Below are 71,481 nucleotides of genomic sequence, written 5' to 3'. Positions count from 1 at the left end.
AAACTCCCAAACTTGGGTGGATATTTCAGTACCACAGTGCCAGAGAAAAATATGGAGAAAAGTAGTATAAGAAGCTCATCTCTACAATAAATAAATAAAAACTGCAATGATTAGGTCCCCCTAAAAGTAGCTTCTTCAACGATGTTTGTTTACCACCTGTATGTGTTCGATGACATTTTAAACTTCTACAGCACAGAAAGCATCCCCCTAGTTTTCTCCAAGCTTTTCTCTTAATTCCAGTCCCACTCTTCTGTAGGACTGCTGCTGTCCTGTCCATTTCTCCCCTTTCAAAATCTTTTAAAATAAGTTTTCTTGTCTCTGATCCATTTGTCAATGTCAAATATACACTGCCTATTTAGTTAAAGAAAAGTGTGTATTTCATATGTTATAAAAGAACAGCCTTCTTTATTTGGTTTCTTGGAAATCAATAATCTCTTAAACACTTGCCAAGACCCCTTGGGGAAGGGAGAGATGTAAACAATAACTACCAAACTTCAACATGACAATATCGGTTAAAATCTGCAGGATGATCATTTGAATGCGGGGAGGTAGTAGGGAACGACTTCGGACTCCCGCGATTACACAGGAAGGGAGCCGAGGTGCCTGATGGCTGTCTCCATCCTCTGCAACTTACCCAAGGAGCCAGATGCTTTGAAAAGTCGGGAGTTAATTCTAAATTTCCTTACATGACACCTTAGTAGCCAGACTGGTCTTCAAATAATTTAGCTGGGCAATGGCTGGATAACCACGGGGAGGTTGCAAAAGACAGTTACCCCCAGTAAAAGAAATACCATGATTCAGTCTTTCCTGACATTATTAAAGGGTCTGATAACACTTCTTTATTTTGTCTCATGCTGTTTTAAAAAAACCCAAAAAACAAAAAACAAAAAACACCTACTCCTCTGGCGAATGAAACTTCCAGGGAATTTGAAAATAAATCGTCAGTTTAATTTCTGCCTTTTAAAGTTAGTATGTATGCGAGGAAATAGAGCATGAAAACAACTGAGTTACACATTAGCTATCTAGCATTTTCACATTAGAAGGAAGAATACACCTCGTTTCCAACTTAGCCAACTTTTAAAAACTATATGTGTTCCCGGAAAATAAAACCTGATTGGATTAAATTTCCAGGAGATTTTCAATTAAGCTCTCGAGAAGATAACAAGTATATGAAATCTCTGGAGTAAACAGTTGGGAGGGATTTATAAGCATTTGAGGATCTGGTGATCCATTGGAAGCACAACTCACTCAAATTTGAATTTTCATGATCAACTTTCAACCCTGAGAAACAAGAGCCATTTGCTTAACTTAATCTGAAACATATGTTTGCAGCAGTAGCAGGTTTTTGGTGTGTGGCTGGGGCTGATCAAGTTGTAAATTTTCCGCTTTAGGTTTTCAGCGCCAGCTAGTTTCAGCCTAACACCTAGAGAGAGACTTTGCGGGGTTCTTCACCAAAGCAGCCAAGGTTTGATAAAAGGTTTCCAAACCACACAGCTCTGAGTGTTATTGATTTTCCCAAAGGTGGAACATTTCCATACAAGTTAGTTCTCTAAATCCTAACAGCAAGTAAGAAGTTAAACTCTCTTTTGTTAAAGTGTTTGCAAGATGTCTATATAGAGGATTGGGGGTTTTCTTTTTTTTTTTTCTTTTTCTTTCCTTTTTTTTTTCTTCCATTTGCCTTCCTCACCTGCATCCTTGTCTTTAAAGGACACACACTAGTGTGAGAGCGGTGCGTGCTGTGAAAGTGACATCTTCATTCGACAAAACAATATGCAATTCTTTGTGGCTCATCTTAATTTTTTCCCATCAGAAACTTAGAACTATTGATTTTTCTGTCTCTTTGTGCTTCAACACAAAGGAGTTTTGAAAAGTGTTTTGAATATCTGAGAAGATTCACTAGTGTTTGAAATAAATACACATTAGAATCCATAAATCACCCTTCCTGTGAAACAAGCTTTGGGTAGGCTTTTATTACCAATATTAAAACACATCTTCTGTGGGTATAAATTTTGGTATTTGGGTTTTAAACAAATTCTGATACTTTAAAAATCAATTAATGGTATACCACAAAGGATAAATAAAAGTAATAAGTTCCCTAAGATCAGCTTAATTCATCTTGCAATGGCAATGGGGGTAGTAATGGTAAAGTGGGAGGTGGACTTCAGTGGTCAACCTCAAGGATTGTAAATATCCATCCAGACCTGCTGATTTATCTTCTTCCTGAAAACCTCAGTCAGATTACTGAAGGAAAAGTTACTCAAGTGCTTTCTGAAATGCATCACAAAGAGTAATTGAGCCATAAATATGCCCTAAATTCAGGTGCAGAGTTTCACTGAATTTTATTATTACACAGATTAAGATGGGTAACTCCCACCTGAACACTACTTTAATCAAAAAGTGAACAAGGGTGTCAAAACAAGGGCAATAATAACATTGCTGGCACTGTGCTAATCAAATACCCACAACTAGTTGAGAACAACGGTGCTAAGAAGCCGCTTTAATTCTGAAATGGAATGTCCTGAGACACCGAGCGCCATCTAGCAAGCAAAGTTAGAATCAAAGAGCGCCTGAGTCAAGCACAGAGCACAGAGACCAGGGAATTGGGAGGCAAAGAGGGATTTGGAGATGTACTTGCTGCGACTTAACCATGGGCCCAGTTTCACCTGAGCCCAGCTCTACCTGCTGTCTTCGACTCTTCGCCCCACCAGCCAGTTCAAACAAACTAACTACTGAGGTGAGACAGACCCTTTCTGCCTCAAGCTAAGGCTAAAGGACAGCTCCTCACAGGGTTGCTTTTTGTCTTTAATTAGAACAAGCGGCCTTTCCGTTCCCACTCTCCCCGCCCCAAAACCAGCCCAGTGTCTAACTAATTCTGCACCTTCCTATCCAGATGGGGACAAAGAGCAGTGCCCGAAGGGCTCACCTTGGGCTGACACGATTCCCAGGGCTTCAGCGCAGAGGAAAGCACATCGCTGGGAAAACCTAGCAGGATTTGAGAAGTCATTCTGAGTTTACAAGGCTTGCCCAGACGTCTCCTGACAGGCAATCCAAGCTATCTCTGAGTGGCATAAGACACAGATTTACTTCACATGCCACGGATGGACGTGGGAGCTGAATGCTGCCTTATAAATAGTATAACTTCAGTCTTCTCCAGGCAACCGGGTCTTTGATAGTTCCTTTGGCTGAAGAAAAGTCAAAGGTAGCTAGGATGCTGCCCAACATGCCTGTTAGTTTGTAGCTTGAGGGGAAAGACAGCACTTTTTCCATTTCTTAAGGGTTAAATGATGTTACCTAATTATATAAAAATTCTGTGAAACTGGGCTAACAAGATGAATCTTCTGAGATTGTGATATGAAGAAAGTAAAGAATAAGGAAGAATCTACTGGGTTCTTTATAGCAAGAACCCCATATTTTTCTTTTAAGTCAGTCGATCTGAATTCAAAAGATCAAGAGGGCTCATCTCAGTAATACTTCTGCTTTCTAAAGTACTTCTGTTGAGCCTTTCCTGAATTTTACTCGAAGATTGGGAGTGGAGGGACAGAAATCCAATGTACATATATGCTAGCCTTAAACTCTCCTAATTTCCTGCTATTGATGATTGCCTTTGTAATAACTCATTGATTCACACTGTTCTTAGAATATAGAGCAGGAGCTTAGGTTTCCTATTGTTCTGGCCCCTGCCCCAAGCCCACACATACAATTTTTCCCAGTGAAGTGTTTTCTAAAAAACAACCACCACCACCAACATCCAGCCACACAAGAAAGAAAGATAGATAGAAAGAAATCTTAGAAAATGGCTATCACCATATTCCAGTTGAGTTTTAAATGCTAGTCCACTCCCAAGTTTACTTCTCAATTAAAACAGGCATAATAGATATGAAATAACACATCTCTTTATTTTTCTACTATGCTATTTACTGTGCAAAACAGCCATATTGAGAATAAAGGAACCATTTGATAAGAATATGTTCAATGTGCTCATCAAAATATCTCCACAGGTATTTACAGAGGAAAAAAAAATCAGACGAAAATCATAACCCCTCCTCCAACAAACCTAAGCCAATAAAGAAAGGATCTGAGAGCTTAATCCACAATTTCCAAAACATCTAAAACATTTCCAAGAAAACTTCGATGCCTCCTGATGCCTGAAAACATATGTAAGGATCTCAGGATGGCAAGAGGATACAATTCACACTGCCTCTTCTTCCTCTATGAAGTTCAGAGAAGTTCCCAGGCCAGTCTTGCCTCAGCTCACAATAAAAATTTAACTTTTTTTTTTTTTTTTTAGTGTCTTGTTAAATAGCACATTTCTCCCATCAAGGTCTTCTTAAACACTGAACCTTCTCCTAGACAGGGTACCCAGCTGTTTAATTTAACATTGATTTATTGCTTTTAAAAGTAAATTTACACACATGCCAGCAGCGCTCCGTTTTGTTTCCCCAGACTCTGAGATTTATTTTCTACTTAGCGCTTGTCTGACAAAACAATGTCCTTTAACTTTATTACACATCGATGAGGAAATCTGTCTTATTTTTGCTTGGATTTATTGCTGTGTTGCTTGTGGGGACTTTTGTGATCCAGAAAGGCTGAGGTCCAAAAATAAATAGAAAATTAAACAGAGCTGATCACAAAATAATAGTCAAAACCTAGAATATGGCCCAGCATCTACCAACCTGCTGGGGGTTGCCGGGACCAGGGGGAAGAAGCTCCCTTAGTGAGTACGGTTACTCAGGAAGAAAACAAATTACTTAAATGGGCAGGTAGTGTTTGAAAGTTGAAGTAGCCAAATCTGAGTTCTGTAAAATCTCCAAGTTCTTGGTTCAAATGTATTTGGAATTATAGGGCCGGGAGGTGCCTCTGCATGACTTCCCACCCATGGCCGCCTTACCTCCGTGAAGAACTCCCAATTACCACAAGTTCGTGATGACTGAGCCCAAGGGAATTAAGATGGACTTTGAAGCAGCTTTTACGGTACACTTCATCTACATTTGGGTTTTCTTTAGTTCTCATTAAAAGGGCCACTTTCTTCTTTTCATTGATATACTGTCTTTGTGTCCTTCATTTCACACTCTTTTAAAAAGTTCTCTCATCAGATCAAGTGCAAAAAGGAGGGATGACATAATAACCATCATAAGCATGATAACAACAACAAACAACTGGTACTGTGGGTTTAAAGCTTTTTAAAAAGAAAGTTTTCTCCTCTCTGAGGCATGGCCCTTCAACAATTAAAAAAAAAAAAAAGCTAGGGTTGAGAATGGACATAATAAAAGTGTTTCTAAGATTCAATTATAAATACAGGCAGGCTTCAAAAATCCGTGTGTGTGAGAGATGAGCTGTCCTCTCCCAACCTGATTTTTCACAGAGGCATCTAATAATCACCTTCGAGGTGTTCAAACAAGGACACTATCCCTTTTCTAGTGAGAAGTAAGGATGTGACAGGTTTTGTTACTGGGGCGAGGGAGAACTTTGCAAAGTATTGCCTTTCTTTCCCTCACAAATACACCATCTTTGACTGAAGACCTCTGCCTGAGAGTGTGACTCCTCTGCTGTCTCAGCCAGTCTGGTCAGTGAGTCCACAAAAACATGTTAAAATGTTTCAGCAATTTTTCCCAACCCCAAAAGATGTTTAAAAGTTAACAGAACATTCTTTCTCCTGAAACGCATCAGGACCCGTTTGCACACTCACTTCCTACCTAAAAAGAGAAAGAAAGAAAAGGAAAAGGAAGGAAAAGAGGGGAAAAAAAGAAAGATCTCCGCGTTAAAAAGGGGAGGAGTGGGAGTAACTGCGAAACCTTGAAAATTCTCCTATTCATATTAGGGTTTTTTTTTTTTTTTTTCCCCTCTCCCTTTCCTTGTTTGCCCTTTGAAAAGGAGTCCTGTCACTCAGAAAGGAGCTGTTTCTTCAACCTCCTCCCCATCCACCCACCAGCCGGCCCCCCTCAGCCTCACAGCCTGGCCGCGGCCCACCCCGCGGCCCTCCCCGCACACACAGTTCCTTCCAAGTGCTTTTCAAGTAAGAGCTGGAGATGAGAGGTGCGGCTTCTCCAACGCAGAGCCAGACAAGTACTTCTCTTCCCGGCAGAGCGCGGCCCGGGCGCAGCCAGCCCGAGGCGGCCGCTGCTTTTTATGTCAAGAAGCCACCAGGCACCCCGGGCTGGCCGCCCCTCCCCGCGGCGGGCCCGCAACGCGGCGCTCGAGCCGTCACGTGCCCGCGCCCCGCGCCCCACGGAGCCCTTTGTTAGCCCCGCGGTCCCACGCGCGGCCGCAGCGGCTTCAGGGTGCCGCCGCGCGGAGGCTCCGAGCTGACCGCGGGGCCGGCCCGGCTTTGCCTCGGCTCGCCCGGACAGCCCCGAAACACCTTGGGCGGACGCCCCGAGCGCTTGGCCCATTGAGATTCCCAGCGCTTTGGGGGAAACGGATCCGGGCCACCCCCTATGTTTCAAACCAAAGGCACAAAGGGGGGCGAGAGGCCCAAGGAGGGCGCGCCTCCGCACAGGGGAGTAACCACTGGGCTGACTTCCCTCCTCCTTTCCATTACGCCTCACCAGTTTCTCGTCTTTTTTTCCTCTTATCCTCTGCCACGCTCAGAGGCTCGGTGGGTGGGAGTGTGTGTGTGTGTGTGTGTGTGTGTGTGTAAATGTGTGTGTGCGTGTGTGCAGTTAGGTGGAAATTTCATAAGAATATGTTCTACACTTATAAACTTGACAGAATGGGGGAGTATACTCTCCAGTAAATGCACTGGTGGGAGAGTTTAAGCGACTTATTTGGGAGGAAATAGGGGGTCAGATTTGGTCTAAGTGGAACATCTGCAAAACATTCAAGCAGCTTATTCAACAAAGAATCTAGCCATTTATTGTAGAAATAATAAAAAGCCACTAATGATTATGGTTCCCACCCCTTCCCCCAAAAGGCCAAATCCTAATGAAATAATTCAAAGGTAGGCCTCATTTCCTAATAGTGGAATTAAACAACAACAAAAAAGAGCCCAACTAAACTTTCCAGCTCTGCTTTCTTAAGGGCCTGGGAACCTTGCTGAGAAATTAGGTAAATAAAAGGCGGGCTGGAATTTCTGTTGAGCTCAGGCTGCAGTGCCCCGACTTGCACATAGTTGTGCTTTGATACACAATTAAATTACAGTAAATTCCTCCTTAAATAATAAAATTTGGAAGACTCTTCAGGATTCGAAGATGTCTGGGGTTAAGTAGCTTTTAAACCGTCAGTTTTCAAATGGTTTGTGCAATGAATAGCTACCTTTAAATCCTAAAACCATTATAAATATGCTATACATCTGGGTGCCAGTTTATCTCTCCATATTTCTTTTTAAAATGAGGGAAGCATTCATAAAAAGCTACTTGGCACACTTTATTTTAGGAAAGCAGATGTTAATTTTTTCACGTATCATTTTATGACCAAGTACATGTGTAACGTTGGAAAGCATCCAGAACGCCTCTATTATTTGCTAAATGGCTGTTAGTTGAGGCATATTATTCTCAGCCTAACCATGGTACAGGTTATATCAATAAAGTAAACATCTGTGATTTTTTTTTTTTTTAAACCAGGGGAAGGGGGTATAAAGAGTTACTATAAACGAGGGGGGAAAAAGAGTTTGGGCAGGAAGAGCACACTTGCGTTGAAGCAAATAGGATATTTATATTGTTCGGTGCAAAAACAAAGTCCCTCAGTCGGGCACTCGGGGATATTTACATGGCGGGAGATAAAGTTGAAAGCCTTTCTTGGCGTGCCAAATGGGATTCTCCCTGTGGCCTTCTGCGTCGCAAGATAACAGGTACTGAGCGCTCCTGGCGGCGTCGGGCCTTTGCCCGCCGCACTCCCCTCCCCCGCAAGCCAGCCCCAGGCCCAGCCCGGGTTGAGCCAGGCGCTCAGGCTCTAGGAATTCCCAGGCACGGCGGAAAATTCAGCGGGGTTCCCAGCCTAGAAATATGTTCGGGAAGCGTCCTCATTTGCCCTGCGTCGCTCGAGGACGCCGGCGCCCAGGATGAGCCAGTGGCGTGATAATTAATGGAATACAATATTTATGGTCCGATGTATTGACTCTGAGGCAAGCGCGCCGTGTAGACAGTCCGTGGGGGTCTGACAAACAGGAGGTGAGTGAACAAACGTAATGACCAGAGTATTTATGTCTATCCGGTTTACTCACTTAAACCTGAGGTATGGAACATCATGATAAATATTAATATCCACCTAGACAGCTCCACCGTCCTCCTAAGCTCTCCCTTCCTGAATCCTGCCCTTTACAAAAAGGCCAGAGAAGAGGTTTTTAACATAAAATGCTGCAAATATGAAAAATAGGTCACCAATAAAATTGGTCTCAGCATGGAGCGTAATTGCAACAAAGTGCCACCGAGTAAAATCGAGGAGTGAGCTGGCTGGGGCGGCACAGTCGCGAACCATCTGGTGTGTATTAAAAGTGGTGCTGTAAATATTGCTGAGAGCTAATGCATTATCAGCTTCTATAAGTGCACAGGGCCTGCAAGCTTTCCATATGTTAGAATATGTAGATCTGTAGATCGGGTGAGCGTACAGAAAGGTGTCCTATCAATTATAGGCTTCTAAAGCATGGTTTTGCCCCCTCTTTGTGGGATTTTGGTCCAAAAGTGTAGAATATTCATTCTCAATTTCTCCTTCCCCCCCCCTCCCTTTCCCTCTTCTCTCAGCTCGCTCTTTCTCTTTTTCTCCAGCTCTTTCTCCCAGCTCCCTCCTTCCATCCCCTCCTCCTCCTCCCTCCCTTCTCTCCAAGGGGATAGGACAGGCTTTGCTGACGTCACTTCACATCAGTAAAAGAGAGTAACTGTTTCAGAGAGAGGGAGGAAAAAAATTCATCTGTTTTTCATCAATGCTAAAGTTTTGCCTTTTTAATAGAAATGAGCTGCCCAGCCTGAGTACTCCTTCTGTTTTGAAGCTTTTGGGGTGGGAGGGGGGTGGTCAAAGAGATTGGGAGGTGCTCTTCATCCTGTGAGCTGAAATATCCTATAAGTGGCTCTAATGCCAGAATCAGTTCAAATAGATGAAACTAATTAAAATTAGATGTAAAGATGATGTCTTCAAGAAGCTGCACATCCACACCTACTAGGCACCTTTTGCCAAGGAGGGTGGAGGGCCTCTGGTTCCAAGGCACTTCTGCTCTGAGTCCTGGAACTTCTTCCCTACTCTCCCGTTCCTCTCTTCATAATTCCACCCCCCACATACCGAAACCGCCACACGCAGCACAGCTAATAATTTTCCTGCTGTCACATTACTTTTCTAGGGAAATCAGAGTCCTCCTTTTTCTGACGATACCCCACATTTAAGAGTTTACTCTAATTACCCCCTCCTCTCCTCTGAGGTCCCTCCTCCCATGTCCCTCAGCTCCAGGTCTGTACGCAAATCCAGCACTCGGAAAGTGTTTCACATTGTCCCACAGAGATCATTTTCTGTCTCCCCAAACTGCCCTCACCTCTTTCATTCTCCCTGTTCCGTGTCATCCTCCCCTTCCCCTTCTTTCCTGCCCACCTCGCCCTCTGGTGCACACATAGGACAGACCGCCAGCACTTCCAGTGTGGATAAACCTGCTGCGAGTGACAACCCAAGTTCAATCAGCAAATAAATAAAACTCTTACTTTTTTTTTTTGGCTGCCGGCTGCATTCCCCCTCTGGCCGTTGCCTCCTTTAATTATAGGAGTTATATTTCTTCCCTGGGAGACATTCGAGGGGATTTTTAGTTGGAAACTCGTTTCTGCTGAGTTATTTTGGAGCCAGGACCAGTGAGTGAGTGGCCCGTACCCACAGGCTTTGAGTGAAGTGCAGATTGAGACATATCGAGTTCCCTCTAAAAGGATCATTTCATGTGGGAGGTTGGACACAAAGTTTGCACTCGTGACTGGCATTCCAGTGAGAGACATGCATATTTTAAAACAACAAAGCAAGCAAGAAAGAAGGCTTGGGGGGGGACTTGGAAAGAAGTTACTAAGTGACAAACATCTGTCAACATGGGATAATTTGTACACTCCGATGTAAAACTATCTGCCTCATTTGATGGAGTCCAAGGCGCAGGATCTAGGAGAGCAGTAGATAAGTATTTATCCCTATGAGAGGTACTTAACTAAGACACTTTTCCCAAAATAGGTGTAAGGTGATTAAAACTGTACGAATGAGTATAATCTTAAAATGTTTCTTAGAATAGCGGAGGCCTCTAAAATTGCTCATTTCTGACAGTTCACGCAAAATTAGACCCCATTTCATTTTGAAAGATATACTTTACTTCAACAGCGGACTGATGAAGTAATAAACAGAACACTTATTATAGAAAATCAAATGAATTTTGTCATAACAAAAACAAAACCAAGCAGAAAAAAGAAGAGAAACAAAAATCTCAAACCACCCCTGGTTGCTATGTTCTAGAAATCTTTAAAAGTACCAGCTTTACATGTGTATGTGAGCCAAACACATAAACATCCACCTCTCTGCATGTCAACAAGGAGAAATGGCAAAATATTTTCAGAGAATTTTCTCTCATTTAAGCTTGGAGTTTCAACAAACATACTACACTTTAAGAGAAGAAAGCAAAAAAAAAAAAAACAAAACCAAAAAACCAAAAAAACTTCCTTCTTTAGGAGGGAAGTTTTAAAAAGCAGAGTGAAAGATCAGGCAAGATCCTGAAACGTCTCTTTATACCCTGAATCTCCATCAACCACATGGAAGTTCAGGCTCCAGCTTCCACCGAGAAATCTTTTTCTCCTCCAGATCTGAAGACAAAAGGAGAGGAGGCCTGGTGGTGAGCGGGATATCTCTGTTAGTTGTCAGCGCAGGTCCATGGGTTAGGAATGCTAATGAGCCTCTTGGCCAGCTGAAGACTTGGTTCTCTCTCGCACACCCTGACGCTCACACACACTCGGGCTCCTGCGTGCCGACTGACAAGCACACAGACAGAGCCTCGTGCTCAATCCTGTCTCTCTCCTTTTTCCTCTGAGCCCAGAGATCGATCGCTGACCCCACTGTTGGGCCAACGCTTTATTTATCTGGCTGCGCAATGATATTATCAGCCTTAAACGTTATATACAGCAAATGTCCTCCTAAATCAACACAATAGGATAGCTTGCAGAGCCCAGCCTGGTCTGTCTTAAAGAAATCCCTGGCTATCTCTCTTCTCATTCTCCCTCTCCCCTTCCTCACAGACACCCCTTCTCCCTTCCACCTCCACGACTACTGATTTTTATACAATGGACTTGGGGATTTGATCCCTCGCTTTCAGCTTGGTTGGAGGAGGCCTTAGCAGACTAGGAGATGGATAGACACCATTATCCACCCATCACTGTGATCTCCATCAGGGGTTCCCTTGTCAGCCGGATCCAACTGCCTAGACCCACTCTATTCACATGACCCGGATTTCTCAAAATTGGGGTAGAAGAGAAGGCGAGGGGTGGAGAATCGAGTGTGCAACCTTGCACCGTGTTAATTGTTTTCTTTCCTCTCAATTACATTCATAAACCTATTTTCTGCATTGCATGTTATTTCTTTGTGCTTCAAAATTGAAACCACGTGCAGCCTTCTTCCCTCCGCACACACAATAAATGCGCTGCCCCCTCCCCCAACCCATCACACAACTATTTACATCTTGGTTACTCACTCCGCGCTCCGGCCCAGCCTGGGAGAAGAAATTGGCCCCATGGGATTAGGTGAGGCTTTGTAAAAGCATCTCTCAAATCCGTATCTCGGGCCCCCATCTGGGAGAGAGGCTCCTGGACTCCCCTCCCGGGCCTCCTCCCACCCCTTCCTCGCACAGGTGGTTGCGGCTTACTCTGGGAGAGCTAGCAGGAAGACATCCAGAGAGACAGGCAGCTTCGCAGTGTCCCGCCAGGCCCACCCGCTGAGCACCCCTCGCCCTGGCCCTTTCCGCCCGCCAGCGGGGGGTCAGCGGTGGCCGCCAGCGCGCTTCTGCTCCCCCTGGTCCGTGCGCCCCGCTCACCGCAGAACCCCCCGCAGGGACCGGCTGCTCCCTGGGGAGCATTCTAGACCCAGGTCCTCCCAGGCAAAGAAGTCCCACCAAAAATAAATAAATAAACCCCAAAGGGGGGAAGGGGGAGCTGGAAAATGGATTCGCTGACAAGGAGAGATAATAAATGAGAGGCGCTTTCAGATAGATATCTCAGACGTGAAATTGCGCCCAGCTGGTTGTGTAAGCAAACAAATAGTTTCATGTTAGGAACTCTCAACTTGTGGCCTGATGAATAGAACACGACAGAGGTAAATGGGTCTTTAACTCATTTAGGAATACAACTCTTTGGCTTTCCAAGTAAAAGGCCCGGTGACGCCGCGGATCCCGAGCAGGCCCTCTAACAAGAGTTTTATTAGTTTTCACTTGTGTCTCCCTGCCTACCCTCCCCACTCTCCTTCATGGTTTTCCATTTGAAGAGACATTCAGGTGATTTGTTCTGGAGAATCCAGCAGTTTATGGGAGGTGATTCCCACACTACAGGAGATATAAGGTCTGCCTATAAGCTGGGGAGGAGGATTTTTTAAAAATAAACTTTTTGCACTCTCTAAGCAGGGGAGCTCAGGTGGGCTTGGATGGAAGGAGGCTCCGTATTCCTAGTGTCCCTGACCTCCAGGCTGGGCGATGGGGCCTCCGGAAGCTCACCCAGGCCCTTGGCTGCTGCCGGACAGACCTCGAGCCTGAACCAGCGTCAGGGGCAGAGTCCCGGAAGCCCAAGGCTATTCCGGGGGCCAGGAGGCACGCCCATCCCCAGCCCCCCCGGGCTTCCCTCAGGCCTGGTCGCAGTTTGGGGTGTGCGTGTGGGGGCAGAGGCCACATTTTAACTCCCTCAGGCCACTCTTTGTCCCCAGGCTGCGGATGAGGCGCAGTCGTGCCCTAGAAATTCCCAGAGGAGAGCGCGTCCTAAGATGGCTTTTTTGATGTTTTCAGAAAAGCTTGTGGCTAAAGTAGTTTAAACTGACTTCAAAGCCCTTAAAGTTCTCAGTCACCCAGCAAGTGTTTGGGTTAGAAAGGGGAGCGTTGACTTTCATATGTCACAGGTAATTTTGAGAGGGAAGTCACCTTGTGTGGGCCGCTTTCCAACAGTTATGGTGTATTTCCTCCGGCCTTGGGGACCTGTCAGTTCTATCCCACCCAGTTAGCCCAATCCTGTTCTCCCAACTCCTTAGGGCGGCTATGTCTCTGCAGGCCAAGGCAGGGCTGCACGTCCTAAGGTGACCGTGGAGCCCACATCTGCCTGCAGCCTCACACCCGAGTTCCACCGCTCCCCCTGGTGCTTGGCTCTAAAGCGGGCTCATTGCTCAGGGCCCCCTGGGCGGCCACCCAGGCAGAGGAGACTTCCACCCATTCCATGTTGCCTTCTGTCCAGTGGCTTCCAGGGTCTGAGGGGAGGCAGGGCACTGAGCGGGGGCAGCCTGGCCACTACTGGGGCTGCCCTTCTGCACAGCAAGGAGGCCATGGGACAGCTCCGGCCCTTAGCTCCTGGGCCACAGACACGGGTCGGGCCAGCCAGGGAGCCTTGAGAATGCTCAGGGAGCAGAGGGGGCCCTTCCGGGCTTATGGAAGGCTTAACCCATGGCTTATGTACTGCAGTCTCAGCTTGGAAAGCTGCTGATAGTGTGAGCAGATTTGTGGGTCCGACCTCGCGCTCTGAGAGGGAAGAGCTACGGAACTCAGGCAACCTGTCTCGCCCTGTGGGAGCACCCACAGGACCACTGAATCTCTGGGGAGCCTCTGTCCCTCTGCTTGAGACCCACAGAGACCTCCGAAGAAGAGTGAATGTAATGCTACCAAGGACACGGCACAGGAAAAAACCAGTGCCTGCAGCCCCCAGCCAGGTCCGCTGAGCATGGGAGCGAACCCCCTTTTCCCTCTCTGTTTCGCTCAGCTCCAGGGCCTCCTGGTTCTCTCATGGAGCCTGCAAGGGAGTCCGTGAAGCCATACAGAAGGAAGGCCTGCTCTTCTCCCTATGTTGTGCTGGTTGGCTCCGGGCTTAGGCCCAGGCTTAGAAAGGTCGCAGGGTTCCTCAGGCCATGGGCAATGCCCCCGGCCCAGTTCCGCAAAAGACAAGTAACCACTGTCACCTCCGGACCCAGGAGCAAGTGCCTCGTACATCCCAGGCCTTGGCTTCTGGAAGGGTCCCCACATTGGGCACCTTGTGCTTGGGCCTCCGTATTGAAATTAATTGAAAAATATGTTTCCGACCTACAAAAATGTTTATCTATTTTCATCAGAGGGATCACACTGTAATGAATATATTTACATCTCATTTCAAGAAAGACAGCAAAGATCGGTGAGCACTTGGAGGCAGCTCTTCTCCCATCCCCCTCAGTGCCTGGCTGTAGCCTACCCCACCCCAAACCACACATTCCCTGATCCAGCAAACCTAGAGGGCTCTCCAGGACTTTCTGGGAGGTGGTCGGGAGTTAAATATGAACTCTTCCCTTGCCCTTCGGGCCTTGGGCGCTCACTCTTCAGGGAAGTCAGCCTAGGCCCAAAGACATTGCCCCTGGGTGTAGAGGAAAGGGTGAGGCCCAGGGTGGGATGGGACCCAGGTGAAGGCAGGAAGTCCCCTCAGTGACCCACGCACCACGCCCTGTACCAGCCTGCCTCCCTAAGGCTCAGGCTGGTGGCAGGTGGATCTGCCGGGATTTCTCCACAAAGAGTGTGGCATTGCCCCCCCAGTGCACTGCACCTAGAATATTAAAACCTGAGGTGGCTTGGAGCTTGTTAATACATTTTTAAAGGAGTGGGGGAACCTGGAGATTTCCGGACAGCAAATGAAAGCAAAACTTTGTCAATGACTTCTGAAAGTGAAGCTCTTGCCTTATCCAGGGCCTGTTTGGGGATGAGGGGTGGGGAAGTGGTAAGAGGTGTTATTTCAAAAGATCTGGCTTTATTAATACATTAGGAAAAAGCTCCCTTGGTAGTATGTGTTCTCACAGTGCTGACTAGAATCCTATAAAACATTCATGCTCCAAAAGCTGTAACAGAGAGCAGCCCCCTATGCACACCCAAAGTGAGGCCTCAGCGGCAGGTTTCTGCCCTGGAAGGGCCACGAGAACCCAAACACTGCTCCTGGAAAGAACCTGCTCCAGCCTTGCTCACCTACTCCCAAGTTCCGGGTCCACGCCCATAAGTGCCAAGGGGGTGGGGTGGGGTTGGGGGGTGAGTTCCCTTCACCCAGCTGAGCTCCAGAGCCCTCCAGGGAACCCCTGTCACAGGGTCAGGAGGGAAGAGTAAACCCTAGCCAACTCTGCAGTGAACCATAAGGGGGAGTAAAAGTAGGTTTGACAGTGTTGAGGTCCTAACTCTCTCGCGGGGGGGGGGGGGGGGCTAAAGTCCACTTACAGGCACAAGAGACTTCCGAGCAGCCCTCCCCTGCCCTTGACCCCCAAATCAGCTCTCCACGCCTCGCTGCAGCCTTGCCAGTCAGGCAAGTTCCCACCTGCAGTCAGTGAAGCAGGTGGTCCCCAGACCCAGCCCCACTTACAACCAAGCCTACCCCAGTCCCCGCTGGGGATGGCACCAACCATCCACAAAGTCATAAGAGCTGCAGGGAACACCCAAGATGCCCTGTCCTCTCCCTGCCCACCCCAGCCCACACGGAGCCTGACCCTCCGCATTTACAGGACCAAGGCAGTGGCTTGGTTTTAGGAAATAAACCTAGACCGCTTAATAATGGACCTTAAAAGTTTCCACCTTCGCCTCCCCATTCTAATAATAATTGGAGTGGAAATTAATTGGTGGGTTCTCTTGCACTTATGACATCTGTCAAGTAACCAGACACGTGGGTTTTGCTAAATTCTTTTATTTTTTGTTTAAATTTTCACTTCAATTTTAATTCTTGAAGAACAGCCTCGACAACATATATCGCACTCATTATAAGAAGCAAAGGGTTATATCAAAAATTATTAGTATAGAATCACAGGAAATCTGGTTTGGAACCAGAAAAAAATACAAAACAGATATAGATACATAGACACAGGACAATTTTTTTATAATTATTTGGAAAATGTTATTTTCCCCTAATTCTTGTTTCCTTTTTTATGTGCATACGATGTTTAAATTTTACAAAAAAATGAAAATAAAGACTAGTATTTTACAAAATGAATAACAATGTTTGGGGCGTGTGTGTGTGTGTTTCTACATAGAATTCAGTCCACTTCCATGTGTTGTTTTCTGTACAGAATATATCCACATCCGTCCACAATAAATCCTGGAAGGTCCATTAGTCTCCTTCTGTTTTATTAAAATTTTCATGGTCCTCTCTTCCAATTTTTTTTTTTTTTTCCTTTTCTCACCAGACACAAGGTCCTTTTTCTTTCCTTTCCAACATGTTCACAGATCTGATCCTAAAGAGAGTCTCTTTTTCTCCTGGTTTGCAGCTGGGGTTGCATTTCTGCAGGGTGGGCTGCTCCTGTCGGCCCGGCCCACCTCCCCCCTGCCTGGCTGCACCCTGCAACAGCCGCCTGATGTCCCCGAAGCTTTGGAGTCCATGGCCCCCGCCGGTCCAGTGAGTCTCTAGGGGGGCGGGGGTAGGTGGGGAGCGCCCAAGGTCTAGGAGCACTGGATGGACATGTAAGGCCAGTTGAAGCTGCTCCCAGACAGTAACATATCCCGGATGAGAGTTTCGATGGGGGTTTTACCTACCAAACGGACGAAGAAGAGCTGCTCGATGACCGAGGAGGACACGGTGCGCAGGGAGGGCAGTCGCAGTAGGAGTTTGCCGAAGCGGCTAGGCTGGTTAGGGTACTGGCTCCGCACGTACTCCTCCAGTGCGCACTGAGACTTCTCCTGCAGGCTCTCGATGTGGGCGGCGTCCGACAGGCCACAGGCATCTGCCCATGCGGCCACAAGAAGGGCAGAAGAGGGGAGGGGACACACAGGTTAGTGAACAGCAAAGGCACAAACAAACCCTCAGAAATGTTTTTAAGTTGATAAGAGGGAGGAAAGGAAATCGAAGGGAAAAGGGAAAAAAATCCTCTTCTCCATACCTCCCCATTCCTTCTTCACCATTCCCTCCTCTCTGCCCCCAACACCAATAAAAATAAATCACACCCCCACCAAGCCTAGGGGAGCAGGAGAGGGAAGCACACACAGGCAGAGGCAGCAACCTCTCCAGTCCCTTTGTTTTTTCCTCTTTCACCTTTGGATTAAATAATGTACGATGTTGGAGCCATGTTTGCCGTGCAGAGCAACCTGTCCTCCGCTTGGAGGGGAGCATCGTTCTGCTGTGCTCATTAAAGGGAGGACTTTTGCCCCTTTTGCCCCTGATTTTGGGGTGTTCAGAAGCCCTGAAGAAATACGTAGCTTGGGGGCAGTTTTTACAGGCTTCTTGGAGTCCTCCCTCTCAAACCCAAATGACCCCAACCAAAATCTTCAAGGAGAACCTAGACTGCCCAGTGAATAAACACCTGGGAGGGGTAAGGAATCATGGGCCAGCAGTGCGTGGACTCAGATGGAGCCCATGATTTAGCAATACAGGATTTGAGATCCGCTATCTATGCGACCAAGAACTCTGTAGCAAGCCTCGGTGAGGGTGTATACTTCTATCTGTGCTTTAGATCAAGTAATTGAAAATTGGTCACATCTCTGTAAGCTGTATAATAATCAGAAGGAATATGGCTCAGTTACTCCAGGCTGTGGAAAGGAGACATCTTCAACGATCAGACACAAAGCTGGGGTGGAGGCAGCTGCTGTTGCTGCTTCCAAACTGGGAGGTGGGGAGTTGAGGGGGGGAATTGGGGAGATAGGCTTCCTGTCAGAGGACCAAGGGGGAAAAAGGCACTTACACACAATGACAGCATCTTAAAACCTGTGTGTTTATCTCATATCAACCAAGGCTCTTCATGGTCTCCTAAAAATATTTCAAGACAGTAGTTTATACTATATAAACTAACTAAAGGCAAAGAAATGGAAGAAAAGGTGGAATCAGAAGAATGAAGTGAAAGCTTCCTCTCTTAGTTCAAACACCCATGTTATTTCTTATATTAATAATAAATATTTAAAAAACAGAAAGATCACAGAGGAGCCCTTAGCCAGTCAGGAGGTTGACTAGAGATCAAAGGCAGAGTTTGCTAATATATAGATCTGGGGAGAAATTCATGCATGGCGATGCCCCCGAAAGGACATTATATAATTGTGAGTGGGCAAGTGTGACCCCAAGAAGTCCTACCAAATGATTCAAAGTGAAACCCGTGTCTGCTGAGTTTCTGAGCTTTATGTCTTTGTATTTCAAGAACTGGGATTTACAAAGCACTCTAACACCTTCATCTACAAGGCAATGGCCTTGAGCAAAAACACAAATAAAACTAGTGCTAATTCAAGGACTTCTAAGTGGGGGGGGGGGTCTCCTTTGACCCTGGATCCAGAATGCGTTCCTCTCAGATGTCTAATTACTCCTGCCAGCCACCCGGGTGCATCCACACTGGCCTGACCTGGGAAGCCAGTGAGATTTTATGGCTAGCAGGGCGAGGTAGGGGCACTTTAGGGCTCCACTACTCAGAGGGGGTGGGGTGCCGAGGTCTGCCCTTGGCCTTACTTGCTAACCTGGCCCTGCTGAACGGCCACCACGCACACTCATATTTACATATATCTTGCTTTACATGCATTATCTGCCCATTATGGCACAGGATCCCTTTCAGCCTCAGACAATGTAGTATGAAAAGGACCCACTGATACCCCAGCAGATTTTTTTAAAGACCCATATGGCATCCCCTCAGGTCTGTAAAATATTTATCTGATATGTACAATTAGGGCTCCCGGAGTGCAACGACACTACCCTTCTCCCAGCTAGGCCAGTCCAAGGGAGAGAAGCCCGGGAAGGGCTTGCCTGGGCCCTGGGCTGGCTGCTTGGATTTCTTTCCTCCTTTGAAGGCAGAATGCCTGTAGCGGGGGCCTGGCTGCCAGGTGCCAGCCGGACAGCTCTGTGGCCTCCCTCCAGCAGGAGTCCCACTTCAGGTCTGGATTCCCACTCTAGATATTTTATCCCCACTCTGGATATTCCTGCAACAGGAGTCCCCCAACTATGGACAGAGAGTCTGAGCTCTCAGATCGACTGGGTGGCTGTGGCAGCAAAGTGAGGTGAGCAGGGGGGGTGTAATGAAGTACATATTTACATTCCATGAGATATACCCGAGATCAGAAAAGGAGGGAGAATATACAGAATCCATGCCTCACTTTTTATGTGGTAGTGTCAATGCGGGAACCTTCAATATTTCTTCTATAGTATATGGAAAAGAAATTATGTAAATAAATAACCATTACTGCTCAGGCCCTCCCGGCTTAGCCTTTGTAGTGCAGAGAATGTATTTCATGGTGTGCATTCAAAAGAGTTTAGTGTTCAGGAAATATAGATGTAATCAGGTGCCATAACTAGAAATCAAAGTTATTATTGTGCTGAAAATGGATTTATTGTATTTATGTTAACTAGATGGCTCCTTTCAGAGGAGGTCCCATTTATTTGAGGGAATATTTAGGTGTATGAATTAATGAATTTTTTAAAAAAGTAAGTTCAGGTCATGACCTAGTCCTTGGATGCTTTCCAGAATATTAAGGATTAAGCATACCATCCGGAGGCCAAATGTGAAAACCACCGCAGGGAACCCCCGTGCCAGCTTCAAATACTTAGCCGGAGCAAACCTCGTTGGACAATATGTCTAAAACTGTCTTTTCCATCATTCAAAGTTTGCTTAAAAGTTGGATGACTTTGAGAAGGCTTCCCATGAATTCCCTTCTGGCTAGCAATCAAAACAAGTTTAGTCAAAAGTGGAAATGTGTTGTATGGAGAAGGGGGGTGAATTACTACTGACAGCTCCATTTCCATTTTCAAATATTCTGTTTGCAATTTTCTAACAAAATAATGTTATTGTTCACTTCTCAGCCTCCCCTGCACCTTGAAGACGTAGTTGGGAAACTTCTCCGGGAAAACTTTTTAAAAAGGAACACTTTTCATGGGGATGTTTTAGGATGGAAAGTTGAAAGAAAAGCATGAATAATTCCACCATCTTCCCTGCGGCCAGCACAGCCCACGCCTCTCTCTGGGAAAGGGCAGGAGATCAGAAAAGTCAAGGGAGTTCAAAGAACCTAAGTAGGGGACATGGAAAAGGGAGGAAAGACCTTTCCTGAGAAGACCTCTGTCCAGCTCCAAGTCACATTTCTGCTTCAAGACACCTCACTGGATGAGATTTTAAAACCCAGCTTCCCCGACACTGGCTTGCTTCCTGATTAATTTGGCTAAAGAGCTGGGTAGTCGAGAGCCCGCCAGGCCCCAGGCCTGCCAGAGCGAAAGCAGCCCGGTCGCTGCTTCCCAGGCTCTTTGTCACTTTTGAAAAACACGTTTCCATCAAGAAAACTTATTAAGATAAAATGCATTCAAACACTGAGGAGGCTATTCAATAAATCTTCCATTTGTTTTAAGGTTTGCACTTTATCCTCTTGCAAAGAATAACTCCCTCTCCCACTAGCAGACCTGCATTTGCACTGAAAGTAAAAGGGGGGCAGTCCAAGTCCACGGCTCTGGCCACCCTGCATACAAATGAGATGCTCTTGTCTAAATAAATTATCTGCTGTTCAGATCGATATTAATACTACATTTGCTACATTACAATATTGTGCAAATTTAAGAGTCATTTTAATACAATGTAAATACGATTCTTCACGCATGAAAGCCAGGAAATATTGATAGATTATACCATTGCTTACTGTTCAACAAGGCCTTGGGAAAAGGGTTTTGCCATCTCTGCTCGGGAATGGTTTTAATTTGGACTTTGGAGGTCCCGGCTCTAGGATAGATTTATTAGGATGGTTTATTTGTTCTCTGAATGGAGGAATTAAAAACAATAGTGCCAATAATAGGAGTAAAACTGCAGCTAACCCTACTCACAGTGGGCAAGGCCCCGGGACCCAATCTGAGCAGCTCTGTTCCCTCACCAGCCTCCTTTCTGGCTTTGTTTATATTTCCCCCCATTACCTGCTGTCCCGGGTGTTTATATGTTTCCCTCTTGCAGGTTACAATAATAAAAAGCGGGCACTGTTCTCAGAGGCTCTGACTAGAGCCTTCAAAGGCAACGTTAATGCACTTTCCTGGAAGTTAATTTGAACCATCTATCATAAGAGAAATTGTTAACATGCATGTTACCACCACCTACATTTAATTTGATATTTTTAAGGCACTCTGTTAAATTTCCAATGTTCGTGTGTTTTGCGTGGATAGGAGATTTATCTCTGGGGCGGGAATCCTCCCATACTTGCGGGTTCTACCGTATCCCTTTTGTTTTTTATCTTTCTTGTTTAGATTGAATCCGTTTTTTACGACCCTCAATAACCTCAGCAACTGCAAACATGAATGGTTTCCGATAAGGGAAAATCAGGCAGCAATAAAGCGGGATTATTTATGATTTATTTGCGCGTATTCTTCTCTTTCCACCTCTGTGTGTGTCTCTCTGTGTCGGGAAACACATCCAGGGAGCGTGCCACACAGAGGAGAAAGCCACATTCCCACGTTCTCTTCCTTCCCTCTCCTCCCCCAGAAACACTAAACGCTGGCGCACACCACACGCACACACATGCACACCGCACACACGCGCAGCCAGACCGTCCCCACGCCCCCCCAACCCCTGCCACACACACAAGACGCGCACCCGCCGCCGCCGCAGCCCCGCGTGGGGGTCCGGGCCCCCAGGCCGGGCCGCCCGCCGCCCGCCTCCCAGCCGCCTCGGCTCCCGCACCGCCGCGCTCCCAAGATGGCAGCGGCGCCGCGGGCCGCGTCCGGGCGCTGCGGCCGCAAGTCCCGGCCAGGCCGAAGGTCGGGCTCGGGCCGGCGGGGCCCGCGCGGCGACGCGGCGTAGGAGGCCGGGCCGGGCGGAGCGCGGCCTGCTGTCGTCCCCGGAGCGGCCTGCCCTCCCGGCGACCACAGCCTCACCTGACGTGAACAGCACGATGGCTTTGAGGCAGCTGTACTCGGCCGAGTCGACGTGCAGCGCCTTGAGCTTCTCCACCTGCTCCTGGAAGATGCGGATGTGGTCCATGAAGGCCACGACGCGGTCGGCAGACATGGGCGAGGCGTGCAGGCCGGCGGCGGCCAGCAGCGGCGCCACGTGCAGCGGCATGGAGCACTGGGCCGCGTTGAGCACGAACAGCTCGCTCCAGGTGAGGCGCAGCAGCGACACTTGGTCGGTGATCTGCAGATCCGGGAAGAAGGGGATGTTTCGGGCCCACTCGACGGCGCTGAAGAGCAGGCGCGCGGCCAGCTCGCAGATGTTCTCGATGCCCATGATGTTGTTGGGCTGCATGCATTGGCTGCCGTAGCGCGACGTGGGGTAGGGTTCCGCGCGCAGCAGCAGCGAGATGTAGCCGGACAGGTAGCAGTGGCCGTTGAGGGGGTCCCCGTTGGTGAGTGCGTACTGGCCTGGATTGGGTTGGGTTGGAGGCATTCTTCCTCGCTGAACCGCTGACAAAAAGAAAGAGAGAAAAGAGGCAATGTGCATCCAGGGGGCTTGCGAACATCGGCGCGCCGCAGCGCACCCGACACAATGCGGAGGCTCTTCCTACAGCCACACGCGCCCGGCGCATCTTCTCTCGCGCTCGCTCTCACTCACAGCCCACACCGGGAGGAAATCAGGGGTGAGGGCCTCCAGCTCCGCGGCTCAATATGTCCAGCCATCGCCTGCGCCCCTGGCCACCCTAGCCCTGCCAGAACTAGGCCTGATCTCAGGGCCCCCAGCCCGGCATGGCCAAGAAAGTGCCACCCAACCCCTCCACCACCAAGGTGTAACACACCGGTTAATGAAATCCCACTCACCCCTCCAGAAGGAAACAAATCAGAGTAAAACAAAAACAAAAAAGAACAGGCGAAACCAGAGGAAGGTTGTGGTTCTAGGCAAATGCCTAGCGCCTCTTCATTTGCAAGCAAGCAGTGTTTTGCTCAAAATGTTTCCATATTCTCTCAAAATGCTATAGAATTATCCTTAAAATAGATACAAGTTACATAACCATTTACAACTTTTGAATAGAAAACAAGTATCCTGCACCCCTCCCCTGCCCCCTCCTCCCCTTCGACCCACACAAAGTTCACTGTTAAAAGCAACAGAAAATTGAAAAATTCCAAGAAAAAGTAGAACTTACAGTAGCCAAACATTATTGAAAAAAGTGGGAAATATAATTAATGTCTGTCCTGTGAGGTGCCACTGCAACCTGCAGCCAGCTTTTACCCAGTGAATGCACGAGCTTGCAACTGCAAAAACACTGGATTCATTAACCATCTGAATGCAAAACGTAAGCATGCTTTGAGTTCTTAAAGCTGACCAAAGTTTTTTTTTTTTTTTTAATGTGTATGTTTTACTTCAACAGTGCCAGCGTTTTAAATTGCCATGTAAACAAAGACAACTTTAGGAAAAGTTAGGGCTACTGAACTCTCCCCCCAACAAATTAATATAGATATGTCCATGTACACATAGCTGTCTTATTTCAGGTTGTGCACTATTTTTTTAAATTTGCTTTGATTCTAATTTTAATGCAAGTCCCAATGCAATTTAAGCTCTTGAAACATAACAGCTAGAATACTTTTTTTTCTAATTATAGTTTTGAACTTGGCAGTTATTTTTCAATTAAATGAGAGCACAATTCAGTTTTTTTTTTTTCAGATGCCTACAAAAATCTCCCTGGAGCTAGAAATGAAGTCGTCATATTTGCCTGCTCCTTGAGATCTGAAGGAATTCAATTTCTTTTCTTGTGGCATATAAAATATAATTTTAAAGTCAATTACAAGAAGGAGTAATCTGCATTCTGCAAAATTGACTGGTTAGCTAATTTGACTATAAGACATCTTTAATGATTGTCAGGAGATAAACTTTAACTATAAACGGCTAAATATATTTATAAGAAAAGTGCTGCATCTCTTGCCACATGAACATGAAGCATATCTAAATACAACATCAAAAGTTGTGTTAAAAGAAACCAAACCCATACAACACAGGGATTAAATGAAGTGGAAGCTCATGCCAGCTGCAGTCTATGCATTATAGCCAAATCAGAAGGATCGGTAAATGCCGTTGTAAATTGTAATTTGTATGCAGTATTTAAGCAGAGGGTGGAGTTTGATGAAGAAATAAAACGAGTATCATGCTTTTAAAAAAATGACACAACTATGAAAGGACGGTTCAGTCACAAACTTTCCTTTCAAAGTAGAGGGGTGAAAACAAGGCCACAGCTCTGGAGGAGGCGGCCCCAGCTCGGTGAAGAGGAGAGGAAACCAGTGAACAGGCCAGAAGCCCCCCTACCCCCCTAATTAGACCTACAAGTGCAATAAATCTCACTCCTCTTTTTCCAAGCTAAGCTTCCAAAAGGATGATGCAGCAATGAATCTATGGTTCAGGGTACTCCAGTCCCCAGCCCTCCCCAATTTTAAATAAAGGGTATGAAGAGGTGGAGGGGAAAGTGGAATGAAAAACACAGAAGAGTTTTCTGGGGGAAATCAGCACCCCTCCCCAAGTTCATGCCAGCACAGCCCCCAAGCATCCTCACGCACACGCGGGAAAGAGACACACACCGAGCACATCCAAGACAGAGGAAGTAAGGGATTTTAAGCCACAGCTCACGATCCCAGGGACACAATCCTGAGCAGGCAGCAGGAGGGGTGGAGGAGCCAGGGAGAGGAGCGCAGGCCGGGAGGGGGAGGCAGCGGCAGCGAGCTTGGTTGGGGGGGGTGACGCCGGGGGAGGAAGGCAGCGGGGACAGGGGAAGCTGGGACGGGGCCGGGACCGCAGGAGCTCCAGCCCCATACAGCAGCCACCCCCTCAAGAGAAAGAAAGAGGGTCGGGGAGGCGGGCGAAGCTCAGGGAAAGAAGCAGAGAAGAAATATTCACCTTCCCGCCTCATGCCCACTTTGAGGCACTTCTTGAGGCGGCAGTATTGGCACTGGTTGCGGTGGTGCTGGTCGATGGGACAGTTCCTGTTGGCACGGCATGTGTAAGTTAAGTTCCTGCGGACGCTCCTCTTGAAGAAACTTTTGCAGCCCTCGCAGGTGAATTGGCCGTAGTGCTTGCCGCTCGACTTGTCCCCGCACACCACGCACTCGATGTGCTGCTGGCTCTGGCCCGAGCCAGGCGGGCCCTGGCCCTTGTCCCCTGCCGTGCCGGGGGTGGCGGGCGCTCCGGGCTGGCCCGGGGTCTGCGGCGTGTGCGGCGCACCGGAGCCCGCCTGCTGCTGCTCGCCGCCGCCGCCGCCGCCGCCGCGGGCCGCTTGCGCTGCGGGGTTGGGGCCGCCGGGGTTGCCCCCGGCCACGTCGTCCTGCGGATCTCGCCAGCTGCTAACTCCCATTGCCATATCTTTGGGCCCGGGGAGCGCTGGGGGGAGCCGAGCTGCTCGCCGAGGGCCGCGGGGCGCGCGAGCGCGCTGGGAGGGGAAGGGGAAGGGGAAGGGGGGAGGGGGAGGGGGCGGGGGGCCCGCCGGGCGCCCCGGGGTCGCGGGAGCCGAGCCCGAGCCGGGCACCGGCCGCTGCCTCCGCCGCCGCCGCCGCTGCCGCCGCTACTGCCTCGGCCGCCCCGCTGCTGCTGCGCGCCCGCCCGCCCTGCTGGCGTTTTGTTGTGGTTCCTGCTGTTTTCTTTCTCTCTTTTTGCAGCCCCCCCAGGCTCTCTGGCTCCCCCCCCAACACCCCTGCTCCCCTCGCCCGCCCCCCCCGCCCTCCGATCCTGGGGGGGCCCCCCCCCCCTTCCCCCCCCCCCCCCCCCCCCCCCCACCGAGCAAGCTCCCTTCTCTCGCTTTTTTCTTCTTCCCCAAGTTGCAAAATCAGAAATGGCACAGGCGGCAGCCGGGAGCGGCGCGGGGCGCAGCGCCGGGGGCGGCGGGCATGGGCCACGGCGCGCGCACACACTCGCCCTCCGCCTCGCCCGCACCCCCGCGCACACACACACTCTCACACACACTCGCTCACCCGCGCCGGGCGCCCGCCCGCCCGCCGGCCGCTCCGGCTACACGCTGCGCGCCGGCTGAGCCGACATAGAGGAAGCCGGCGAGGGCGGCGGCGGCGGCGGCGGAGGCGGAGGAGGCGGAGGAGGAGGAGGAGGAGGTCGCGGCTGCAGGCGCCGCTGGAGTCGCCGCCTCAGCTGCAGCGGCGAGCGCCGCTGGAGGAGCCGGGGCCCGGGCGGGAGTCCGAGCTGGAGTCGGGGCCGCAGCCGGAGCGCGAGCCCGAGTCGGGGCCGCCCGCGCCGCCGCCGCTGTCCCGGCGGGAGCCCTCGCTGGGCTCGGGATTGAGGGGAGCGCGGTGAGCCGAGCAGGGCGCGGGGCGAGGCTGCCGGCGGTGATCAGGGCGCGTTGGTGTCGGGGGGGCCAGGTCCAGGGCTGGACGCAGCCAGCCATTCAGGAAGGCAGCGCTGGAGAGAGGGAGGCAGCCGGCGAGGAGGATCACACACTTTGCTCTTTTTGTTGTGCCGGTGGCGCCGGGCTCTCGCTGCCTTCTTCTTTCGGGAGGTGACGGAGAGGGAGAAAAATACGAGATAATTCACGCCGGCGACGAAATCACAGAGAAATCGAAAAAATAAAAATCAGAAGAAAAAGAATTGCAATTAAAAAAAAAAAGCGAGAGACATCCAAAGTAGGTCGAATAAATAATCCTCTTCTTTTCCTCTTTCTTGCTCCTTCTTCTGCTTCTTCTGCTATAACACACAGAGCTAGTTAAAAAAACCCTGGAGATCGCCCAAAAATGTTCTTTTTTTAGTATTTTAAATAAGTGCTCTTCAGCCGGGAACCAACACCCTCCCTCCAAAAAAAATCATATATGTATAAAATAACGATAAGAAGAATACGAAGGGGGTGCCTCCTCCTCCTCCTCCTTTTTTTTTTTTTTTTTTAAGTTTAGCCCTCTCTCTTCTGCAGGAATGGAGTAAAAGACAAGGAGGAGGGAGAAAAAGAGAAAGAAGAGGAATACAAGGGAAACAACTAATAGAATATGTAAGAAAAGGGAGAGAGGAGAGAAGGGAAGAGAAGAGAGAGAAAGAGATTGAGAGAGACTGAGAGAGAGAGGCGGAGGAGGAGAAGAGAGAGACAGAGAAGAGAGAGAGAGGAGAGAGAGAGAGAGAGAGACCCCAAAATTGAATGCGTTTAAACGGGAGGACTCGCAGAGCAATGTTTCCGAAAGGGGGATCTGCGCGAATGTCTGTATATAGTGAACTTTGACACTACTATTGAAACTGACACGTTTCTATGGAGATCGCTGCCTTATATGGAGCTCGTGTCAAGGAGCCAAGAGAAGGGCTGCTGGCAACTGATAATCAAAGGCGACTGACTGGTCAGAGCCCTGAATCGGGGGGGAGAGAAAATGGGAGTCTAAGGTTAGCCAAGCCTCCAGCACGCCATTGGTTGGAGAGCCCCTCCCCCCTCCTCTTTTCCTTTCTTTCTTTTTTTTCCCCCTCCCTCTTAGCTACCTACTGACGGGGATGGTGAGGGGAGGAGGAGGGAAAGTGAGGGAGGGGGGTGTGCTTCTGACAAGCGCAATTTACATGAGATCGCCCTGCGCTGCTATTTACTCTGAGACCTGATTAGTATGGGTCGTCTATGGTCACACACACACACACACACACACGCACACGAACACTAGAGGGGGAAGGGATGGTGAGGGGGAGAATGCCTAGTAATGGGTGAAAGAATTAGAAGGAAATTATTTTGATTTCTTCTGAAAAGTTTTTAAAATTAGGTTTTATGAGCGTGAAGAGAGTGTCGTTGAAAATGTTAGGAAAAATTTTAATGAGAAATAAACTCTTACGATTTTAATGATTCACGAAATATGCTGGGTTTGAATTGTTTTCTTCGTTCACATATAAGCATAATCCAAGTGTGGATTCTGCTCTTTTTATATCCTTTAAGAAACAAGGTAAGGACTCCCCGTTTTGGCCCCAAGTATACATTGCTTTTAAAGGTTTAATTATGACAAAACACACTCCTGAAATATGCAGCTATTGCCACAAAATCAATCTGAATCAACGGCTGCTATTCATCCCATGATGATTTTAAAAATAAACTTTACAATCAATCCGATTTTTCCTTCTTTCTTTTTTCCTCTTTGGTATTCGCAGGCTGTTCCAAACTTCAAACAACAACGCTTAATTACTGATAAAACAGTAGTAAGTCCTCATATGGGGGGGCAGTTAGTGCGGTCAAGTCGGAGTCCCAGGAAGAGGAAAGGGGCGAGCGACTGACAAGGGAAAATGGGAGATGGGGAGAGGTGGAGAGGGGGGAGTGGGGAGAGGAGGGTGGGGGCAGCGGCAGGGGAGAGGGAGGAGAGCGGGAGAGAGGGAGGGAGGGAGGCAGAGGGAAAGAGACGGAGAGACAGAAAGAAGGAGAAGAAGAGGAGATTGAGAGAGGGAGAGACGGGGAGAAAGAGGGAGATGGGGAGGGAGGGAGAAAGGAAGGGAGGTTGGGAGAGAGAGAGAGAGAATGAGAGCGAGCGAGAGACCCCGATTCCCGAAGGCGATTGGTCGTGGGAGGAGGGGCGGGCAGGAGGAGCGGTCCTGCCGCGAGGCCTGCAGGAATCGCTGGCTCCGGCTGCCACCTAGCGGACGGGAGCCGCGCCCGGGAGGCGCACAGCCGGGTCTCTCCTCCCCTCCCCGCAGGCAGCCTGCGCCTTTTCTCCAAACCGAGACAGGACTTTGAAAATTCTTTCAATGGAATTTTTTCCTTGAAAGATCGTACTGGGGAAAATGATACTTCTATTAGTTACATATTCTCCAATAGCACACTCGCACCCCCCTCGTTTTGAGATCGCTCCCTAGGCAGGCTCAGGCGGGCGCGGAGCTGTGCGGAGTGACAAAGCTGCCGCGGCAGCCGCTGGGGGTGGGAGCCCCGCTCGCCCGCCCGCCCCTCGACTCGGGAGAGCGTAAAAGTTTGTCTCAGCTCCAGCATCCCGATCCTCAACACGCCCTCAGGTAAAGGTGGGTGCAAATGGCCACGCTGTATTGACAGAGGTAGGGTTTGTTTTTTAAAACTCGTTCTCACTTTAAATTTCGCCAGGGAGGGGTTTGGGAAGCGCTGCGTGTTTGGGGTGCGTTTTGCGCTTCCCCGGTCTCTGCAGCCTACAAGTCTGGAGTCAGCGACTGCTTAGTGACTAGCGATGATTTTAAAGAGCAGAATAAAGCCTTTTCCGTGCCTGCCCCACAGCCCCTCCAGCTCGAATAATGGAGAGACAGTCAATGCACTCTGCAAGCGGCGGCCCATTGTACGCAGCTGACAGAGAGGAGGCGACTGGGGCAGGCAGGGGCTCCTTGCCCTCGGCCCCCTCCCCAAATAAACGCTCTCACGTCTCCTGGTCAATTAAAATGGGGGAAATGAACACGATTAAAAGACCAAAAAAAAAAAGGGGGGGGAGGGGAGAAAGAAAGAAAGAAGAAAAGATTTAAAAGAGAAAGGAAAAAGAGAACAAGCTTTCTATATATAAATTCTAAATTTTACTCCCTATATAGTACAGAGGCAGGCAGTGGAGGGCAGAGGAAGCAGGCAGAGAGAGGGAGACAAGGAGAAGGAAAGAGAACGTGGAGAGAGAACGGAGCAAGTGGAAGAGGAGGCGAAAGCGAGCGCCAGGGAACCGGAGGCCCGCCGGACGCCGGGTCTGCGGGCCCAGCCACCCTCGGACCCTGGACCGTGAGTCGTGGGCACCAGAAGCGAGACTTGGCTAAGTCCTTCCCCACCAGGCAAGTAACGCAATGATTATCGTTTCTTTTGAACTGGGGCTGGCAGCGCGGACAGGTAGGGAGGTTGGATCTCTTGGCCTCTGCAGGCCAGGGCCGGAGTCCAGGCAACCAGGGCGGGATGAGGAGAACTTTCCGCGGGGCCTGCTAAGAAGCTACCCTCACCCAGCCTCTGTCCCGCCACCGCGCGGAGGCAGGGACCGCAGCCGCCGCGCCCTCCTAGAGCTGAGGATCGTGTCAGCCAAGCGTCAGTCCAAATTCAAAACAGGTCTCCCCACCCCCATCCTCTACCCTCTACCCCCGCCCCCCCCCCCCCAACCAGTGGGCGACTGATGCCGGGCCTCCAGCCCTGTGGCAGAGGAGGGGCGGGCGTTTAACACGCGCTCGGCGGTCCCGCTGGTGCAGAGCCCGAACCGCGGTGGAACCGGCTGCTGAGCCTGGCTGGGCTGGCCCTGTTGCCCGCGCCTAGCCTGGCTCCGGCCAGAGCCTTACGAGCTCGGCTCCTGCCGCCCACCTGCGGGCGCTGTGTGTAACGGGATCCCCTAATGTAACGCGATCGATGGCTGCCTCTTTGATGTGGGCGATAATGTCAGCGGATTAAAAGGGACACCAAGCCGCTCTCCCCAGTGGAGAACCCGGGACGGCGGCGGCGACAGAGCATCAGATCTCCCGCCCCGCGGCCCAGGCATACTCCTCGCGCCGCTGCACGAGGGCTGGGGCGGGGAGGGGTCACCTCCCAGGGGTGGGGACGGAGGGAGTGTGTGTGAAAGGAAGAGCCTCAATTAAAACCTACAAGAGCGCTTTCCTCTGAGCTGGGCAGGGGCGCGCGTTTGCGTCAGAGGGCGCGCAGGGCTGGCGCAGGGGGCGGGGGTAGTTGACGCCCGGGGCCGCGCCCGGGGGCTAGAAGGTCTAGAGAGTAAGCCAGCCGGGCAAGGCTGGCCTCGGTCCGGCCACGCAGGCAAGAGGGAAGACAGAGTGCGTGGATGAACCGAGACTTCCCGGGAGCGGCGGAACCTATTCGCCCTCACTGTGGGCTCTTTCCGCTAGCCCCCACCCTGAGCTTCCAAATTTGAGAGAGACCCTGGGGGTGGGGACAGTCGGGGCCCTCGAGGCTTCAGGCGAAGCCACCCGCTCCTCCAGAAGGAAGGGAAGACGGGATGCTGCACCCGGCCCTAGTCTAGAAGATGGGGGCTGTTGGTGGTGGCGCCCACAGCAGTGGAAACTCTCGGCTTTTCGGAGCAGGGGACAGATAGCCCCTCCGCCGGTCCTGTGTGCTACATTTCTGTCTCAAGAGGGGGCAGGCAGGAAGAAACTGAGTTTTTTCGAGGAAAAGTGCTGTCCTCCTTTGGGACTCCTCTAGCGCAAGCGGAGCTCAGGTTGCTGTTCTTCTTACGGACCTTGTGTTCCCTACCACGTTTGCTCACTCTGTGGGTGTGCCTCCACTTGTGCTCACAGCCTCAGCCCTAGCAAAATGGCTTCCACGGAGCGACGGGGGCGAGGGGTCAGCTCAGGTCCATGGGCAGCTCTGCTTTCTCTCTGTGAGGCTGTCCTTTGTTACTGGTTCAACTTGGCACACTGGTCCTGGGGTCTTATGCATCCCACACTCAACCAGGACATAAGGTATCTGTTGTTGTTGGGTAGAACAGAAAAATGATCGTATTTTGTGGGAACATGTAGTTCCCCCAACTGATAGTCCACCCAAGTGTCTGGGCACACGCAGCTTCAGGAGAAGAAAACACAGTTGCAGGATCCACCCTTATTTCACTCCTCTTCTCCAGATCTCTTTCCCTCCTTTCTCACCTCAGCCCTTAACCTTGGTTGCTAGGTCTAAGTATGTGCATGTGGCTCTCGGACCTAGGCCCACCGTGGCCCTTGCCTCAATACCCTACTTGAGACTGCCATCCCAGTGGCCATATATACTGGGTCCTCTCCAAGGTCTCTTTCTCCTGGTGAGGCCCGTCCAGGTATGGGAAAAGACTCCCAGGTTCTAGGCTCCCCAACTTCCTTTCTGAAGGCTTCCTCTGACAGTCTGGTCCCCACAAGTCTATTCAGTGCACACAATCTCCAGTGTCATTCCCCTAAGAGATGAGAAGTTACCCCTTGGCTTGGGAGGGAGGATTTGGGCTGTAAGCTTACAATTTCCGCATCGTGGCTCAGCCTTAATTACTTTTTAAGAGATCTTCCACAAAACATTTGATCTCTCCTAGCTGGATAGCCAGTAAACAGTTATGACCTGGGGGAGAAGGAGAGAAGCAGAGATTGGTGGCTGCATATACTTCATTGACTTGCATTCCTGGCCCAAGAATCTGGATCCCAGCAGACTTTCTAGCCAATTAACATCCTCCTACCCTAAATCTTTCTTTCCAGGAAGGCTGAATCATTCTTCATTAATCCTATGACCTTTTTGATATTGGTATTTTACTCTTCCAAAACTCACCAGACCATTCATTTTGGCTTTTTGGTAAATCTCACTAAACAAAGGTGGCCTTGCGAGAACATTTTCTACATCTAGTTCAAGGGTGATGAGACCCTACAAATGACCAGAAATATGTAGAAAGTTATCTCCTATACCTTTCCCCTACCCTTTAAATTGTTAAAAGTGATATTTTTCTGTTTAGAGAGACGAGAGCACAGAAATAACCCTGTTTTATCACACCCATCTGGAGAGATGAACATGCCAGCACTCACTGGGAGAAAGGTCAGTTCTTCTGCTCTTACTGCAGACCTTTCCCAAAGAGCTTGTTTTAAAGGTGCCGAATCAATTAGTCTCCCTTGGCATGAGATTAAGCCCAGGAAGAACACAGTTGAAGAAGATACATTTAAAATAGTCTTTAGAATGATACTCTGAAGAAGAGGGTGGAGAGAGGCACAGGAATGCCTGCCCAATGTTTCATGATTATTAAGAAGTCAAAATGAAAACCCAAACAAACAAACAAAGGCCCCTGCCTGTGTCAGAAATCCCTCCTCACAAGACTGAACTCAGTCTGTATTGTGGCTGCCCGGTTGTAAAAAGTTCTCCCTTTGTTAAAATGAAAACAAGGATGGAAAGGCCAAATCGGGATCTGGGCTTCTGCTGGACTGCCTGCTATTAGCCTGCCCATGAGTTGAACCACGGATCAGGAGGCTTGGATATTCACTATCCTTCTAGTAGGCATTTTTTCTTTGTCACCGTTGGGTCAAAACACCCAGAGATAATTGCTTTACCTTAGAAAACGGTTTAGTTTCCATCACAAACCAGCGATTTAAAGCACATATTTTGGAAGGAGAGATAAGGGAAGCAGTTTCCCCTTTCTGCTTGGGCCTCCAGTTAGAGGGCCCGGACTGGCCACGGGAGGATGGTAGGAGAGCAATTGCTGACCTTTGGATGCAAATCCAAGCCTTTTGTCGGAGGAAAAGTGACAATCATCCCTAGCACACTAGAGAAGCCAAGGCCAAATATTTACTTTTTGTAAAAAATCAAGCCTTAGCTATCTAAATGCATTTATGCAAAAGAAGGAAAGAACTGGAGACTTTCGTGCTGCAGAGTGTATTTCTTTATTTTAAATGCTGGGCTGGAATGAAGAATAACTGCGTGGTTCTTTTTCCTGGGGGAAAATGGGTTGTGTTTGGATGAAAAGTTGGAATTTTGAAATGACTTGGAAGCTTGTTAAAGTTCCCTGACAATACAATCTGCTAAACCATATAATAATTTCTCTTCATAGTTACCTGTCAGGGCACCTATTTCTTTTACTGCAGAATTAGCCCATCAGAGTAGATCTGAGTTGTAACTGATTCAAGTCAGATTAAACATATTAATGTTTAATTCCTTAATGTCACTTTCTGAATGGCCTATAAAATAAACTAGTGAAAAAGTGTTGACTCACAAAGCCAGCAGATCTGTTGGTAACTATGGTCATATTACAATAGTATTTACCTATTAGAAATTTGGTCTAAATAATAAAGCTAACATTAACTTCTAAATTGTCAGTGGAAAGATATGTTTATTACAGTGTCCTCCATCAGTGAGGGAGGGTTAGGTAAAGTTTAAATGAAAAAGTATGAGCATAGTACACACCACTGATACAAACCACATGGGGCAGTAAATAATAATGTCCTCTGTTATGCTATGTATATTTTATTTACCTGTTTCAGAGGTGAATAATAAACCTAGCCCAACTATAGGAGGAGTTAATAAAGTATTCGGAAAGCATGATCTAACAAACTTGAGGATAGTTCTGTTTTATTGTTAACCCTTTGCAGGAAATCTTCTGAAGCTGAAAAGAAAAAGGAAAGGGCTTTTGTGTTAGTTGATCCTTGGCTATTCTAGGGCTCAGGTTGGTGTGAAAGGGACGAGGAGGTCACTTGAAATCTCCTTTTATCTGCTCTTATTTTCTCTATGGATCAGCAACTTTGAATAGACACCATTTAATCGCTCTTAAGGAAAGAAGCTATAGGAGCAGTGAAATGCCTTTACTCCAGAAGTGAATCTACGTGTGTGGATAGTTAGCTGAGGTTACATAGGACGACATTTCTGCACATTTGTGCTTAAAGATTTTTCAGAGTGCATGGATATATACATAAAAGTTTCTTCTACACTCTGGGGGAAAGGTTTGCGTGGTTATTTTGCCTTCACACACCCACACCCACGTGAGGATTCTCTACCAAGTCCTGGTGATTTTTTCAGCTGACTCTTCCTTCAGCTTTTTCTTGCCCCCGCACTCTGAGATGTCATATTGAAGTCCCCCCAAAGAAAGCAAATAATTGAGAGCACGATGGACAGCTTTTTAGTGAAAACATCTTATTTCCTTTCTGTTTTCAACTGGAAGTCACACTAATGGGAAGATTTCTTTTCAGAGGGTAGAGACTGTATGACAGGTGAGAGGAGATGGGGTAAAGCAAGACCATTGCTTTCAATTTCTCCCCAGAATTTTTTCTTTTCAGTCTTTCTTGGAATTAAATTGGTTAAAACACAATAAATAAGTGGAAAACAAGAGCCTGACATTAGGCAATTTAAAAGTTTTTCTTGCTATAGATACATACCTCCAAACCTTTGAAACTGAACAAGTGATTGCAATTTGCTTTGAAATGAGAATTATTTTAGTTAAGTTTTATATGCTAACTAAAATACCACTTAATTTGTCTTCCTTAAGGATTACAGTTGCTTTAAAAAGGAGAAACAGTCCACAGCTGAAGTATAAATGACTACCCAGAAAAGGACATTTGATTTCTAAGACTGAAAACACTGGACTTTACCTCCTAAGAAGCTCTCTGCACTCCCCGCCTCCCCTCATGTTCTTTCAAGTAAAATTCGCATTTCTCCCAGAGCCTGGGTCACTTTGCTGTAAATTCCTGTAGAGGAATACATGGTTACCAGGGCTACAAGTTCCCATCTCAACCTGCCAGCCTCCCTGCCCCCTGTTACAGACTGCAGAGACCCTTCGCTGTCAGATCTGGGACCTTGAACCCCTCCTCTCTACCCTAGTCTACAGGAGATCGAAGTTCCAAAGTTCAAGGTTGGGAGGGAGAGGATTAATCCTCTTTAACTCCTCTCCTTTACCGTCCTCAGTTCTGAACCCCAACAGATCCGTTTCCTGGTGTTTCCTGGTGAATAGGAGGGTAGGAGCCGCCCTGTCTAATAAAGATTAAATTAAGTAGAAGAATCCCAGCCGCTGGATATTTGGAAGCTCCGGTGGGGCGTCAAACCGACGTTTAACACATTTTTTCCACTCACTGTGCACAAGTATTGGATTCACTGGGCTTAACTTTAGAAAGAAAAGAAGAAAAAGGATAAGGAAAGAAAAGAAAAAAGAAAGAAAGGAAAAAGTCAAGGAGAAAGCCCAGTATCAAGGGTGAAGTGACTTTGTGTTCAGAGATGCTGAAGGCAAGAGCAGGTCTTCCTGACTTTTCTAGTCTTTTCTTTCTCTGAATTACTCCAAGAACTGGAAGCTCCCTCTCCTCAGTGGGGGCGCAGAATTTTGCTCTTTTGGTGGGTTTGAGTCCACATTTATCTATTGAGGACAGTTTGGTAGCTCAGGGTCAGGACTGGGTGTGCGGGAGGAAAGGTGAGCTCAGGATCTAGTTGCCTCTTCTATACTTACTTTTAACCAAGGTTTTGGTAACACACACTGAGCACTTTTTACTACCCAGTAGGAGAAACAATGGCCTTTTCTGTCTGCCTTGTTCAGCGAACTGGACACTGACCTTGAAGCTGAAGCAGCCAGGCACTTCCTCCTCTGGGAATTATTCTGGCCCCAAAATATTGGCCTCTCACTCCCACCTGCTTCTCTAGTTCCAGGGTGCAGTCTGGAGGGGCAAAAGGCAAGTCCCTTCGTGCCAGTGCCTCGTTCCTGCAAATACAACACTGAATAAATTAACCTCAAACCAGCTAGTTGGGGTGTAGTAGTTTAGCAGGACTAATTGCAGACAATGGAGCTGAAATGACTTTTCCAATTAGCTGCTGGTTGGAGTTTAGTTGGAGGAACTGTCAGCTCCAACGATGGGTAATTGCTTTATTGCTCACAAAACTATCATCTATTTAGAACATATGTGTTAATTACTCTGGATGGGCGTCGAAAAAGAGACCATAAATCTAATAGCACTTAAAAAAGTCTATGGTGCTTGTAAGCAACCCTAGCCCAGGTTGGGGTGATGGATGGCTGTCTTTCAGAAAGGCGAGGGTTTGGACTGGCGGCACCAACGGGATGCTCTGGTCAAATCGCGTGCCTGAGAGCCAGGGACCAGCGCAGCTGTGCCGACGTTATAAATCACTGTCATCAGAACCAGTCCCCTCTTTCTTCGCGCACTTTTTTTTTTTCATTTCCGCAAAAGATTACTTTAGAAATCTTTTAATTGGATTATGCTGGGAAATTAATCTCCTTTAGCCTTGGCTAAATTTATCGTGGTCACTGTCGGGAGGAAAGCTCTGCAACTGCAGTGAGGGCCACGTCCCCTATTCCCTCCTAACTTCAGCCCTCGGGGCCTCCCAGCTGCGTGCGACAGCCTTGCCCCAAGTCCTGGGGAGTGATTGGGGCTGAGAAAGAGTGGAAAAACACGTCTGTGCGGAAGCCCGCGGCGGTCCCTAGTGAACCCCTTTGTCCTAAATGCGACGTTTCTGTCCCGGGTTCCCTATTTCCGTATCTAGCATCCCTATACAACACTGCGCCTTCCTCCACAAGGGGGTCTGCTACAAGGAGGAAGGAGGCAACAGTGGCGGGAAGAGGAGGTGAGGTTTGCCGGAGGACGGCTGCCAGCCAAACTCATTATTTTGTCCTCTTGTCTTCCACGCCCCTCTTCCGGCGGGGAGCTCCGGCTTTGCTAACATTCTCCACTTTACTTCTCTGCGCAAAAACGCAAGGCTCGTATTTCGGCGTTTTCCCTGGCACAACTCTGGACACACTTCCCCCTGACGTGCACAACGCTTGAGGTCCGAGAGCTAGGGCCCTCCCGGTTCTTGCAGGCTCCGCGCAGTAGCGCAACGTAGGGTGGGGACCCCGCTTCCAGTCCCGCAGCTGCGAGTGCTTAGCGTGGTCCAGCGCCGTTCGGGCAGCTGCTGAACCTGCGGGGCTGGCCCCGCCGGCCGTTTATCTCTGCGGGCGATGACAACATCTGCCTGAAAGGGTATACCTACTTCTGCAGCTCAATTTAGTTCTTAAAAGCAGCCCTCGGAGGTGTGGTTAATTGATGGGGATAAAGGCGTAATGTCTTGACAGGGAGACGCCAGTGATCCTTTAACATACTTTTAAAAGAACAACCACCACCCCAAACATCGGCGAGTCATTGCTAGGTGGGAGTTTAAGGCGCGGATCTGGATGCAGGAAAAGCGGCGCTTGTGCCGTTCGTATTTAGAGGCTTCAGTTACGGGTGAGCCCTGGCTCTCAGGGTGGGGCACCTGGGAGCCACCAGGGCGCGGAGCTCGGGCTGTCAAGGGGTTGTCGCATGGCCCCGGAGAGCGGGGCGTGACAAGGAGCCGGGGAGAGCTCAGGGTGAAAGGCCGGTGTGTGAGAGGAGCGCCTCGGCCGCTGCTCCCTGGGCTCTGTCACTCTATCAGCCCTTCCTCTATGCTGGACTGGGTCCCCATACGGCAAGCAGTTTGTTTTGCCCTCTCTAGAGTTACCCCTCGTTCAGCATGAGCGAAGTGGTCAAGTGGCCGAGCTCGGGGGTTACTCGTGGGGTTCCGCTGTCAGAACAACCTGAGAGGGACCCCAGGACCAAGAGAAAAAGACAAATGCCGCTCTGTGTGTGTGTGTGTGTGTGGCTCCAAACCGCAGAGCCAAAGCACGTGGCCATATTTTTGCCGGATTTGCTCAGAGCCCTGGGGTCGGGCGTCCCAGGATTTAGCAGCGCTGGGTCCCGCCGCCGGGTCAGAGCAGTTCTTTCTTAGCACCTTTACCAGACTTCGGCCCACCACTCTCTCCCCAGCACCTTGCTTTTCTCTTTGCTCAGTTCTAGTTTAATCTCCTGAGGGTCAAAGGATTGTACTACACAGAGCCAGCCAATTTAGGTTCCCTCCAGGCGCTAGAATGGGGGAAAAAAAAAAAAATCAGATCGCTGTTTCCGTTTGCGAGGGGGAACGCCCTTCAGGTGCGGGCGGCTGTGTCCCTAGCAGATTTTGCAAGTATCTTGTTTTACTCTTTGGAGAAGGATAACCTTGATGCTGCAGGTTTGAGCTCCCTCTGGAATCGGAAGGAGAAACAACTCCAATTACTGTCCAGATTTCATTATATTGAGAGATCGCAGGTGTTTCGGCGACTGCTATTGTCTGCCTTCCTCCCTGAGCCCACATACGAGGGATGAAAGAGTCCCAGGAAAGTTAATTTCCCCAAACCCTCTTGCGGAGAAGGCGTACATTGTCACCCGCGAAGCTTTGGGGTCAAAGATTTGAAGAAATGTAATTAAGAGTCCCAACTCCCAGAGTGTGCCTGTCTCGTTATGGTTCTGTCCTTCCACCGTGACTGTCTACCCTCATCCAGTGTAGTTCTGCCCTCTGTGATGTCTAGGAAATGAAGGCTCACTGTCGCTTGGCTGTGGACCCCCCACCCTCGCCCTTCTGTCTTCCCAGCAGGGGAGAATTCCAAGGCCCTGGTGTCCAAGATCCTTGGGCGCCTCAGAGCCAGGGACAGGGTCCCGGGTGCAGGTTCACGCCCCGGCCGGCCACCCTCGCTCAGGAGCTCCCTGCCCAGGATCAGGCGGCAGGTCCCTGAGGCTTTCCTGAAGGCCTGCTGCCTCTGGACTGCCAAGGTCGTGAATTGCCTGTGGCGGCCTCTTGTCGGCCCAAGCCCTAGGATCAGCGTGGGCCCTGAGCGGTGTGGGCCCTGAGGGCGGCCAGGAGGCTTACGGCCCAAGGCCGCGCCATGCACGTCTCAGTCAAGGGCCCTTACTCCCGTGTGTCTCCTCACACTTCTCACCCCACAAGGGCTCTCCCTTGCGAACGAATCCTGCCCTCTGCGAACCTGGCTCCCTATTAGGGCCCCGGGGCCCCTCCCACTGCCTCCCTCGAAGCCCGGGATCCCAGGCCGGGACTACGAGCCCGGCCCGAGCACTTCCCGGAAGCGAGGCCCACATCCGGGCACGAAGCCTCGCTCGCAGGATTGGCTTCCGGCCGTTCGACGCAAGCGTGTCACTCCGCGCGGCGAGGGTCCGGGTTCGTGGGATCTGCGCGCCAGGACCTCGCGGTAGGGCCGGGGTCGCGCTCTCGCCGGTGCTGAAGGCCCTTACCCCCGGAGCTGGCCGGAGTGACAAAGTCCTGGGCCTGCGCGGGGTAAGATTTGATAAAGGAAACCAGGCTCGACCGGCGAGGCGCAGGCTTTGGAACCCCAGGCCCACGCCCTCGGTCGGCGCTGGCAGTTTGTATCCCGGGGTTGGTGCAGCCCACTTCTTGGTATGGGCCAGAGGGAGTGTGACCCGGCTTTTGGCCCAACTTTGTGAAGTTTAGAGACTCACCGTGGAAAGAGACCGCCTTTGTAGTCGTCCCCATTACGCTTTTTTGCCCTTCCCTGCCTCGAGCGCCCTGAGCCTTTGCCGTGTTCCGGGGCTCCGCAGCTGTCTGACAGTTGGCCCTGCCTTGGGCACCTAGTCCTCTTCAGGTGCTGGGCTGAGGTGGGTAAGGAGCAACTCTCAGGGCGCGGCTAGGAAACCTCAAACCCGGTTTTCTAGTTTAAGGAGGAGCTCGGCCTTAAAAAGCTGAAAAGTCAGTGGGAGTTAACTTTGTGACCTTTGGTATTTTTGAAAACATCTACTACAAGGCGGGAACTGTACGGAAAAACCATTGTGTAGTTCATTAAAAAAAAAAAAAAATACTTTGGGGAACCGTATCCGGAGAGCTTTCCTAGGGATTGTTTTATAATCTCGCAAATTAGAGAGTTGGTATGTATCTTGCCATCAGTACGCTGAATAGTATGTTCCTTTAGACAGGGATTGAGAAACGGAAATACCACCACCGTCCAGCCAAACTTATGAGGACTGATTGCAGGGGAACCGGTGCTCCAGATGTTGCACTAGAGGCGCTGGGAGTGTGAGCAGGTAATGTGGAGAAGAGTGACATTGTTAACAGAAAGTATCTAATTAACAGTGACTTCATTTGATTGGAAGGATGAAAAAGCCTTTTTAAATCAATCCAGATTCACTGGCCTAAGCTCAGCCAATTTATGAATATGGAGCCTGACTGGGCTCTGCTTTCTTTCAAAGATGTCATCTTAGGGGTAATAGCATAGGTGAAGTCATTTGGTTACACTGTGGAAACTTTTATAGTGCCTTCCTTGGGAATTTAATTCAGTGCTTCTTCATTTTATTAGGAACAGACTGACTCCATCAACTCTGTTCTCCCTGTTTAGAGGCAGGACTGCTTGAAGCAATTAGGTTCACCAATTAGCATAGTTTTACTGACCCCAGCAGCAGCACCACTCCTTAGATTATCCATTTCTTCAAAGTCAGGGAAAAGCTGGAGGACAACATGCTTCCCAGGTGTCTACGTTGGGAAAATCAGCCCACAAGCAGGGTAGCACAGCGGTGCAAAAAGCTTTCTAATAGTCCCCAAGTGTTTCAGCAACTTTGGTGGATTTTTCTCCTCTTTTCTGATTCTGGATCTTGTAATACCTTCTTACTTCCACATAGCCTTTAAAGTCTGTCTCCTTTGGTTGTATTTTGGCAGAGCTGCTTTTGAGAAAGTGAGTTTTCTCCCTTCTTTTATGTACACCTGCCTTCTAATGAAGCTGTAGACAGTGTTAGGGTCCAGAGAGAGAAATCACTGCAGGCTCCTTTAAGGTCTGTTAGGTGACAAGGTAAGGGCTCAGGTCTTTGGGTGTGTGTGTGTGTGTGTGCGTGTGTGTGTGCGTGCATGCATGTGTACATGCCTCAGAACCTATGAAGAGAGGCCAGAGGGTGGAAACTGGGAGATAAATCATCACTTTCCCTAATTTTGAAGGTGTACCTGCAAGGCTTTGCTGCAGTCTCTTCACTGTAACGACAATCAGTTGGCGGCCAACATCTTTAGTAAAAGCAAATGTCTGGAGCTCAAAGCAGACTGGGAAGGAAGGGGCTTTGCTCTTGCCACTACCATATGTAGTGCAGGGATTACATTTACATAGCTATTGTCTCTCTCTCCCCTAAAATATATATTCCTCTGTAAGATTTTACTTGATTGAATTGCTGACAGTTCATCAGTAGCAGCAACAATGTAATACCCTAACCTTATTAAATCAATAAATACTAGATCCATGTATTGAATTAAAAATGTATCAGCATGGCTAGGAATTGCAATCATATGGCCGTGGACTGCAGAATCAAAGATGCCACTCAAAAACTGATGAGGTAGCATTTATTTAACCTTTTTCTATTTTGCATCTGTGATTAGGTATTCTGGGTTCTAACATTTCAGGGACCATTGTGACAGGTTTTTTTGGTTTTGTTTTGTATATTTCTTGGAAATTCTTTTACATCTCACATTTACCCACAAAAATGATACATGTTTAACAATAGTAATATATTGTGGCTTTACCGTTTTTGTTCTTAGTTTTCATCTAGGAAGTATAATTCCACTCAGAATGCATTACTCTAGTAAGACATACTCAGGTGTGTAAGTTTCTCCATAGGCATGAGTGAATTTAGATGTTCTTTTGTATGTGTAAATAAATATACTCTGTGTGAATGTATTGTACATTGATATAAGTTTATTTTTAAAAAAGAAACCACTTTTGATTTTATCTTTCAGCATTGTCGATGATATTCAAAGCTAAAGAACTGTTTATTATTTTAAAACAAGTTATTTATAGTCTGATTTGCTGTTGGAACTTCTGTGGCTGGAGATGAAATTAAAATTTGCAAGTCTTTAAACTTAACAGAGTACTTAGAAAGTTACGTATATTGTGAATGGTTCCATGTTATGTGTGAAAAAAATACTTCACATGCTGTTTACCAGGAATTGGTCAATTAAGTTGTAGATTAGTGGCTGAATTTTAGAGTTAGTCCCTACTGAAAACAAGGAATGTGTTTAACACCTGGAATTTTAATGGAAAAGGTAATATTACTCTAGCCAGGTATTTGTTTATACTGATTAATGATGCTAATTATTTAAAAACATCCATCCCCTTTTGATGTCAGCTAGCATATTTGTGGTACTGAATTCTGAAGATAAAGTCAGTTGGACCTTGGGTTCACTATGCTGTGAAAGAAAAAATCTTTATTTGACAAAATACGCAATCAACTGAAATCTATCCTCTTTAAATAAACTGATTCCTCAGTATTTTCCCAGTGTTGGTGTAAGTTGTTGTCTGTGATGTCCCCCAGGGCTCTTTCCTCTGCTCTCTGATTTGGTATATAAAAGCAGCTCTGAGTGATGGATTACTGTGTCATTGCAGCCTGCAAAGGATTAATTTGTTTCATTGATTTCTCTTTAGGCAGATTGCCAGAATTTGCTGCTTCCCACCTTTCCTCAAGACTTCTAGAAGTAATAGACAGTAATAGCCTAAGACAAATCAGCTCTTTTTGTAAAAATAGAATCATGAAACCAGGAATCCTAATAAGAACTTTGGCAAACTTTTTATTGGCATATTGGGAAGAGCAATTAATAGGCTACTTTATCTGGTTTAGAAATAGTTTTAATTGAAAAATTTCTTTGACTTGGTGACTTAAAACATATCATTATTAATAGTTCCTAAGTAAGTATTTATAATATTTGTACCATAAAAATTTTCTCAAATTTGTAAGTATCTTATTTAACTCAGAAAAAAATGTGTTTATGAGATTGACAGACACTTTTCTTTGTATGCCAGATTTTAGGATCAAATAATATGGCAACATAACTTTAAATCAATTTATTTGTAAATATGTATAGGATTATTTGATGCAAAGATTTTTAGAAACCTTGGAGAAGGACGTAGAGTATTAGAGCACAGAAAGAGAATTGTTTAATTGTTTGATGAAAATATAGCTTTGTGATTAAAAGACTGGTATTTGCTCATAATAACTTACAAAAGTTAAAAATGACATTTTGTACATATTTCTGCTTTTTCCTCCAACCATTTACATGTTTTGCTTATACATATATAGATGGATACCACTTTGTATCCTGCTTTTTCCACTTGGCATTATACAGTGAAATTTTTCCTGTATAATTAAAATTATTATTGAAGTCATTTATTTTGACTGTTAAATGTTTTAACATGTGTATTTTAGTTAATCATTGTTCTACCATTGGAGAGTTAGATTTCTAATTTTCCATTATTATAAATAAAGTTATGATGAATGACATTTTAAATAAATCTTACTCGTCCCTCTGGTTATTTCCTTATATTATATTATTACAAAAGAATTTACTTGGATGAGGGTATAGACTTTTTTTAAGGTTATTGATATTGATTGCCAGATTGTTTTCCAGAAAGGTTCTTCCAGTTTATCCTGGTACTGTTTAAAAAATTTCTGTGTAGAGGCAGCAGCATTCTAATTTATGTTACACGAGCAAAGAAAACAGAACAACACTCTTTCCTTGTCTTCTGAAAGCAGTGGCAGCATTTTGCATGTACTTAGTCTCTCAGAAGTATTTTCTCATCTGCAGATGTGAAATAGGCTGGTTATACAAATCTATTTGTTTCCCTTCTGTAGTGCTGAAAATTATATTGATTTAATGATCTCAAGTTATACTTTTTATGCAATTAGTTGTGTAGTAAAAACTAATATTGTCATGTGCTAATGTCTTTTTTCCTCTATTGTGCTATGATAGTAGTCCCTGCAATATCAGCAAGTTTATGCTTTTCCTGTGCTTTGCTGAAAGGAAAAAGGAACATCTGTTTCCATTATATATCTGCATCATAATGATAACAATTAAATAGCTTTTATGGTAGTATACAGTAAATATATTTTGCTGAATGACCTATACTTTCTTGTTGGAAAATTTCGGAGATTTCAGAGGCACTTGGTTTTTACAGGTAGGTTCTGTGTAGAGGTTTACAAAGGCCTCTGGTTACTTTAGGTAAATCACTGCAGTCTCAGTATAAACAAACAAAGAACTCTGAGGATTATACTCTAGGCTATCAGATGTGACTCTTGAAAGTAGTTTTCTTAGGCAGATGTTTAGAGTACTAATTATTAGGTACCTCAGTATTCTTAAGTGGCTTAATCATGCTGCTAATAATAGAGTTCGTTTTGTTTTTTGTGCTGTTTGTGTACTTTTAATGTTTTACCAAGCTGGAAATTGGAAATAGTTTTATATGTATGTATGTATGTATGTATGTATGTATATGTGTGTGTGTGTGTGTGTGTGTGTGTGTGTGTGTGTTATTCTAACACCTATATAAACATATTTACAGCCTACCACTCTTTTTTTTCCCATATATTGGGGGATCATAGTGATATTTACCTTTTAAACTCATCAGGAGAATGTTTGAAACCCATGCACTATTTCCATTGACCTTTAACATTCCAAAGAAATGTTTTCATTTATTTCATTCAGTTTTTGGTTAAAGATGTTTTAGTGGTTGCTTAAAAAAATGATTAGAAGGTATTTCAGACAAAATGTGCTGTATAAAGAAAAACAAACAGTTTTGTACTCTGGACTCAGTTTCAGAAACAAAATGTTACCAGTGCAACTGAACCTCTTCTTGATCATATTCCCTTAAGAAGACAACTTCTTTCTCTTCTTCTTCTTCTTCTTCTTTTTCTGTTTTTAAGATTTTACTTATTTGTTTGACAGAGAGATAAAGCCGCAGAGCGCAAGTGAGGTGGGTGGGATGGCAGAGGGAGAGGGAGAAGCAGGCTCTCCACTAAGCAGGCTCTCCACTAAGCAGGGAGTCCAGGCTTGACATGGAGCTCTATCCCAGCAGGCCTCCCAGGATCATGACCTGAGCGGAAGACGGATGCTTGACTGACCCAGCCACGCAGGCACCCACCCTTAAGGCTTTTTGAAGAGATAATCAGCATCCTAAATTTGGTGATTATCTTTTTTGCCCTTTATGTATTTTCTCTAACATGTCAAAAAGCTTGAGGGGCGCCTGGGTGGCTCAGTGGGTTAAGCCGCTGCCTTCGGCTCAGGTCATGATCTCAGAGTCCTGGGATCGAGCCCCGCATCGGGCTCTCTGCTCAGCAGGAAGCCTGCTTCCTCCTCTCTCTCTGCCTGCCTCTCTGCCTACTTGTGATCTCTCTGTCAAATAAATAAATAAAATCTTAAAAAAAAAAAAAAAAAGCTTGACATAGTGATTTGTCCTTTTAGATAAATTTTTAAGTGTTGGACCTGAAGACTGTTGGAAACTTTTTTTATCTAATCACCTGTCAGTGGTCATGTTTCTCTGCTTTACTGTCCTCATCTGTGAAGTTGTGTATAGATCCACATGTTCTTTGATGTCCTTTAGCCATAATTAAAGTTTTTTGATAACCTCTTATTTTCCATATGAAATAAAATAGAACAAAAAGAAGACAAAGGCTCAGAAAAGTTTAAGTAACTTACCCAAGACCATATAGTAAATCCAGAGCTAAGAATAAAGCTCAGTTCTCCTGACTTTGATTCAAAGCACTCTTTTCTTCAGTCCACATTGTCATCTTTGGGTACTGGCTGAGTGACCACTGTGGTAGCTTGTAATTAAAGACCATCTCCAGGCTTGTATAACTTTGTGATTGTGTATGCCAGAGAGACTTTTCTCTTAGAATATTTTTTTTTCTGTAGGGAAAAACATTGAAGGCTTATCAGCCTGAAAACTACTTATAGAATGAGAAGACTGTATGTGTCCTGCAGAGCCTGTAATTTTCTTCTTTATTTTCTGGACTTTCCTGGGAAAAATGGTAGTTTGGTACAATGACGCTTTCTATAGGTTTCTTACCATGCGATCAGTTTTCTGATCTCTCATGGTAACTGGAACAGGACAATAGGGATGGAAAAAAATTTGAGTGTCTCTTCACATGTACATGTATCTATTTTTCAATATATTTTGGCAGTCAAGATTTTGACAAAAAAATTTTTTTGTAACTTATAGTATGGCCAAATCACATGTGACTTTCTATTTGAGAATGAGTTTGTTTCTTGTTTCTATTTAGCAACCAACTTACCAGAGCACTAAAGTGAGAATAGCACAAATAGAATAATGTGGAAACATGTTTTTAAAATCTCTTTGGAGAAAAACCCTATTCTAAAAATGGCAACCTAGAATTACATGCATGTACGTTCTCTTTCAGGTTTTTACTCTAACAAATTTAATTCATTCTTAGTTGAGATGAGTAAGCTTGAGTCATAATATTCACACAGTGCCATGCCTCTCCTATGAAAAAATATCAATATAACTAGAGATGGAGTTAATGTATCCTATTGTAAAACTATCTTTTCCCAAGTTTGTTGCCTCAAAACCAAAAACTTGGTTTAATAAATTATTTGCTTCCTTCTATAAATATATACTAGGAAACTTGTGATAGTAGTAATCATTCTTTTAAGGGAAGATGAAGCTACTAATAGTAGCTTTGTCAGTGCTATAAATATTCTTAGGATAGTTGTGTTTTAACAAGCAACCCAGGTAACACATTTTTCTCTATTTTAGGTCAATTATCTTACGTATTCAGCAGCTTCTGGTAGGAAATTTTCCCTAGCATATTAGTGTGGGGAGGAGAGACCCAGTGTAATCAGATACCAACACTCAGTACACCTTTTATTTAACATTGCTTTATTTGCTAACACTCATTAGATATGATTTCTTTCATTTCTGTAACATTTCTGTCTGGAGACAAAGCTCTGTGTGTGTGTGTCTGTGTGTCTCTGTGTCTGTGTGTCTCTGTGTCTGTGTGTTTGTCTGCCTGCCTGCCTATGTGTAAATATTTCAAAGGCATTTCTTGTCTAGTTGAAAGTTCTGGTGAACATCTGTAATGTGTAATATGAGGAATTTTAAATTTCTCCTTGTTGCTTTAGCAAGTAGGTGAAACTCAACAGGAAAGGTGTGGGTAGGGGAAATTAGCCCCTGACTAACTTATTTTCTCTATGTCTGTAATATGAATTTGGACTGTATTGGTGAGAATATGGAATCTTAACCACCAAACCAGCAATGTTAAAAGCAGAGAGACCTCAATGAGAGACAACAATCTATAGCCCATATATATTATTTTACTCTCTTAGTTATATATCATCTCTTTTAAGAAAGGTGATGTGTTATTTACAGCAACATCTGAATATGGTTAAAAAAATGTGTGTGTGTGTTTGTTTGTGTAGTGTATTTTTTTTGCCATATATACTACCAGGATTATAGGTGCTTAAATATCTGCACTGTTTCTACTCAGTCCCTAATGACTTCACTTCAGACCAAGTGGAGATTATTTCAAAACTAGTGTTGGCTATGTATTTTCTGTTGACACAGCCAATACATAATTTCATGATGTATTTTTCAGTGGGTAAAAGGGTAGAATTTTCTTCTACTAATGTTAGATTTGCATGTTGTAAAACTTTGTTCATGGCCTGTTTTGAAATCCCAGCTGTTTAGGATTTTCTCATTATTTGATTCTTATGAGAATTTTGTTACTGTTGTGCTTATTGTTCTTGAGGTATAGATAGTTAACATCTATTTATTGAGTTCTTGTCATGCTTACTGCATATGAGGTAGGTAAAAGGATAGTCATTGGCCTTCAGGGCAATAATTATTCATATGGTCTTTTGCCCATAATTTAACAGATTATATTTTCTTAATATAATATATTTGTGATTTTTAAAATACTCCTACATGAAGACTTTAAGAGGAAAAGAAAATATATTTAGTTTTCCATTGCTGTTATTTACCTTTTGAAAAAATTCTTAGAATTGTAATTTGGGATTGGGGTGCCTGGGTGGCTTAGCCAGTTAAGTGTCTGCCTTTGGCTCAGGTCATAATCCTAGGGTTCTGGGATAGAGCCCCATGTCAGGTTCCCTGCTCAGTGGGGAATCTGCTTCTCCCTCTGCCACTCCCTCTGCCATTCCCCTTGGTTGTGCTTTCTCACTCTCTCTCAAATAAATAAATAAAATCTTTAAAAAAATTGTAACTTAGGGTCAGCCAAAATAATATTAATGTAGTATCTTGAATAAATTGGATGTGGCATTTACTAACTTTAAATCAGTTTTTTTTTTTTTTTTTTTAAAGATTTTGTTTATTTGAGAGAGAGGGAGTGAGAGAGCTTGAGCTTTGGGGGCTGGGTGGGGGCAGTGGGAGAGGGAAAAGCAGACTCCCTTTTGAGCAGGAAGCCTGATGTAGGGCTCCATCCCAGGACCCTGGAATCATGACCTGAGCCAAAGGTAGACGCCTAATGGATCAAGCTACCCAGGTGCCCCTAAATTGTTTTTTTTTTTAAAGTATAAGATCTAAGAATTTTTCCTAGTACTCTATCTTATTTAAGTATGCCAATCTAATTATATCTCTCTAAATAAAAAAATAATTGACTGTTTCTGAAAAGCAGCCTTTGTGCTGCCTTTTTTTTTTTTTTAAAAGATTTTATTTATTTATTAGAGAGAATGAGAGAGAGAGAGAAAGAGAGAACATGAGAAGCGGGAGGGTCAGAAGGAGACACAGACTCCCTGCTGAGTAAGGAGCCTGATGGCAGGATTCAATCCGGGGACTACAGGATTATGACCTGAGCCTTAACCAACTGAGCCACCCAGGTGCCCCTTTGTGCTGTTTTTTAGCAAGAAGCAGATTCATTTTTTAAAAATTTAACTAACAAAGTACATTTAACTTAAAGTTAGGAATTAAACTAAGTATGAAGGCAAACATGTTTTCAAAAATATTTAGAAAAATACCTGTGTTTGGTCTTGACTCCCCTTTAGCTTTGATGGTAATATCATTGAATTTTAGCACTGAACCTTTTTTACGCATGAACATGTTTTTATAGCTCACCAAAGCTTATTAAAAGATGCCGAGAATAATTACTATTTGCCTGTCAAACAAGGAGAAGTGGGTTGTTGATATATTTGCTAACACATTTGACCAAGGTAGATAGCTGTTTTTGAAAAAGGATGAACAAAAATACCTCTATTCTCCATATAATATTTGTAGTCTTTTTGAACTTATGTTCAAAAAAGAAGTTATGTAGCTTCTTTTATCTCACTATATATAGATGCAGATGTAAGTTTCAGTTTATTATTATTGCAATAAAAGTCAAAGTATAATTTATATTTGTGTAGAGTGTTCACATGAGGTAACAAGGTCCTTTAGAATTTTGGAGATTGATTAGGTTTTGCATTATTTATACATTTCTCAAAACAAATACACAAATTCCAAAATTTATTCAGTTATTTTTATTTAATTACATTTTTGAGATGTGTATTTTATAAGATTTATATTTTAAAAAAGACAAAAACATCAGTAATACCTGCTAGAAAATTACATTGCATTATGCTATACTATTAGACTCAGTCTCATGTCAGTCTAAGTTGTAAAGGTAGTTGTTTTGGACTGGCTGGAACTTAGTGATCTGAAAGAATAAGGGAGTGATATTATAGAGCTTTGAAAGCAACATACCAACTGATATTTGTGACAGAGCCAAAAGTCACCAAGATCCTATTTATATTACAGTTCCAATACTAATATGTTTAAATGTGTTTTGGATTTTTTTAATTTTTTAATGATTTTATTTATTTATTTGCCAGAGAGAGAGAGAGAGTGAGAGAGAGAGCGCGCACGTGCGAGCTCCCGCACAAGCAGGGGGAGTGGCAGGCAGAGGGAGAAACAGGCTGTCTGCTGAGCAGGGAGGCCGGGTGCAGGGCTCAATCCCGGGACCCGGGGATCATGACCTGAGCTGAAGGCAGATGCTTAGCCAATTGAGCCACCTAGACATCCCTGTGTTCTGAATTTTGACAAATAGTTTTAAAATTCTGAAAATCCTGCATTTTAAGGAACTAGCGAAAGACTATACTTTTATATATAGTGTGTATGATGGAGAGTTTTGTTCTTATATAAACTTGCCTAATAGTTATCCTACCCTAGAGAATTGTAAAAAATCCTTAATTTATGAATTTTACTTTTTATATAGGTAGTAAAACCTTCTTATTGTATGCTAAGCATATTATATATAGTATTTAATCAGTTTATGTAAGATGTAAAATTCTCATTTTACTGGTGAATTTGAGGCTCAAATGTGGTTAAGTAACTTGCACTGTCAAGTCACATAGAAGATGAGTAACACAGCAAGGATTTGAAGTGAAGTATGTGTCACTTCAGAGCCCATGACTGATCTATGCTGATTTCACTGCTTCTTATCGAGTAACTGATTATATTACCTTTTGATTATAAGGGTCAAATTGTATTCTCACAGGCACATAAAAAAGCACAGAGCAACTCTTTTACAAAACAAAGGAAATCTATATAAATTTCATGGTATTTTCATGTCCCAGTAGCTATAGAATAATATTCTCTCCGTTTGATTGTGTGCTGTTTTATGATGAAACTCTGTCCTTAGAATTTTTTGGCACTAGGATGGCTTAGGTATAAATACCACCCTTGCAGGCAGATTGAAAAAAGAATAGCAAGAAAGTTTATTATTTCTTTTTTGTAGTCTTTCTTCAGAATGTTTTTGTCTTTAGTGACTTCCAGGGGAAAAAAAAAATCATGGTTTCCCTTAGTAGGTGTATTATTTTGCTAGGGCTGCTGTACCAAAGTACCACAAAAGGGGTAGTGTAAGCAATAGACATTTATTGTTGTCTAGTTCTGGAGTCTTGAAGTCCAATATCAGGGTGTCATCAGCATTGGTTCCTTCCAGTGTCTGTGAGGAAGATACTCTGTTTCATGCCTCTCTCCTAGCTTGTGGTTTATTGGAATCTTTGGTGTACCTTTTCTTGTAGCAGCATCATCCTGATCCCTGCCTTCATCTTCATGTGGTGACCTCCGTGTGTGTGTTTCTGTCTCCATGTCCAGATTTTCCTTTATAAACACACCAGTCGTACTGGATTAGAGCCTACCCTTATGACCTCATCTTAGTTTGAACATCTGCAATGACTGTCTTTCCAAATAAGGTTACATTCAGAGATACTGAGAGTTAGGACTTCAGTATATTTTTGAGGGGACATAATTCAACTCATTAATGGTAGGCAAATTTTTTCTGAGATGATAGATTTGAAAACTCTCTAGTAGTAGTTATATATGTAAATTTGCAGTTGATCAATTCATTGGTGTAATTATATGCATGGATACCCATAAATGAGTCATGTCTGAATATTTGTTTTGGAATAGGACTGATTTTGCTCTAATATTCTTGTAAAAAAACCACATGAAGAACAGACTGGAGAACGATTTAGAAAGGCTTTCAATAACTGATGTGATTGAGTGTCACAATGTATGGGGCAGATAATGAGCTTTTGATAATTCATTTACAAAATCAGTATAGCTTGTGGTATGAAGTTGGAATTTAGACAGACATTCAGAACAAGAGGGTGTTACAGAAACAGAGAGGATATGGGTTTAGGTTCTAATGTAGGAGCGAGTATTTTATGTATAATGTGCCATGGTGGTGAAGGGAAGCTTTGGGTCACTTATGTGGTGAAGGAATCTCTGGCTCTTTAGGGTTAATGCCGGGTCTAGCTTTTAAGTTTCAAAGAATTGCTCTAGGATTTATTTATTTATTTATTTATTTTTAAGATTTTATTTATTTATTTGACAGAAAGGGAGAGAGAGATCACAAGTAGGCAGAGAGGCAGGCAGAGGGAGAGGGGAAGCAGGCTCCCCGCCAAGCAGAGATCCCGATGTGGGGCTCGATCCCAGGACCCTGAGACCATGACCTGAGCCGAAGGCAGAGGCTTAACCCACTGAGCCACCCAGGCACCCCTAGGATTTATTTTTAATTTTGCCCTGTAGAAAATTTGAAATATATGATGAACAAGAAGAAAACGTGACTTGTATCCCCACTACCCAGAACTACTTGTTATTAATATTTTGACATCTTGATAGAATTCTTATGAATTTCTTGCCATGATTTTTGATTGAGATTGTACTAGGTAACAGTTTTCTAAAATAAATCAGCACCTGGAGTCTCTAAATATCTATCTGAATTTGAGACCCATTGGGAAATAGACCTAGTGACCATTGATGATGAATTGGGTCAACATAATTCCATAAACCATTAGGTCAAGAAAGTTTTGTCTCATGTGATTTAGTCCTGTGCCTCAGTCTTGTCCTTCCTCCTGTCTTTCACACTACTGCCAGGATCTTTTTAAGGATTACATCACTCTCCTAGCTAACCTCCTTCAGTCAGACATAGGTCCAGCTATTTAGCATTATAGGCATCTTTGTGACCTTTCTCATGCCTCTTTTTTCTCATTTGCTACTCTCCAAAAGCTTCCTGAAGTTCGCAGAATATTGTGTATTCTTTTGAACCTCTATAATTTTTACTTCCCTCCATTGAGAATATCCTTTTTCTTTTTGTCCATCTGTCCAGCAGCTGCTAATTTCCTTAATATTTCACGTGACGTTTCTTCTCTAAAGCCTTTATTCTAAGCCAGTTTTCCCTTTCTTTCACTACCTGTAGCACTTTCTGGAAAACTTGCTATAAACTGATTATAGGGTATCCTAGTGACTGATTTCTACCTTTATCTTTCTTATTTTTTTCTATTTTAAAAAGTTTGTATTTAAATTATAGTTGTTAACATAGAGTGTAATATTACCGTCAGGAGTAGAATTTAGTAATTCATCACTTACCTATAACACCCAGCGCTCATCACAAGTGCCCTCCTTAATACCCATCACCCATTTAACTTATCCTCCCTCCCCCACCTTCCCTCCAGCAACTCTCAATTTATTCCCTATGGTTGAGAGTCTGTTTTATGATTTACCTCTCTTTTCCCCTTATCTTTCCCCCCTTATCTTCATCTGTTCCATTTCTTAAATTCCACATGAGTAAAATCATACTGTATTTGTCTTTCTCTGACTTATTTTACTTAGCATAACACATTCTAGCTCCATCCACATTGTTGCAAATGGTAAGATTTCATTCTTTTTAATGGCTGATAATACTCCATTCTATACATATGCCACAACTTTTTTATCCATTTATCAGTCAGTGGACAGTTGGGCTCTTTCCCTAATTTAGCTATTGTTGATAATGCTGCTGTAAACATTGGGGTAGATTTGCCCCTTCAAATCAGTATTTTTGTATTCTTTGGATAAATACCTAGTAATGCAATTGCTGGGTCATACGATAGTTATATTTTTAACTTTGAGGAACCTCTATACTGTTGTCCAGAGTGGGTGCACCAGTTTGTATTCCCACCGACCGTGTAAGACGGTTTTCCTTTCTGTGTCCTCGTGAATGTCTGTTGTTTCCTATGTTTTTCATTTTAGCCATTCAGACATGTGTGAGGTGGTATCTCATCATAGTTTTGATTTGTATTTCCCTGATGATGAGTGATGTTGAGTGTCTGTTCAATGTGTCTGTTAGTCATCTGTATGTCTTCTTTGGAGAAATGTCTGTTCATGTCTTCTGCCCATTTCTTAACTGGATTATTTTTTCTTTGAGTATTGAGTTTGATAAGTTGTTTTTTTTCTTTTAGGATATTATTTACTTATTTGACAGAGAGAGAGAGAGAGAGATGTGGCAGGCAGAGGGAGAAGCATACTGCTCCTTCAGCAGGGATCCTGATGCGGGGCTTGATCCCAGGACCCTGAGATCGTGACCTGAGCGGAAGGCAGATGCTTAACCAACTGAGCCACCTTTTGGTTACTAAGCCTCTATCAGATACGTTATTTGCAAATATCTTCTCCCATTCCACAGGTTGCCTTTTGGTTCTGTTGGTTGTTTCCTTCTCTGTGCAGAAGTTTTTTTTTTTATCTTAATGAAGTCCTAATAGTTCACTTTTGCTTTTGTTTCCCTTGCCTCAGGAGATGTATCTCCTAAGAAGTTGCTAGAGCCAATGTCAAAGAGGTTGCTACCTATGTTTCTAGAGGATTCTGATGGTTTCCTGTCTCATATTTAGGTCTTTAATCCATATCTGGTATATGAAAGTGGTCCAGTTTCATTCTTCTGCATGTTGCTGTCCAGCCATTTGTTGAAGAGACTGTCTTTTTCCCATTGGATATTCTTTCCAGCTTTGTTGAAGATTAGTTGACTGTAGAGTTGAGGGTCCATTTCTGGGTTCTCTGTTCTGTTCCATTGATCAATATGTTTTTGTGCCAGTACCAAAGTGTCTTGATCACTGCAGCTTTGTGATATAACTTGAATTATGATGCCTCCAACTTTGCTTTTCTTTTTCAAAATTGCTTTGGGTATCTGGTGTCTTTTTTGGTTCCTTACAAATTTTAGGAATGTTTGTTCAAGCTCAGTAAAAAAATGATGGTGGTGTTTTGATAGGGATTGTATTAAATGTGTAGATTGCTTTGGATAATATGGATATTTTAGCAATATTTATTCTTCCAATCCATGACCATAGAATGTCTTTCTATTTCTTTGTGTCACCTTCAATTACTTTAAAAAAATTTTTTTTTAAAGATTTTATTTATTTATTTGACAGAGATCACAAGTAGGCAGAGAGGCAGGCAGGTGGGGGGGAGCAGGCTCCCCGCTGAGCAGAGAGCCCGATGTGGGGCTTGAACCCAGGACCCTGAGATCATGACCCGAGCCAAAGGCTTTAACCACCGAGCTTTAACCCATCGGGCCACACAGGCGCCCCGCCTTCAATTACTTTAATCAATGTTTTGTAATTTTCAGAATATACCACCTTTATCTTTCATAACAGATTGAGTTACTTAAGGGCAAGGATCATGTGCTATTTATGCTAGTATCTGTAGCACTTAGCATGGTACCTAGGTAGATGTTTGAGGAAAATGTTTGCTAAATAAATAATCTTGTCTTTTCATCTATGACTGTTCTGCCAATAATAGTGAATATAGCTATAATAAGTGATAATTTTTGGAGTGACAGGTAAGGGGGTAAGTTGACTAGTTCATATCAACTTATCAGTTACTAAGTATTTACAATTTGTAAGTTATTCTGCTGGGCATTGTGGAAATGGGAAACTAAAATTAAGAGGAACTTCACGAGTTTGCAACCTAGGGGAGGACTTCCAGTTTTGGTGAGTTGGTAGGGAATTATGGTAAGAAATAGAGTGAAAAGTTTCTTAAGGGGAATAACCCATTGAAACAGAATTGAAACAGACTGGAAACATTTGTATAGTGCCTTTAAATTAACAAAGTTTATTTGTTTACAGGTGACAGTCGGCCTCCATTATGAGTTGTAGCAGATATTCTCAACATTTCTTTTGAAACTTCCTTATATTTTCTTGAATGAGGAGCCCCAGAGCCTCATCCCTGTGGTAGCTACCATGCTTTGGTATGATGCTGTGCTTTTCTACTTCATCATTCCTGTTTTAACAGAGGTCTAGGTTAGAATTTAACTGTTTCTTATTGCAAACAATTATGTAGAAATGGAAGTGGAATGTTTCAATTATACTGATACTGTGATTTCTTTGAGATTATTGATGATGCCTTGTTATTCTTATACCTGTTCACAGAACTCCCAAATAGTTAGTGCCTTACTCATCATAGATACTTAATTGTGATTTTGTTTGAATTGTTTCTAGTTATAAATAGTTCCTTGCTGATTTCTAATAGATGTTAATCCAATTTTTATTCCCTTAAATGATAAAGAAGCACATAGCATCAACTTTACTTCTACTTAAAAACTGTGTCTTCAGGTAACGTTTAACAGCTTCTCAACACTTATGGAGGAGATTCAACTGGCAATTGATAAAATTCCACATCAGGAATATTGAACTACAAAGCTCTGTCTGTATTAACATGAATAAACACTGTGGCTAGTAATTATTTTTCTCCATAAAAAAATAGAAGTATTTTTCAGAATTCTGGAAAATGTCAAAGTAATTTTGGCTGTAGTCATACTGCATTTAATGTTATTGAGAATGTTGCTAACATTAACAAAAAATATTCCGTAATTTCCTCAGTTATTGCTGCTTGTGATGAGGGATGTAAAGTTAGCATGCTTTTGTGTTCTGAGCATTTTCACTATACACTTTTGATTTTACCTCTGTTTTAGGTAAGATAGCTGAGAACATTTTTACTTAGGGATAGAGGTCAGGCTCTATTTGTATTTTTTTAGGTCAGTGATATATAGAATTAGTGAATGTATTAGAGTAAATACATGTACAGTTTTGTATGTAAGTATTATAGCATTTTTATGTTTCTTTGACCTTATTTTTAGTTGACTAAAACATAGTGATTTGGGACCAAGGCGTAGGTTTCATTTATACATTAACAATTTTATTTTGTTATTTTCTGTGACCATTGGTATCACTCATCTTGCAGATGTAAGCTGTTGTTCACCAGGGAGGTTTGGCAAGAGAATTGGCCAGATGAGCAAGTTCATCTCCATTGTGGAAAAACAAGTTGAATCTCATCTCTGTTGAAGGTGAGTTAGTGTCATCTTCACACAGGAAGGATCATGCTAGAGTTCTTTGACGTTTTCAGGGTTATCAAACAATGGTTTGGTTTGAACTTTGTTTTATGGGAGGTTGAGCCATCATGCTTTATTATTTGAGTGTAAAGATTCACACAGAAATCAACCTGACAATGAAAAGGGATGGAAGTAATAATTTGGTGTTTATGAATATACCTGAAAGTAGTTTGGGTACCCTTCCTCCCTCCCTCCCTTGTTCCCTTCCTTTCTTTTAAATGTTTATTTATGGGGCACCTGGGTAGCTCAGTAGTTAAGTGTCTGCCTTCAGCTCAGGTCATGACCCCAAGGTCCTGGGATCTAGTCCTACATCAGGCTGCCTGCTCAGTGGGTGGCCTGCTTCTCCCTCTCCCACTCCCTCTGCTTGTGTTCCTTCTCTTGCTGGCTCTCTGACAAATAAATAAATAAAACCTTTTAAAAAATAATTTTTAAAAAATTTTAAGTGATCACTACACCCAGTATGGGGTTTGAACTCATGATCCTGAGATCAAAATTCATATGCTCTTCCAAGTGAGCCAGCCATGCACCCCAATTGGGGGATTCTTTCTCACCTCTGTTCTTATTTAAATATAATACATTGCTAGCGGGCACCTGGGTGGCTCAGTGGGTTAAGCCTCTGCCTTCAGCTCAGGTCATGATCTCAGGGTCCTGGGTTCTAGCCCCACATCGGGCTCTCTGCTCAGCAGGGAGCCTGCTTCCCCCTCTCTCTGCCTGCCTCTCTGTCTACTTGTGATCTCTCTGTCAAATAAATAAGTAAATTTAAAAAAATAATACATTGCTATCAAGTTATAATTCATGACTTTTATTTGAATATTGATTCAGCAGAATCACTTATGAATACATTTATTTTAAAATATATTATGAACTTCAGGAAATTCAAAGACCAAATAATGTATCTGAAAACAGAAAGTATCTTTACATTGATACTGCAGTTATATGAAATTTCCTGAACTAAACTACAGATTGCTATTAGATACCCTACTACTTCTTGTAATAATATTAAACATGTGTAGCCATCCACTATATTTCTGGGACAGCAAACCTGTGGCAAGCATTGCTGTTTAATATATAAGTTTGCTAGAGGCTGAGACCCTTGTTCTGGGGGATTATTCACATATGCTTATAAAACAGGTAGGCTAAAATGCTGGTATTAGCTCTCTAACAGATGTGTAATAAAGTGTGAAATGTTACTTTGATCATCATTGAGGAAAGCCAGATCCATAACTTGTGTCGACATTATGGATTTTTGTTGTTGTTGTTACAAACAGAAACCATTGAAGGACTTTAGGATGCAGATTGTGTTGTCTTTAGCATACATGCAAGGTCTTTTGTTAGTGGGCCATTGCATATTGCTTGAGTCTGCTTGAGGCTCCCCCCTCCTACTCCTGTGCTCTCATGCTCTCTCTTTTTCTCTCTAAAATAAATAAATAAATCTTACCCCCTCCCCCACCAAAAAAAAAAAACCCTGAATAGCTTGTAGTTAATATTACCATGATTAGGTATTCAGCACTTTGCCTGCATTAATATTTTCCTTCTTACCATTATGATTTTTTTTCTCTTTGTTCCTATTTAGTACCAACTTTTCATTCAACATTCAGGTTCATTACTGTTTGAAGGCTTTCCTAACTACTGACCTCTATCATTGAACCTTATCTTCTTTGAGCTTTTCTTGTATGTACTTCTATTCTAGAAGCTTATATTTTGTATTTATATACCTTTATATTTTATTGTACTCATGTACTTACATGCCTCTTTCTAACTAGACTGAGGTTTCTTTTCTTTTTTTTTTTTTAAGATTTTATTTATTTGTTTGACAGAGAGAGAGAGAGACAGTGAGAGAGGGAACACAAACAGGGGGATGGGAGAGGGAGAAGCAGGCTTTCCCCTGAGCAGGGAGCTCGATGTGGGGCCTGCTCCTAGAATCCTGGATTCATGACCTGAGTGGAAGGCAGATGCTTAATGACTGAGCCACCCAGGCACCCCTAGGCTGTAGATTTCTTAATGGCAAGTACAAAGGCAATGTGTCTAATTCATTTTTATGTCCTCAGTTTCTAGCACAATACCTGGTACATATAGATGCTTATAAGTATTTGTTAAAGGGATGAATAAAGAAATGGTTAAACTATAAAGGAAAGAAAAGATTATCCTCACAGTTGGTGTGATAATGGTAATAAAGTGCATTCCAAGGTGGAGTGCTACTACACTTATCAGGGAATATTCAGTGTTAAAAACAGTATCTTTCCTGAGGCCTCAGTTTTGTGTACATCTGGAGTTTGGTTATCTTGAACAACTAACCATTCATTATTGAAAATTTACCCACAAAATTTCAATAGTTGAATTTCTTCATGAATTACATGTATCTATTTTTAAAGATTTTATTGATTTATTTGAGAGAGAGAATGAGAGAGAAAGAGAGAGAGCATGAGGGGGGAGAATTCAGAGGGAGAAGCAACACCTTACCCAGTAGGGAGCCTGATGTGGGACTTGATCCCAGGACTCCAGGATCATGAACTGAGCTGAAGGCAGTTGCTTAACCAACTGAGCCACCCAGCTCCCCCATGAATTATATATATATATATATATATATATATATATTTTTTTTTAAAGATTTATTTATTTATTTGACAGGCAGAGATCACAAGTAGGCAGAGAGGCAGGCAGAGAGAGAGGAGGAAGCAGGCTCCCTGCTGAGCAGAGAGCCCCATATGGGGCTTGATCCCAGGACCCTGAGATCATGACCCGAGCCGAAGGCAGAGTCTTTAACCCACTGAGCCACCCAGGCGCCCCTGAATAATATACTTTAATAATAAGTATTTTAGGTCTTGACTTAAGGATTCTATCACTTCCTTTAAGGAGATCCATATGTGTTTTGCTATTATAATCAGTCTAAAGTTTGAAAAGGACCCTTCTACTTGAAAATGATGAAAAATATGTCAAGGAATGACCCTACTTGTTATCACATCTAAAGTTACATTTGCAGTGTGCCTGGGTGGCTCAGTTGGTTAAGCAGCTGCCTTCAGCTCAGATCATGATCCCAGGGTCCTGGCATTGAGCCCCGCATTGGGCTCCCTGCATGGCGGGAGGCCTGCTTCTCCCTCTCCCTCTGCCTGCCGCTCTGCCTACTTGTGGTCTATCTCTCTGTCAAATGAATGAATAAAATCTTTAAAAAAAATGAAGTTCCATTTGCTTTGCAACTGTAACTCTTATGTTATGGAATCCTGATTTAAAAGGTTATAATGGCCAGTATTATCAGAATGACAAATTCTAACATAGGTTAGTAGTTTTGCATTTAGGAAAACACTAATGGGGATGCCTGGGTGGCTCAGTCTGTCAAGCATCTGCCTTTGGGTTGGGTCATGATCCCAGGGTCCAGGGATCATGTCCTGCGTTGGGCTCCCTGGTCATCGGGGAGCCGGCTTCTCCCTCTGCTTACTCTGCCTGCCACTACCCCTGCCTGTACTCACTGTCTGACAATTAAATAAATGAAATCTTAAAAAAAAAAAAAAAGAAAAACACTGAAGTGTATCATATTAGTCCTTTAGTAATATGCCAAACTTTAAGTTGGTTTATATTTTGTTTATTTATAATTTAATAAGATTAGTTAGAGGTTGAATGTTCTTTGGTCATCAGCTTATATTAGTTTTAACTAAGGAAATACTGTACTATGAAGATATTAAACGGAAGCTTAAGGCTTCTGTTATTAACTATATTCTGTTAAGTGAGTTTCTTTGTTTTAGTCTATATAAAACAACTTAAGGAAATATACTGAATTAAAATTTGCTATACTGAAATAGCATATTCACTAAATAATTGAAATAAAATGAGGGGAATTCCAAGGGGTTTGAACAGAATGAAAATTTCTTTGCTCAAGCTCTAAACAGTAAGACTTTCAATTTTGTGGGAAGACATTTAATACTCTGGTCATTCAACTTGTATATCCTTTAGCCTATTTAATAGTCAAAAACTTGTAAGTAAATATGTGTGCTGCTGAGAAGCAGTGATCAAAAATGGCAATAAAAGTCACATAATGAAATAAGAATACTAAAAAAAATCCAGGGATTTTACTGTAGCTCATTATTCACTACCTTTCTGGCAGTCTTCATGATTATAAATCACTTGATTGACTAACTAGACATTCTCAAAGTGAATTATGAATCAGGTTCATTTTTTCTGTTTGATAGTTGGCACATGCTGTAACTCTTACGCTTTGTGATATATCAAATTCTTATAACAGTTATAAGAGATTAATCAATTCTTTATTTTGGGAAAACTATATTGCCTTTTCAAAAAATGAAATGCAGTTGCTAACATTTTAACAATACAATGTAATCCCTACTTTTGTATTTCAAGGTATAACTCACAGTGATGACATTATTTTTCAGATTAAGATAAATCTGTAGACTGATTTTCCATCTGGCATAAAACTCCCATTGATATCAGTTCTATAGGCTTCTTGAGCAGTTGCCTGTGCCTCGGTTACAAAAACGGTTGCATATTTTTTCCTTAATATTTAAAAATGTATGATGAAGGCATTGTACACTTTTAACATTTTTCTTTGAAGGAAATACAGTTTTTCCTAAATACCTAATTTGTAATGAGGCCATGATTGCATACTTTAAAATGTGGAACATTTTTTTAAAAAGATTTTATTTATTTATTTATTTGTCAGAGAGAGAGAGAGAGAGAGAGAGAGCAAGAGCACAAGCAGGCAGAGGCAGAGAATCAGACTCCCCTGCTGAGCAAGGAGTCCAATGCAGGACTTGATCCCAGGACCCTGGGATCATGACCTGAGCCGAAGGCAGAGGCTTAACCCACTGAGCCACCCAGGTGTCCCTAAAATGTGGAACATTTTAATGGTTAGTAATAGAAAGGGTCTCTTTTTGAGTTGGGAAAATGGTCCATAGTGAACTGAATCTTGATCTTTCCATCGTTAAACTTAATCAGGGAGGTAAATTCTGCTTTCAAATGCATTCTCTTCTCTTTTGACTTAATAAAAATTCTTTATGCATTACTTCACTGGCATTTGAGTGGCAGAAAATTCCTGTAGTACAACTGCATTTGTTCCAATTCTATCCGCTCAAGCAACTGAAAATCAAGTGTGTTCTTTAATGTGATATATTCAAAATTTGAGAATCTTGCACAAAATTCAGTCATTTCCTTAGCAAAAGTGAGGTTCCTTCACTGAAAATTGTTAGGCATGGGAATGTAGAGCCCCATTTGTTTAACAGTGTTGTTATGAGGTCCTCTTACTAATAAAAAGATTATATATGTAATTTTTTACATAGGTAAAAAATAATTCTTTGTTGTGAAGGCAAAGTAATCAAAGTTAGTGGAAGCTTTGCATATGTAACAGTCACAGAATTCTACTGCCATACTTTTTCCCTATGTCAGCATTCCAGTACCTTTAACTTACTTTCTTTGCTTTCTTTTACGAATAAAATTTGTTTATATTATAACTAAAAATTGTTTTGTGGCTCTTCAGTTGTAAAAATAGTTTTATTGTCCTTCCATTGTCTTTAAAAATATTTTACAAAAGTTTTTTTGAATGATACCCATCTACTATATTAATTTACATGAAAAATGTAGAATAGCAATATATAATCACACATAATTCTAGAAACACAATTATAAGCTTTTATTTTAATGTTTTGTTCTCTTTAAAATTGTCTAAAGTTTTTGAATTTATGCTTTAGCTACCTTGAAATTTAATTTTTAATCCCCTAACCATTAATTATGTGCTTAGTAGTTAAAATTGCTATTAAACATCTTTTATGGAATTAAAATTTTATTTCTGATTAGGCAGTGAATTATATATATAATCAATTATTATATCCATTTAAAAATTATGACCAAAAGATTAATCCTCCATAGATGTTTTTAGCAATATTAACCATGCTGGTAGAATTGGAATTAAGGAATAAGAAATGGAGAGACAGAGGATCAATTTATTAATTACAGAAAAAACTTTAAGTCTTTTGTAACTTCAGTAGATTTTGTGAAATGAACATAAACTAAACTGTGGTCATAAAATGCTGCCATTTTCCAGGCCAGCTCTATGCTTTTTACTTCTTTGACATAGCTATACATTTGGAATCTAGCAGCATTATTTCTTCACACGGTTTGAGGTCACAATGTATGATAAAATGGGCTTTTGTTGCTGTGACTGGGCAATAGGACTTGGGAATAGAAGATGAGGGTAGAAAGGAGGAGACAAAAATAGGTTTTCAGAAATGTACTGAATTTTTAAAATCATTTTTTATGTTTAAATAGAAGAAATTGCTAAGTTGTCTCCATTTTGTGATGTACAACCTGATTGCGTTCCTTAATTGCTTCCTTTGAACAATTTAACTTTAGGACAGTCATTGTGAGAGGGAATGGGAATATCTGGAGGTTATGGAAAAACTGAAGGAAAATATTCAAGAAGGAATTTCTGGTATATGTCTTTCTCAGTAAGTGTATAAAGGGGTTAAGATGTCCAGTATAAATAAAATCAGCCAAAAGCTTGTGTTCCACGATTTATATTTTAACCCTTGATATTTATTCTCCCTCCCTTACCCCACAAAATGTACATGACAATAAAATGAACACTTTTGTAGCATGGTTCATGTGTCTCAGGCTACATAAATATATTGCATTTCTCAATGTCAACATTGCATTGTTGTACCTATGCTAGTTTTTATGTTAAAAATGACATTTTCTATTTTGGTGATATAAAGTGAGTTTTTAAATAGGATTGGAGGGGCACCTGGGTGGCTCAGTTGATAGAGCCTGCAACTCTTGATCTCAGTACTGTGAGTTTGAGACCCATGTTGGATGTAGATATTACTTAAAAATAAAATCTTTAAAGATAAAGAAATAACTACTATTGGGTATTTTTGGCTAAATCCTTCATTTGCCTGGAATAGATAAGCTATTTCTCTTAGGCATATGCTAAAGGGTGGAACTATAGATTTATAGGTATGGAGTACACAATTATCATATCTTAGTTTTTATTGCATGAACACAATTATGATATCTTAGTTTTCACTACTAGTGTGATATAAGTACATTCTATATGATTTCAGTTGTCTGTGTTATTGATATTATGGATAATCTTTAAAGAATTCTGTTTTAGAGTCTTTTTAATTGAATTTAATGATACATAGTTTTGATTCTGAGAAATCTTTATATTCTTATACACAAGGCTCAAAGGACATGAATATTAAATGTGATATTTGTTGGTTGGGATCTATAATCTGGGAGTGAAATCAAAGAAAAGGCATTTTGTTTTAGTTAAAACTAAAGGTTGAAAGCTATAGTATCACTTGGTGTGTTCTACTTTTGATGTCTTTTTAGTACTTTAAAGACTCAAAAAACATCATTCACTTTTGTTGGCATATCAGTCAGGGTTCACCAGATAAACAGAACCAATAAGATACATGTACCATATACATACACACAGGTATATTCATGATTTAAGAAAGTGGCCACCCACTTGTGCAGACTGGCATGTCTAAATTCTGCAGGGCAGGCTGGAAACCTAGGAGGAAATGCTGCAGGCTGGAGGCCAGATATCTTCTTGTCCATGGCCATCTGGTTTTGCTCTTAAAGCCTTCAACTTAAGGGGCTGCCTGGGTGGCTCAGTGGGGTAAGCCTCTGCCTTCAGCTCAGGTCCTGATCTCGGTTCTGGGATCAAGTCCCACATCAGGCTCTCTGCTAGGCAGGGAGCCTGCCTCCTCCTCTCTCTCTCTCTCTCTCTACTTGTGATCTCTCTCTCTGTCAAATAAATAAAATCTTAAAAAAAAAAAAAAAAGCTTTCAACTTAAGAGATGAGCCCCACCCATATTTTTGAGGATAATGTCTGTTCTTTAAAGTCAACTGATGGTAGATGGTAGCAACATCTACAGAATACTTTCATAACTACACATGGATTAGTGTTTCATTAAATAACTGGGTACCATATAAAGTATAAACAAGTTGACATATAAAATTAAACATCACAATTGGCCTTTTAAAAAAATATTTATGTCATAAGTCACAAAAATGCCTGGCATCACACTATCAAACTATTACCACAGAACACATTAGGCAACATCCCTGAAGTGAAAAATTTTCAGTTCCAGAGATAGTAGCTGATAGCCATTTGCTTATTAAGAATTATTAATTGAGTGTTCTTTAAGTGCTAGTATTGGAAAAGAACAGTATGCAAAACTACAAATGGATTCTGCTTTCATGAATACTGATTATTGTCAGTGCTTAAGAAAGAGAAAAAAATAGTTGTTAACCCAAAGACAAACCCATTTACTAAAAGCCCATTTTACTGGCTTGCCTTATGTAAACTTTTTTTTTTTTTTAGCATAAACCTTCTATTTCAAGGTCTAAAATTGTCAACTTTCTCTTTAATTAAATAATTTATATTACTTTGAAACTGTTCTTTAGAGATTTACAAGAACAGTTTTGGAAATTTTTCTTATTTTAGTTCATTGGTACTGTGGAATTGTCTATTTTTAAGGCACTGTGTCCTGCTGGGCTACCAGGGTTGGTGAAGGATCTCAAGATGGCTGGGCGAAAACTTGCTTTAAAGGCCATTGATTGGGTAGCTTTTGGGGAGATCATACCCCACAACCTAAAGGTCCTTGTTAACTCCCTGAAATCCCATAATGAGACCTTTACCTCCATGTTGGCTGATGTCCCTGAGAATCCACCTGCTACCGACTGGACTTACTACAAAGCCAGTTTGGTAAAGGCTGCCTTGGTAGATGACTTTGAGAAAAAGGTTTAATGCCTGGAAGGTTCCTGTGCCAGAGGACAAATAGACTGTTCAGATGGATGCTGAACAAAAAGAAGATGTGAAAAGTTGTGTTGAGTTTTTGTCTCTCTCAAAGGCTAGGACTGAGGTATATGAAAAAAGAGCTGGAGAAGATGAAGAACATAGTTCCATTTGATCACCTAGTTCCATTTGATCAGATGATCGTTGAGGACCTGAATGAAGTCTTTCCAGAAACCAAATTAGACAAGAAGAAATATCTCTATTGGCCTCACAAGCCAATTCAAAATTTATAAACTTGAGTTGGTGAGAAAGCTGTGGCCTTGTATTACAGACACTGGACATTAAAAATAATTATATGGAATAAAAAAAATAAAGCACCATGTCCTTTGATCTAAAAGTAGAAACTCTAGTCTGTATCAGTTTTCACTGACCTTATGTTTATTGATTATGTGCCATAATAATAATAAAAATTCTTTTAAAGTTAACTAATTTATGAAATGTCTAATTCCTTCAGTCATAGTTGTGTTTTAGAGATCAGGAAACCGATGTGCAGAGAGGTTAAGTGACTTGCCCATGGTATTACAAGCAATAAGTGATGGAACAGGATTCAAACTTTATTCAGATGCTTTTTGAATCTGTAGCCTGTAGTATTTTACTACCTTACTCAGCTTGTCTTTGTATGAAACTTAGTAAGGTTACTGGATCTTTTGGGACAACCTGTATAATTATGTGTTCCTTAATATATAAGGATCCATGTTAGTTTTCATTGTAATTTAGGGCTTATTTAATAAAGGTTTCTGTCTTCCATAGCGTGTATAACTTTTGCCAAATGATTAAAATATGTCATTTTCCCTTTTGTCTTGGTTGCCCATAAATTCACAGTTAATATTAATACTCACTTGTAGTAGTTTTCTCATTTGTGGTTTCTCATGTAATTATGTCCTGTGTTTCTTCATATAGTTGCTAAGCTCTTCCCTTAGTTTTAAATTAACCTGTCTTATAACAATATTTTAAATTATAAATCACCACAGTCTTTTAAAGATTCTAGATAGACAAAAATGAATGTAAAATATTTATTATTTTATAATCTGATTGCTTTGTTTTGTTCATTGATGTGTCGTAGTACCTAAAACAGCAGATAACACAGAGTAAATATTAGTGAATGAGTGGATTGAATTAATTTCCTTCTCTTAGACATCTAGCTGATTCCAAGTAGAATTTAAGTTTATTCATACTTAATGTATTTACTGACATGGTAGACTTTGCTGTTTTACTTTACATCTTCTATTTGACATGTTTTTCCATTTTACTCTTCTTTCTTTCTTTGGATTGATATCATGATTAATTTTATGTGTCTACTACACTGGGCTGGAAGGGTACCCAGATATTTGGTCAAACATTCTTTGGTCAGACATCCCAAGTGTGTCCGTAAGGGTGTTTCTGGATGTGAGATTACCATTTGAATCGGTAGACTGAGTAAAGCAGATTGCCCTCCCAATATGGGTGAGCCTCATCTAATCTGTTGAAGATCTGCATAAAACTGAAACATTTAACTTTTCCTGGGTCTCATGCCAGTTGGCTTTCAAACAAGAAATAGACTTGGCTCTCCTGGTTCTCAGGTCTTTGGGTTTGGATTGGAACTGTACCATCAGTTCTCTCCTGAGTCTCCAGTTAACTGACTGCAGCTCTTGGGACTTTCAGCCTCCATAATTTCATGAATCAACATATACATCCATCCTATTGATTTTAGTTCTGTTTCTCTGGATATCCCTGAGTAATACGATTGATAATTTAACAGTTTTCCATTTTCCCCCTAATTTAGGAGTTCTATAGTCTGTTCATTTATTAGTTCTAGAAATAATAATAAACATAATGATCATAGCCTAAAGTTAATCACTACATTTAACCTCCTTTTGGATAGTATTTTAACCCCATTTCTTTTGCTCCTGACACATTGTTATTATGCTTTGTATAGTTTTTAACCCCTGAGATTTTATTGTTACTATTTTTTTTTTTTAAGATTTTATTTATTTATTTGTCAGAGAGAGATCACAAGCAGGCAGAGAGGCAGGTAGAGAGAGAGGAGGAAGCAGGTTCCCCGCCGAGCAGAGAGCCCGATGCGGGGCTCGATCCCAGGACCCTGAGATCATGACCTGAGCCGAAGGCAGCGGCTTAACCCACTGAGCCACCCAGGCGCCCCTATTGTTACTATTTTTTATATTTTATATTTATATACAAATACATATTTGGCACTATATTTGCTGTTGTTTCTTGCATGTTGAATCTTGTATCTGGAATACATTCCTGCTCCTACTAGTATATTCTTGAGCATTTCCTCTAGAGACTTTCTGCTGATGACCCACTCTGTTTTATTGTTTTGAGAAAGTTGTTTTGTTAATTCTTTAACCATATTTTGCTGGGTATAAAATTCAGGATTAGGAATAATTTTTGTCATTATGTTTAAGGTCTCATTCTGCTGTTTTCTGGGTTTCACTGTTTTAGTGATGTTATTTATTGATCTGACCCTCATATGTACACACATGAATATATGTATATATGTATATATTAGCTTTGGGGCATATTTTGTATATCATGTAATTCATCCATTTCAATTATGTAATTCAGTGATTTTTTTTTTAAGTAAATTTAGCAGTTTTGTGTAGCCATCACCATTGATTAATTTTAGAACATTTCTGTCACTCTGATAAGAAACCTCATGTCAGGGGCACCTGGGTGGCTCAGTGGGTTAAGGCCTCTGCCTTCAGCTCAGGTCATGATCCCAGGGTCCTGTGATCGAACCCCGCGTTGGGCTCTCCGCTCAGCAGTGAGCCTGCTTCCTCCCTCTCTCTCTGCCTGCCTCTGTCTGTCAAATAAATAAATAAAATCTTAAAAAAAAAAAAAAGAAACCTCATGTCCATTAACTGTTAATCCCCATCCCCCCCCCCTTATCCCAGATAGCACTAATCTATTTTTTTTCTTTAGATTTTCCTCTTCTGGAAATTTCATATAAATCAAGTCATAGAATGCATGATTTTACTACTAGTAGGAATATAAAATGATGCAAAAACTTTGGACAACAATCTAGAAGTCTCTTGTAAAAAGTAAAAAACAAGTTTGTCAGGTGACTGGCAATTCTTTTCTTAGGTATCTACACAAAAGAAATGAAAACATATGCAAAGATTTACACATGATTTCTTTTAGCAGCATTATTCATATTCATAGTCAAAACTTGAAAAAATCTAAATGTCCAACAGCTGATGAATGGAGAGACAAAATGTGGTATATCCATATAGTAGAATACTACTCATCAATAGAAAGAACAAATTACTAATACATGCTTTAACATACATGAACCTCAAAAATATTATGCTAAATGAAAGAATGCTGTCTTTGGCTCAGGTCATGATCCCAGGGTCCTGGGATTGAGCCCCATGTTGGACTCCCTACTCAGCAGGGAGCCTGCTGCTTCTTCTCCCTTTGCCTGCTGCTCTGCCTGCTTGTGCTTTCTCTCTGTCAAGTAAATAAATAAAATCTCAGAAAAAAACAAAAGGTTTAGGTCTAATATTTAGCTCTGATCTATTTTTTTAAATATTTATTCATTCAAGAGAGATATGGAGACAGAGCACAAGCAGGGGGAGAGGCAGAAGGAGAGGGAGAAGCAGACTCCCGCTGAGCTGGGAACCCGAAATGGGGCTCAATTCCAGGATGTGGAGATCATGACGAGCTGAAGGCAGACACCCAGTCATCTGAGCCACCCAGGTGCTCTGTGCTCTGATCTATTTTCTGTTAATTTTTATATATATAGTATGAGATAAAGGTCTAACTTCATCTTTTGGCTTATGGATAACTAGTTTTCCCAGTACCATTCATTAAAAAGACTGTCCCTTCCCTCTAAATTTCCTTTACACCTTTGTTGAAAATCATTTCACCATAAGTATGATTTACTTCTGTACTCACTTCTATTCTAGTGATTTCCATGTCTGTCTGTTGCTAGTACCATATAGTATTGATAGCAACTAGTTTTATATTAAATTTTGAAATTAGAAAGTATAAGTTGTCCAGCTTTGCTTTTCTTTGCCAAAATTGTTTTGGTATTCTCTGTGAATTCTTTTTTTTTTTTTTTTAAGGTTTTGTTGATTTATTTGTCAGAGAGAGAGCACACAAGCAGGGGCAACAGCAGGCAGAGGCAGAAGCAGGGTCCTTGCTGAGCAAGGGATCTGATGCGGAACTCCATCCTGGGACCCTGGGATCATGACCTGAGCCGAAGGCAGACATTAACCGAGTGAGCCACCTGGTGTCTCTCTCTATGAATTCTATACAAATTTTGCAATTTTATATAATTTGCAATTCTATATAAATTTTAGGATTATTTTACCAATTTCTGCCAAAAGGCCGCTGAAGTTTTGGTAGGGATTGTGTTGAATATATGAATCAGTCTGGGGAGTATTGCTATTGTAACACTCTCGAACTTTCTATTTCACAAACTTGACACGTGACCTTCTTTTGATGGTAACCTTCGTTTTTCTTCCTTCCACTGTGGTTGCTTTTATGGTCTCGGTCCTTCCTTTTAGATCTAAGTAATTTCATGTGATGTCTTTAAGTGTGGATTTCTTTTTATTTATACTGCTTGGGAAGTTTTGGCTTCTTGATTATGTGAATTGGTGTCTTTGATCAGTTCTGAAAATTTTGTTGATCTCTTCAAGTATCATTTTTATAAATCTGAAACAGCGTCAATTCAGACATGCACCATTTATGCACCACCAAAAGAGAAAAAAAATGTTACTAATGCCTTAATAGTAGTATTAAGTGGGAACACCTGGGTGGCTTAGTTGTTTCAGTATCTGATTCTTGGTTTTGGGGGTGGTAAGATGGAGTCCCATGTCAGGCTGTGTGCTCAGCAGGGAGTGTGTTTGAGATCCTCTCCCTCTGCCCCTCCCCCTGATCTCTCGCTCTCTTGCTTGCATGCTCTCTCTCTTGCGCGCTCTCTCTCTCTCTCTTTTTTAAGGATTTTACTTTTTTATTTGATAGAGAGAGAGAGCGAGCACACAAGCAAAGGGAGTGACAAGGGAGAGAGAGAAGCAGGATTCCCTGCTGAGCAAGGAGCCCGATGCGGGGCTCGAACCTGAGCCACCCATGCACCCCTTTCTCTCTCTTAAATAAATAAATCTTAAAAAAATATATTATATGATGTATGAATTGGTCATACTGACCCTCATTGCTTAGAAATTTGTCTTTTTCCCAAAGGACTGGCAAACATTTTTTCATTTGCATTAATTTGTGCCTAGCTTTTTTTTTTTTTAAACTGTATCTTTGTTAGAAAGCATAGCAGTTTCATATATTTGTATCTTACTTCCTGTAAGTAATTAGTTACTGCTTTTTCAAGATGTTCAGGTCAGTTCTGACTTCTGTAACAGAATCCCATAAACTGGGTGACTTAAATGACCAACATTTATCTCATAGTTCTGAAGTCTGGGAAGACCTAGATGAAGGTGCTGACAGATTCAGTGTCTGGTGAGGATCTTGTTCCTGATTTGCAGATGGTTACCTTCTTGCTATATTCTCACATGGTGGGGAGAGAGATCATCTCTCTCATGTCTTTTCTTGAAAGGGCACTAATCCCATTCTTCAGTTTCACTCCCAAGACCCAGTTACCTCCCAAGGGCTCTACCTCTAAATACCTTCAAACTGGGATTAGGACTTAAACATATGAACTTTGAAGGGACACAAGTATTTAGCCCATAGTACAAGAATATAATGATTACTCATTTATGGCCATTGTTTGAGTTACAAATATTTGCTTCACTAAGGTCAGGTTGTATGTCTGTGTATACACATTAGCTTCTAAATAATTTTCCTGAAGTATATTATACATCGCAATAATTTTTAAAAAATATTTGTTTATTTATTTATTTGATAGACAGAGATCACAAGGAGGCAGAGAGGCAGGCGGAGAGAGGGGGGGGGTGGGGAAGCAGGCTCCTTGCTGAGTAGAGAACCTGATGCGGTGCTTGATTCCAGGACCCTGAGATCACGACCTGAACCGAAGGCAGAGGCTTTAACCCACTGAGCTCGGGTCATAATCCCAAGGTCCTGGGACTGAGTCCCGCATCAGGCTTGTTGTTCAGTGGGGAGCCTGCTCATCCCTCTGCCTGTACCTCCTCCTGCTTGTGTGCTCTCTGTCTCTCTGCCAAATAAATAAAATCTTACAA

The 71,481-nt window shown here is 43.5% G+C and overlaps 1 protein-coding gene and 1 pseudogene across 5 annotated transcripts; one reads left to right on the top strand and one right to left on the bottom strand.

Annotated features, from left to right (window-relative positions):
• Nucleotides 1-15,790: 15,790 nt before the first annotated feature.
• LOC111148433 (nuclear receptor subfamily 2 group F member 1) lies at nt 15,791-25,343 on the bottom strand. Of its 5 annotated transcripts, none has more exons than XM_022504965.1 (4): nt 25,200-25,343; nt 24,856-25,079; nt 21,915-22,442; nt 15,791-16,830 (listed from the first exon to the last, which is right to left on the bottom strand). In XM_022504965.1, exons 1-4 carry the CDS (start codon nt 25,313-25,315, stop codon nt 16,550-16,552), a joined length of 1,149 nt encoding a protein of 382 aa, XP_022360673.1. In that variant the 5' UTR covers nt 25,316-25,343; the 3' UTR covers nt 15,791-16,549. The 5 variants fall into 5 exon arrangements, with proteins under 5 accessions (XP_022360673.1, XP_022360672.1, XP_022360674.1 ...); XM_022504964.1 differs by having other exon boundaries at nt 24,856-25,159; nt 25,232-25,343; XM_022504966.1 differs by having other exon boundaries at nt 24,856-25,081; nt 25,232-25,343.
• A 39,716-nt stretch (nt 25,344-65,059) lies between these two features.
• LOC111148401 lies at nt 65,060-65,565 on the top strand (annotated as a pseudogene).
• The last annotated feature ends 5,916 nt before the right edge of the window (nt 65,566-71,481 follow it).

This window comes from Enhydra lutris, unplaced genomic scaffold, assembly GCF_002288905.1.
Source record: "Enhydra lutris kenyoni isolate GAN:26980312 unplaced genomic scaffold, ASM228890v2 scaffoldscaffold19, whole genome shotgun sequence".
NCBI lineage: Eukaryota > Metazoa > Chordata > Mammalia > Carnivora > Mustelidae > Enhydra > Enhydra lutris.
This window is presented reverse-complemented; position numbering and strand designations above follow the sequence as displayed.

Excerpts from the sequence above, each read along its gene's own strand:
- LOC111148433 (XM_022504963.1), bottom strand. The coding sequence starts at position 25,315 with ATGGCAATGGGAGTTAGCAGCTGGCGAGATCCGCAGGACGACGTGGCC. Across the intron at positions 22,461-24,855 it reads AGTGGGCATGAGGCGGGAAG|TCTCTTTCTTTTTGTCAGCG; the intron begins GTGAATATTTCT and ends TTGCCTCTTTTC. Across the intron at positions 16,831-21,914 it reads CATCGTGCTGTTCACGTCAG|ATGCCTGTGGCCTGTCGGAC; the intron begins GTGAGGCTGTGG and ends CCGCATGGGCAG.